At 34.5% G+C, this 72089-nt stretch overlaps 3 protein-coding genes and 1 pseudogene across 4 annotated transcripts in view; 2 read left to right on the top strand and 2 right to left on the bottom strand.

The window, feature by feature from the left end:
• Positions 1-2930: 2930 nt before the first annotated feature.
• LOC143585793 (delta-1-pyrroline-5-carboxylate synthase-like) lies at positions 2931-9517 on the bottom strand. The gene is made up of 20 exons (XM_077067490.1): positions 9455-9517; positions 8303-8374; positions 7933-8036; positions 7711-7813; positions 7457-7618; positions 7096-7373; positions 6847-6997; positions 5764-5928; positions 5540-5617; positions 5250-5339; positions 5043-5129; positions 4873-4959; positions 4648-4744; positions 4461-4564; positions 4304-4379; positions 4067-4217; positions 3914-3982; positions 3424-3490; positions 3249-3319; positions 2931-3164 (listed from the first exon to the last, which is right to left on the bottom strand). The coding sequence occupies exons 1-20, from the start codon at positions 9503-9505 to the stop codon at positions 3068-3070; spliced, it is 2160 nt and encodes a 719-aa protein (XP_076923605.1). The 5' UTR covers positions 9506-9517; the 3' UTR covers positions 2931-3067.
• A 31227-nt stretch (positions 9518-40744) lies between these two features.
• Positions 40745-42438, top strand: LOC143585794 (uracil phosphoribosyltransferase-like). Its single transcript, XM_077067491.1, has 11 exons — positions 40745-40801; positions 40870-40948; positions 41092-41150; positions 41243-41320; positions 41425-41506; positions 41580-41628; positions 41754-41815; positions 41889-41956; positions 42034-42089; positions 42195-42242; positions 42328-42438. The coding sequence occupies exons 1-11, from the start codon at positions 40748-40750 to the stop codon at positions 42377-42379; spliced, it is 687 nt and encodes a 228-aa protein (XP_076923606.1). The 5' UTR covers positions 40745-40747; the 3' UTR covers positions 42380-42438.
• A 1004-nt stretch (positions 42439-43442) lies between these two features.
• Positions 43443-49723, bottom strand: LOC143585795 (PRA1 family protein A1-like; annotated as a pseudogene). The gene is made up of 8 exons (XR_013144601.1): positions 49612-49723; positions 48814-48854; positions 48654-48732; positions 46105-46191; positions 45946-46034; positions 45787-45858; positions 45571-45692; positions 43443-43759 (listed from the first exon to the last, which is right to left on the bottom strand). The product of XR_013144601.1 is annotated as a PRA1 family protein A1-like (transcript).
• An 18802-nt stretch (positions 49724-68525) lies between these two features.
• The window catches only part of LOC143585791 (serine/threonine-protein kinase ATG1c-like), a 4160-nt gene continuing 596 nt past the window's right edge, over positions 68526-72089 (top strand). The window contains exons 1-12 of the mRNA XM_077067488.1: positions 68526-68768; positions 68964-69084; positions 69160-69218; positions 69300-69364; positions 69427-69520; positions 69617-69697; positions 69793-69901; positions 69992-70064; positions 70159-70484; positions 70562-70884; positions 70973-71261; positions 71371-71441. Coding sequence (XP_076923603.1) covers positions 68526-68768; positions 68964-69084; positions 69160-69218; positions 69300-69364; positions 69427-69520; positions 69617-69697; positions 69793-69901; positions 69992-70064; positions 70159-70484; positions 70562-70884; positions 70973-71261; positions 71371-71441 — 1854 coding nt within the window. The remainder of the gene's footprint in view (positions 68769-68963; positions 69085-69159; positions 69219-69299; positions 69365-69426; positions 69521-69616; positions 69698-69792; positions 69902-69991; positions 70065-70158; positions 70485-70561; positions 70885-70972; positions 71262-71370; positions 71442-72089) is intronic.

Consider the following 72089-nt stretch of genomic DNA (forward strand, 5'->3'; position numbering starts at 1 on the left):
CACCCGGTCTTAGCAAAATTACCCTTGCATTTCTGTTCGCAACATTTATCATTACACTTAACTGAGCATACCCCTAAGTTTCTAAATCACATCTCATTTCGATGCCTTTCACTTTTGCCATCCATTCCATTTGCTAACAACGTCGCTGCCCCTGCACACCATTGTTACTTTAATTTTTCAGTTCAAAGGTTATTTATTGATTCATCTCTCATAGTGTGATGTTTAAAATATAAAAATGAAAATTCGTTTGCCAAAAGGGGGCAAAATGAAAAGTTATTCCAATTGTAAAAACCTATCGCATGAGTTAAATAAAAAATAAAATTGGTTTATATGATTGTGAATAAAAATGTAAAAATTACTTTTACATTTTCACTTTTGAGTAACTAATATGTTGTTTTGGAAAAAAAAATATTTTTTTGTGTTTTAGTTTTAGATATAATTACATATGTTAAAAAGGTAAAAAAATATATATATATATGTGATTGCCACATAGGATTTCACTTTTACCCCTTTAATTTTGCGCGACTCCACTTTCTCCAGTGTCATTCACCTAAAGTTGTAGCCAAAGGTTTATTCTCGATCGTCTTTTAAATCGAGAATAGTAGAATACTTGTATTATTTTGAAAATTCAAAAAAAGAAGAGGATGACTATGTTTTAATAATCTTTAGTTTTTTTTTTTTCTATAAGAAAAGAACTTAACATTTTTGCAAGAATTAAATCATCAAGTTCATTATAGAGATATCTTGTTTGCTTGAAAGATGACCTATGAATTTCATAAGTGAGATGTGAAAAAGTATTACCGGAGACGCTAAGAAGAACATAGATTATGTAAAATATGGTAGTAACTTTAGGCATTGCCATGATAATCATTTGGAAGGCTATGCTATGCTTTAGAAAACTCCAATGGCGAAAAATATGTATGTAACATGTTAATTTATAATCGTTAGAAATTCATAAAACTTTAATGCAAATCAAGAAAGCATTTAGTTGTGTGTCCTTGTCTTTATGACTTAATGTTGGTGGGTGCTGAGTGGTCTTAATTGTGGGTTGTTTGTCAATAGATGTGTTGCATTAATATCGTTGTTCGTCTAATTTTCTTGATAAGAATAAAATTGATATTAGTAGTTGCATTAATATCAATAAAGTCCAATTGGTTTAGCGGTAGCTCTTATGATTTTTATTGATTGTTGGGAGTTCGAGTCTCATCTAGAGCAATTTGTTTTAAGTTGAGCTAGGGAGTTTTCCTAATGATTCATTTATCATGATGAACCCGATGTTTAGAATTAAGAACACAATTTCAAAAGTCATATATAAGTAAGCTAGGAGCTGGCAGCATTGGTACCGTGACTTCCATGTCATCACCCTACTCAATTCACCAACGTCTTTTAACATATGTTATAAGATTCATTCACCATGTATCTTTATTTAGATTAGATAACTCGTATATAACTCTATAAAAAACGAATATTACCCATGGGAGTTTAACTAGGGTTGTGAACAGATCGAACCAAGCTGGACGAGAGCTTGTTCGTGTTCGTTCGTTAAGCTTTTGTCGGACAAACGGACGGTTCATGAACACTCAACGTACCGAATGAAAATTCGTGTCCGTCCATTAAGGAATTGAGTTTGTCCGTGTTCGTTTATGCCCGTTGGTTAATATTGTAAACGGACGCTAACGGGCACTAATGAACAAACGAACACTAACAACCACTGATGGGCAAATGAACAAACGGACACTAATTGACATTAATGGACAAACGAACAATAATTGACACTAATGAATATTAATTGACAAACATACATAAACGGCTCTAATCAACAAATAAACATAAACGACCGCATACTAGTTTAAAAGGAATAATCATAAAGCCACAAAGTTTGTCCACAAATCCGGAATTATATCACATGATATCCAAAAAAAACTTAACACTTAACATAATAATCAAAACATAGTCATCACATGATATCCACAAATCTTCTAGTGTTTCACGAGAAACACACTTCAAATTCTTCATTCTTCAAAGAATTACAATATGCACAATATCATTTATTTTCATCGTCTTCCTACAATTATCCAAGAAAATAATTATTACATATTAATAAGAAAATGAAAATTAGTTGAAAACAAATAGCATTACCTTGTTTATTTTTTCTTTTTTTGAAGCTCGTGGTAATGGCAATGCCAATAGCATTACCGGGCGGACATTAACGAACGTAATCGGACGGACATTAGTGAACACTCAGAACACTATGGAACGAACGCGGCCTCTGTCCGTGTTTGTCCGTGAAGCTTGCCGGACGAAATTCTTTGTTCATGTCCGGTTCATTTATTAGACGGACAAACATAAACAAACTTCCCGACGAACGAACGGCGGACGTCCAGTTCGCTTACAACCCTAAATTTAACCCAAAACCTTTGTTTCAACCAACACTTTTTCCATTACAACATAGAGATACTTTTTAGGCTTTCGTTTTAAAAATAAATTTAAATATATATGATAAATATGAAAAAAAAAATGATTACATTATTCATTCCAATCAACATCTATTGAGTTCATTCATCAACTTTGAGATATAGCTACCCGTGCTCTCATAGTCTGGTCAAGGATATTCGTAAGCAAGTTGTCATACTGATAATTTTAAATTACAAATTTGCCATAAAAAAATATAAAGTACCACTGATTTAATTTATGATATAAAACATATTTTTTAATTAAAAATAAATAAAAAAGTTATACATTTCAGCTCCTCAGATTAACCTGGACACACCGTTTAGCTAATTGAGTTTGTTGGTTCAACCCGGACCCGTTTAAATTAAACCCAAACGGGCCAAACCTAATGATTTTGTGTTAGATTCATATCATATCACACTATATAATGTCAAAATTTCAAACCCAGGAGAATAAAAGATCAAATCGACTTCCAAGTCAAAATCACACATGACTAGATATATGTAACCAGGCTGTCACTAATACATTATTAATGTCAACTTTACCGTTTTCGTTCAATATCCAAATCCGACATAAAAATAAAACCACAAGTTACTACTGAAACAATAACCAGAGTCTAGTGGCCGTTAGAGCCGTTAGACATTAGAAGGTCTTTGTGGGTGTAAACAACTCCCTTGTCACCCTCCACCACTTGTCCTTGACCTCTCAACACCCTGTTCAAATACCGAAAAACAACATAAACTGTTAGTTCGTCTAATCAACGGTCGCTTTGGACAATTCTATCATACATTGCTTACCATCTTGTCGTTAAAAGTCCCTCCACGCCAACAGGACCTCGAGCATGGATTTTGCTTGTACTGATGCCAACCTGTTTTTTGGAAATGTTAACAAAATACAATAAATAAAATGAAATGAGAATCAAGCAATTATAGTGTTGAGATGAATGTTGTAAATGATTTAAAGATTTAATACCTCCGCTCCAAGTCCAAACCGAGCTCCATCACAGAACCGTGTGCTTGCATTGTGAAAAACCGCAGCACTACCAAAATAAAAATATATATAAATGCAAATTCAATACTAGGAGTGTAAATTGTGTTGGGTTGTCAAGTTGAGTTGTACAACCCGAATATTTATTCGTGCCAGATATGTCAACCTAACCAGAACACAGTTATAATCGTGTAACTTGAAAATGAACTGTTTAACCCATTTCTCTAAACACGCCAAACAGATTAGTGGGTAGTGATCACGTTGTAAATTTGTTGATCCGGTTGTTAGGTTGATTCAATACTAGTATATTTGTGTTTAAAGATACATGGTTTCGGTTAGTTGTGGAAGGATTTAAAATCTAAATATTTCTCTATTTTTAAAGTAATAATTAACTAACATACTAAATGAAGCGAAAACTGTTATGTGCTGTCTTCATAAATGAAACCAACATAAAGGCGTTTTGATTCATATTTACCTGTCAACTCGGTTTAGGAAATGTTCAGCAACTTCTTGATTGTCTGTAACGATGCACTCGGTGTGGGAACTGAAATAGATGGAAAACAAGTTATCATCCCCTTCAAGAAGATCAATTTTAGAAATAAGAAATAAAAGTTATCAAAAAGATTACCTTCCATAACTGTGTATATGTTCTATGGCCTCATCAACGTTATTCACTATTTCAATAGTGCAAGCTTTGGAGTTGTACTCATGATGGAATGTATTTGCCCTTGAAAAGCTAACCACACCATTAACTCTCGGTCCAGCAAATAGTGTAACACCTGCAATACATATTTATCGGGTACAATGCATAAAAGTGTATTATATTTTTAATGAAGTAAAGTGAAATGTGAACAAGCACAAGTACCTTCTTGTTCAAGTTCTTTAACAAGTTCTTGCAGCCCTCCACTAGACATCAAATCCTTGTGCACCAGTAGTGTTTCCTACAAATCCGAAAGTGGTTATAAGCATATGCTTATAACTTATAAGTAAAATTGTAAGTGGACACTGGTTATTAGATTTACCATAGCATTGCATGCTGCTGGATAATCTGTTTTTGCATCCAATACAATCTTCTTTGCCATCTCCAAATTAGCAGCTTTATCGACATAAACATGGCAAATTCCATCTGCAATAGAAAATTTGTAAATTCATAATTTTATTTATTAATTTATTTGCACAATTGTTAAGTTTTTTCATAATTTCTCTTACCAGAATGACCAAGAACTGGAATTTTCGTCGAGCTCTTTATTTGGGAAACAAGTTTGTTACTGCCTCTAGGGATCACAAGATCTATCACATCATCAAGCTGTTTAAAATATTTTAGGGAGAAAAAAAAAGGTGTTATATTAGAATATTTAAAACAAACATATATTTTTTAATAAAACAAGCATATATTTTTTAATCGATTACAAAGCATGTAACATTTTCGCAGACCTTCAACAGGTCCGGGATTTCCTCCCTAGTTGTCAATAATCCAATTAGTTTTGCTCCAACAGTTTCCGGGATGGCAGAAGTTATTACCTGCAAAGCATGCAGATTTTTAGAATATTATTATTATAACTAATAATAATTTGTGATTATCGAAATAAGATTTTGAGGCAAACCTTGTGCAGTATCGCATTTGACCTTTTAGCTTCTTTACCTCCTTTTAATAGCAGACCGTTCCCACTACGTATCGCCAAAGAAGCTATCTGCAAATTCATTGAAAGAAGACCAAATATATGTAAGGATTATACCACTAAAACTCCTATAAATTAGTAAAAGGCGTACTGGGAAATATGTCTGTGACTGGTAAAAAGAATTATGATTACCTGAACTAGTGCATCAGGCCGAGACTCAAAAACAATGAGTAGAACACCTAAAGGACATGACTTCTTTTCTAAGACGAGCCCTTCTGCGAGCTGCACGTTAATTATTAGTAAATGTGTGTTTAACAAATAATAATACATGTGTGTTTGCAATCATATTATACATAACCTCAGCAAAATATGCGCTATAACTACTGCCAATTATTAATGCTGAGTTATAATGTATATTATACAATATGATGCCCAGTTACACAAAGTAAAGCCAAACGATGCCCTTAATTTTCCACACTCACCTCGGTTCTCTTCAAAACTTGACCAATGGGTTCTTCCATTTCTGCTAGTCTGCGCACAGATTCTGCAAGAGCACGTATCTGGAAAAAAACAAAAATAACTAAAACGTGTTGGATTCCATTGCTTAACACAAAAATCGCGTTAAGTAAGGATAATAATGATAAATAAATATATAGTTCCCCATTTAGAAAGAAACAAGATTTTCAGAAGTAAAACAGATACATGCCTTGCTAGGTTTTAAAGCTAAACGAGCTACTAAAGCTTCATCATATCCTGCATCACGTGCAGCTTCAACATCAGCATCATTTTCAAGCATGATAAATTGTTCATTTGCCTCCAATGCAGAAGCTACATCCAATAAGATTTTCTTTCTTTCTTCACTTGTTAGTGCCTGTAATACAAAATATACATGTGTATGTAAATACGCATACAGAATATACATATGTATGTACATGCACGTATGTGTGTGTTATGTGCGTATATGTATTTTACACAACTTAATTAACAGAAAGTGTTAAGAACAGGTAGGCCTGTAAACGAACCGAACGTTCGGGAACTATTCGTGAACCGTTCAGCGGGAAGTTCATTTATGTTCGTTTATTTAATAAACGAACGAACATGAACAAAAAATTTGTGTTCGTTTAATTAAACGAACGAACATGAACACATGTTCCGTTCGTTCATTTATGTTCATGAACGTTCGTTTATGTTTGTTTATTTATGTTTGTTTATGTATTAATAGAACATAATTAAATATTATCTAGATAGGTAATCTGATTAAAGGTTTTTATATTTGTTAATTTGCGTTCATTTAAGTGTTTTCATTTACGTTTATGTTTGTTTGTGTTCATTTATATTTGTTCATTTATGTTCGTTTATCTTTGTTCAGTTAGGTTCGTTTATATTTTAAACAAACGAACACAAGTATCCCTTTTTATATAAACGAACATGAACATAAATATTTGTTCGATTAAGTGTCCATGTTCTTTTAAAGTTAAATGAACGAACACGAGCATGTCTTTGTTCGTGTTCATTCAATTCGTTTACAGGCTTTCATTATTCACATTGATGAATACATTGGTCTCAATCTATAGGCTCTCCCGATTTTATTTGTGTTTGTGAACCGTTCATGAACACATTAATTTCGTTAATGAACGAACATGAACATAAAATCTCGTTCGGTAAGTGTTCGTGAACCGTTCGTGAACACATTATTTTCTTAACGAACGAACATGAACAAGGCCTTGTTCGTGTTCGTTCGGTTCGTTTACAGCCCTAACAACAGGTTATATATGCATAAGTATTTTACCTGAAGTCTTCGAGAGGCTTCACGAGCTGAAACTGCCACTTCATGTGGACCAACTTCAGTAACTGGAATCCACATATGTGCATCCTTATGAAACAGAGTACCCACGCGTTCTCCATTTAGAACCTTTATGATATTATTAGGAACATAGCCACTGCAATGAAAAGATAAAGTAAAAGAATCAAAATCAAATAATGTTGAGTTATAGTCATATAAATGCGACACATGGATCTAGAATCTAGAATTCGATACCTAGCAATGACAACCGGCGTACCAGAATAAGCTGCATTGACTGCAGCTTTGACTTTTGCATCCATGCCACCTCTTCCCATCCTTGACTTGTCTCCAAAACTAATTGCCTTTTGATGTTTTTGTTTAACATACGTATGGATTAGCTTTGAGCGCGGATCACTGGGGGGGCCACTGTAAAGACCATCCACATCACTCAGCAAAACAAGAAGATCTGCCTTCAATTCCATTGCCAGCAGAGCTGCCAAGCTGTCATTATCCCAGAAAATACCAGAAGAATCCTGAAAGACAGAATTTTTCTGAAAATACTCATATCTATGAATACATAGAATTAAAATTATGTAACGCAATGATGCATAAATACCTCATAAGGAGCTCTCCTGGTACTTATTGCATCATTTTCATTGAAAATTGGAATGCTTCGAAGATCTAACAGTGAATCCACTGTCCGGGTAAGTTGAACCCGGAAATCTGCGTTCTTGAAATCATTATCTGTGACTAGGAGTTGAGAGGAGGTCACATCCAACTGCAAAAGAACATTGTGTGAGCACAAACCAGATTACCAAAATGCCCATGTGTGTTCTTTTGGTTTTACTTCAAACAATCTAACATTTTTACCTGACTGAATAAGGTGTCATACAAGGCCATCAAGCCATTTTGACCAACAGCTGCACACGCTTTTCCATCAAGTTCAACTTGTGGTTTTTGGAGATCAGCAAAACTACAGTAAAAAATCATCAGAAGGGATAACTAGCTGACTAACAGAGGTTAACAATTATGTATCCAATGAAAATCCATATGTTATGAAAAATAAAAATAAAAAATTAGAAAGATAAGGACCTGCTGTTGATCATTTTCCTGTATTTAAGCCTTTGACGGCCAGCTCCAACAGCACCTGAAGTAACCAAGATGATTTCAAAGCCTCGCGAGTTCAACTTTTCAAGCTGAAAGACAATTATTTGGTGCATAAGTTTAGTAGGTTGCATCATATGTAACAAACTCACTTAAAAGAAAATATTTATATCCGTTAAGGAAAGCAATATATTATTTGAGCGACCCTGCAATAAGTAACAACCTAAATTATAAAACATCGATAGGGTTGGTTTTCTCCTTTTGTTTCCACAATCATGCTATATGGAATGTTGACTAAATATGGAATGTTGATATTTTGAAATTTACGCACGTGCTTTGCGTGAAACCGTCAAAATACCTGTTCGAAAATAGCACCAAGCCGACCAACAGCTAACCTTCCATCATCTCGGGTGACCACGGCTGTTCCCACCTGCAATAATGAAGCTAAGATTAATAAATCAAACCTTTAACCACATATCCTCACTTGCAAGGAACCTAGCTTTCTGTGTTAACTTCATTATGCAATGAACAACCTTTGGTTCAAGAACATAACAATAACCTATTTTTGACAGTTAAAAAACACATATCGCCACGAGACCTTTACATCGATCACAGAAACTCATATTTGGCACACTAGTTAATTCACATCTCATGATGGTAATCAGACATCCGCATTCATCGACTCTCAACAGCAAAATTAGAAGACAAATTATTTCCTAACAAAGCCAAAGGACAAAGGGCCAAAAGCCCAAAAGTAACATTGACTTCAATCATCCTCTCTTTATTCAATGTCACAATACATAGTGATAATTATTTCATGTTATCTCCATTCCAAAATACATAAAAATTTTCATTTCTAATTTTGATATCTTTCGAAATAATTTGGCTATTAATTAACTAGAAAATTCGATAGATCAATCTTACCCTTTTATGCAGATCTGTCAGTCATAAAAACTAATTAATTCTAGTCATTTAATTACTATGTGAGGGCAAACTATATGCCCAAACAAACAAGAGATGCAATTGCAGCAAGCAAATAAATATAATAATAAACTGAAAAATTGTTAAAAAAATATCAATCATTTTATCTTTAAAAGAATAAAGTTGTGGATGATATAATCTTGTACAGAGATAAGCACATGAAACCGGAATCTGTTGTTTTCAGATATTAAACCGATCCGGTCCAGATATAGAGTCGTTATCATGATGTGATGTGCATGGCAAGGTTGCCAAGTGTCATTCGTCTATATATCAAATCTCACAGCAAAAATTAGCATCTAAAAATAAATAAATTAGAAACAAATAGCAACAAATCTGTTGAAAGAAATTAAATTTAAATCTGGATCCGAAAAATCAGAGATGAATAAATCGGAGTCGAAAATCCAGGTGGTAACCGCTATCAACGATCGATCTTTAAAAAACAAACGGAAATGGATCAGATATTATCGATTGAAAATGAAGTAAATAAATCGATCGGAAATGCGTAGAAGAAGAAGAAGATGATGATGACCTTGACGACAACACGCTTGACGTTCTTGACGAAAGCTCGAGTAGAATCCATGGCGTAGAGGTTTATTAAACCTCGAAATGCAGAGAGTGAGTGTGTGTGTGTGAGAGAGATAATGCAGACAGTGTAGTTGACGAAGAACGATAGAGGGGCTGGCAGAGGGGACTAGGAGGTGAAGGTGAGGACAATAATAATATATGGCTCCAACAGATGGCACCTGCAGTGTGGTTCACTGATTTGTTTGCCCACTTTATATTATTATTATAATATAATAATGGGATGTGATACTATGTTTTGTTGTATTATGTTAAATGAGTGACGTGTCTGTATCTAATTATGAAATATTTGTTAATCAAAATTTAAATATACCTTACTATTAGAGATGACAATTTGCTTGGGTTGGATTGAAATGAGTTTGGCTGTGAATTGGTCAACTAAAAAAGGGTTGTTTTGATTTGGGTCAGAATAGGTTACGGTTGGAATGAGTCATGACGGGTTTTAAGTTTTTTTTTCTTTTGTTGAACAATAGCAGCGGAAACATTTTAGTATTTTTAAATTTTTTGTTTTTTATTTATATTTTGAATTATGATTTTTTTTTATTTTTTTCTAAGAGATTTTCTATTAAGATCAAAAACCTCTCAATAAAATATTTTAAAAATAATAATAAAAAAATCATAACTCAAAATAAAAAAAGAAAAAAAACTAAAATGTTTCCTCCGTCGTCCTCGTTAAAAAAATCGAATCGAAACAGAAAAATCGACGGAAATGAAACCAAAAGCCAAAACGACCCAAATCAATCGAAATAAAAAAAAAAGCGATCAAAACGAAACTAAAAAAATTGAAACCGAACAAAAACGAAAAAACCAAAAATGAGTCCGGAATCGACCAAAAAGAAACCAAAACCAACTCCGTCCTATGTGAAAACTCGTGTTGGCTTGAAACCTGAACCGAATCCGTTCCAATCTCAAACCCGTTTAGTGTCGAAACCTGTATCGTGCGGAAACCCGTTCCGATCTTAAACCTGTCATATTTCCTTAGGACACCAACCCAAATCGACCCATTTCTTTGAATATGTGGACCCATTTTGACCCGAAAATAACAAGATGAAATTTCAAATGACTCATTTTAACCCATTTAATTAAAATCTATGACTCAAATCAACCCATTTAATTTTTAAAACAACCCAAATTGACCCATTTAAAATGGTTTTGGTCAAGATTGCCACCCCTACTTACTATGTATTCCATCTGATTCTGCATCATACTTATATAAAATTTGATTGCCACAGTGACAAAAGGTGTGGAGTCTTATTACAAATTAATAGTCTTCTAAAATTTAAGGTCTTTTTTTCATAAGTTATATGAGTGTTAATGTTATTTGGTGTGTTTACTGTTTGGGTGTAGTATCGTTATCGTTGTGAACCTAACTGATAACGAACGAATTCCTGGTGTTGCATCGCCTCAGCCCGACGGATTTTGTTATCTAGTTAGTATTAACACACGATGTCTTAACCGCAAGCCTTCTACTTTAGTGGTAGCCCGATGGCTTCTCCTAAACGAGCCTTGGCAATGTGTCTCACTTATAGCCCTTTACACTAAAAAGATGTTAAGTTTCTTAGTTAAGTCACATATATGAGCATTTTAATCTTTTTACCTCTTAAAAAGCCATATGTATAATTAACTAAAAAGTTTGGTTCATATTCAAACATTTACGCTTGATTTCCTTCATTACCAAACCCTAAAAGCCACCCCAAACTTGGTGGTGACCAATGTTGAAGTGTGGGGTGGTTGGTTAGGAGGGTTTAGCGGCTGTGATCGATCTATGGTGGTGTGGTTGTGGCGTGATTAGCAACATCAGAGGCGGTGGTGGCTATATTTTAAAACATGTCATATAATATGAGGTTGAACATTCTTGTTCCAAAAAACACTTTTATGAACGGGCGATGTTAGCTTCAACTTAGAAGTCATAATTAAGATTAAAATTTCTTTTAAAATAGATCTGTTAAATAATTTTTTTATTGGTAAAATGTGCTTTTTTTACTATGTAGGTAAAAAACTTCGATTTGCAAAAACTACAATGTTGAAAAGATATTCATTATATATATATAGGAGATGGATCATGCGAAGTGATATTACAGCGAGAAGTGCGAAAAGTTGATCTTAGCCCTTGATTACACACATCAACGGTTGAAATACAAAATGGTATTTTGCAATTATTTAGATTATTTAATCTCTTATTTTATGATTAAAAAGGGCAAAATCGTCCAAAATGTGTAGGTCTAAAAGAAGTAACGTGCTAATACTCTAGAATCCCTTTTTTACGCCCATAACCGTTAGCCACCATTCCTCCCTTGAAATCCATTTTTGCAGAAGAATTTGATACACAAAATCATCGGCTTTAACAAAACTAATTCTGTTTGTAGTGTATAAAAATCAATCATCCGTCACTGCTAGTGGGTGTGTTCTTCTCAAGCATAAAAAGGGGGTTTTGATTTGCTACAGCGACTGAACTAGATGCAAGGAATCAAGGTATGTTGGGATTTGTGGGTTTTTTTTTGTTTCAATCAAACTATAATGTATGGTAAAACATTCCTACATCCATAATTTTTGTGATAGTATTTCTTCAAAATATGGCATCTGAAGCTTTAAACATAATCAAGGTTAGTTGTGTATTATGTGATTTTGTTTTTCAATCAAACTCATGCCTGGATTTGATTTTTTGTAATAGGATTGATCAACAAGGTATAATTTTTCAAAAAAAAAATTAGGGCTTTTTTAAGGTCAATGCAATTTATAGTTGTATCACTGTATTAATATTAGTTTGTAGACTCCTACTTTCTAAAACACAAAGTTGTGTATGATGAATTCCGATTTAGGGCTAAATGTGTGCTAGTATATTTATGTCGCCAAGGCTCATGCTTTTTCAGTAGGATGTTAGGTTATAGTTTTATACAAGGGATGTGTATATTTGATAATCTTGTTTAGTTATTTATGATTTTTAGGTTTTCAAGCGTGACTGTGAAAGATATAATGTTGATGCACACATGATGGTGTTTGCTTGTGTAGGAGTTTAATTGTTGTATCACTAGATATAATTTTGTTATATCTACACCATATTTAAAGAATTTCCTACTGTATATTTTGCTATCATTGTGTAGTGATTCCTATGTTGCATAGTATTTTATACTTTGTGAAGGTATATATCTTTATTTGTAGGTGTATTTGTGATCATTTACGTATGTATGTCTACTTGGATGGTCCTCATACTTTGTGTGTAGGTATGGGTCTTTATTTGTAGATGTAGTTGCATATGTTTTCTTTGTATTTATGCATGCTTGTATTAACTTTTTTAATGCATGTAAATAAAAAAAAACATTATGTTTAAATTTAAGGATTAATTAGTATGTTTATAACTTATCAATTTTTGGTACGCTATTAAGCACAATGTATAGTATTTTTCTGCACTATACAATATTCCTACTATACGTATAGTTCTTACAGTGTTCTATATTAATTATGTTCTATTTGTTTATATGTGTAGTGGTATGCCAACGGTCTAGGTAGTATATATGTGTAGGGATATGTTGGCTGTGTAGATATATTATAATGATCTGTTTATTTAGTAAGTTAGTAGTTTGTTTAGTATGATGTATGTAGTGTAGGTGCTGTTAATATGAATTTGTATTATGATGGATGTGATATTAAAAATGCTTGATGTGTAGCTTAATTGTGTTGTGAAGAGTATAATGTCAACTTGTAAAGGCTAAACCAAGCATTGTTGTGAAGGGTATATCTGTTTAGGTTGTGAATGGTATAATATGTTTATTGGATATGGTATAATTTGTATATTTCCAGCTTCTAATTTGTATATGATGTGTATTTTATATGGTCTACTTGAAACATAGTAAGGTTTATTAATTGTGTATGGTATGTTGCTGCAGTGTAGGTATGCATATATTTTTATGTTTTATACATGAGTTGTTGTGTAGGGAACCATGTTTAGTGGTGCACTGGTGTAGTGGGCTGGGTTAGTTGTGTAGGGGAACTTGATATGTTGTGTAGGGGAACTTGGTTAGTTGTGTAGGAAAATTTGATATGTTGTGTAAGGAAACTTTTGGTATGTTGTGCATGGGTAATCAATATGGATTTTGTTAAGTGGTGTAGGTCGATATACTTATTGTTTGTATGGTGGTTATAGGTTGTGTTTGGTGTAATCTGTTTATTGTTTGGAATAATGTTAATCTCATTAGATGATTAACGTTTTTTGTTGTTTTGTGAATAGAATGAGAGGCATTTGGCGTTTACATCTTTCAAAGCATCGAGAGGGTTGGGTTTGGTGAAAAACTTTATTTGCGGCGCGTGCCGATGAACACCCTATGGAATGACCTGCATATGATACCATTTCATATCTTTTTTATGCCCTGATGGTATTTTTGGAGTTTGGAATTAACCAAAATGCCATAAAAATTTGTCAAATAGGTAATGGTATTATTTGATTAGTTTGTGCTTTTTTTTGTTGTAGAAGTTGTAGACACAGTTGTAATCGTGAATTGCACCATAAAATGTACGTTGGATTCAAATTATAATATTTCATTTTGTATATATATATATATATATATATATATTTTACCATACAAAGACGTGCAAGTCATATGTAGGTATGCATAGTGTTTGTGTAGTTTTATGTTTAACGGAACACCATAACCTAATACATACACACCATGACGAGTTTGATGTTATTATGATGTTTGATTAATAAAACAAATATGAATATGATATGATATAATGATGTTTGATATACATTGAACTTATTTTTATTAGCCATAAACGAACATGTTGGGTAAAGTCATGATAAAATCCTGGAAATTGTGAAAGGAAATTTTGGATGAAGAACAATTAACAATCAAAATAATAATAATAAAAAAAATCTATGATATGAAACTCCCTATAAAATTTATTAGTTACCAAAAACAAAATATGAAAATTTTACTATTATACCCATCTAATTAATTAAAGATAAAATAAAAAAGAAATTTTTTTATTGGTTCTGGTTTCTTCTCGCACTTCTCGCGCTAAAAAAACTTCTGAAATGAGCCCAATCCTATATATATATATATAGGATTCGGTTCATTTCAGAAGTGTTTCTTATTGCGAGAAGTGCGAGAAATGAATTCGACCAATCACATTTTTTTTCTTTTACTTTATCATTTATTTAATGGCAAGGGTGTTATGGTAAAAGATCATGTGTTTTTTCATATTTGGTAGGTTATAATTTATGGAGAAGTTACAATTTTTTTATATTTTTTAATATATAGTAAAATCAACCAATGTTGAATTCTTGATTTTTTAGTCAAATTCAATATTTTCGATTAATCCATATTATTTTTTTTTATTCTCCTAATTTGAATTTCATATATTTGTTCAGATAATAGTTCCAAAATTCATAGCGCTGATAATTACAAAGAGTACTTAAATGAACCTACATAGTACATAAATGAACCTACACCTGAATATAAATGCACACACACAATTAGAAATACCACCGACAAAGTATATATACGAACGTACGCAGTACATAAATGAACCTACATACGATAAAAAAAATTACACATACGCAGTACATATATAAACCTACACAGTACATAAATGAACCTACAGATAATAAAAATTTATACATACACAATTTGAAATACCATATACACAGTACATATACAAACCTACACAGTACATATACGAACTTACACAGTACATAGTACATAAATGAACCTATACAGATAAAAATTAGACATACACAATTAAAATACCACCTACACAGTACATATATGAAACTACATACTACAAAATAAACTTTATTTTTATTACATTAAACAACAATATATGGATCCTACATAAATTTTTATATCATAAACACTGTACGTGTATGTATCATATACACATTATATATATGGATCCTACACAAATTTTTTCATATCACAAACACTGTACGTGTATGCAATATGCAAGCTAGTTTGAAAAAAAAACAAGAAAAAAGACTATCATAATAATAGATTAAATAAAAGAAAATTAAATAAATCACAAATGAATTAAATTCAATTAATTATCAATTCAATGAAAATTAAAGGTTGAAGCTTTTAACAAGGAACATTGGGAGTTATACTCTTCTTTTATTTTAATTGTGTTAAGCAAGTTACCACATTACCCTTTTTAATTAAAATAATACTTATAATAAATTCTTATTAATTACAAAAATGCCACTTTCGTTAATGACCATTGATTAGTAACATCAATGGTTGAAATCAACTTCTCGCACTTCTCGCTATAATATCAATTCTCGCAAGATTCATCCCTATATATATATATATTATAAAGCATTTCTTCATCCTCTCACATTTTTCACTATTCATCAAATGTGTGATGCATATGTCTTACAGGTCATAGCCTTTCGATCAACTTTGTAACACCTGCTTATCATGCGTGTGTTGTATTTGTTTTCAACCAATGGTTTTCACTTTCCCAATTCATCTTTCTGCTCTACCAAACCCTAACTTGGAATCACGGACGATGTTGTTGCCGGGTTCCCAATCGGTACCCTTGGTGGCGCTGGATGGCGATGCTGCTATTGTGGTTCAGTATTTAGCCAGCTGGCTAAGGTAGTGGTTACTTCAAATTTGGTAGGTTTGTGCCCTTTAGTTGTTTGATTATACCACTAAGCGAACTGTTTACAAGTGGATTGCTCTTTCTCTTTTGCAGGTGAATCGTTCGTATGACTTAATCTGTTTATGTATGCTATAGTTGCGTGAAGTCTGTTTTTGAATAGGGTATGATTCAAAATTTCTTAATTCTCTTTCTGATCTTATCGAATTAGCTTGCTTTAATGTTTGATTTTTTTTTACTTTTACTTGGTTTGATAAGCTATAAGATCTTATTGCCTACGCGAAATCTATTGTTTATGTTTTTGACTGAATCTAAAGATGGTGGATTTCTTTTGTAGGGTTTGACTGAAATTGGGGTTGTAGGTTATTGTGATCTGCAACATATGGGCGTTTTCTTACAACTGAGTATGAAACTGCAAGCACGATTTAATGTTGATTTGCTATTACTCCAGGTTGGTAACTTTTCTTTATTATCATAATGAAACTGTAACTCAGTTTGTAGGGTTTGTGACAGGAATTTGCAAATTTCGCTAAAATTGTGACTTTTTGTCTGATGTTGCATTTGAACATAATTTCATTGGTAAGATCCATTATAAGTTCGACACATTGTGGCTGTGTAACAGGTACCGTTACTTCTATATGTACTTGCATATGTTATGATGAGATTATATTCATCTACAGTATAATTTATATACTTCATATGTTTGTCTCCAGCAATAGGAGAGGTATCAAACATGGGTGAAAATCAAGATAAAAACATGTCTTTAATAGAACAAGGTAAATAGGTAATAAGATACAAATAATTTTGTTGTTGTAAGGGCTTTATGTTATAGAGTTAAATCAAAAATCTCCATGATGAATATAGAATCTAATGAGTTAGAATCATTCAATATGATGATTAAACCCATTGAAACAATGCATTTGATCCTGTATATATTAATTCAGTGATTTTGATTCTTTAAAATTAACATGATGTCTTTATAAATTAAAACGCAGGTGTTATCTATAAAGTCTAAGCTTCTGCAGCTACAAGAACAGATGGTAAGACATATCACTGATTTTATAAAAGGAAAACAAGTATGTTCTTAATGTCTGCTTGCAGCAGACTCAATTTTTGTAATTTGTCAGCCCTATATAATGTCTGATGGTTATGTAAGTTCAATTTTAGTTTTAATAACAATTTTTCTTGCATACATAAAAAACTGGAAATTAGCTTTAATTAGTACAAGGATGATTTCAATGAATTTGAAAGCAATGATGTGAATCACAGATTGTTTAAACATGAGAATCTCACATTTCTCCAGGTAAAACCAAACACCCATATCAATATTATCAACACTAATTTGAACCTCATATCTAATGTCCAATAGATGTGGACAGCTTCGCAAGAAGGCAAAACAGTAGATAAAGTCACCATGATATAGCTAGACAAGATTTTCAAGACTAGATATTCAAAGAAAGTGGAAACACCAAGCAATGACAAGAGCCAACTATTTTGTATATAACTAGCATTGACCAACCAACGATGTAACATCTCGGATTTTTCGTATTTGTATTCGTTTAAGTTTAAACCGATTCGGGAACGTAATTCGAATCTTTTGAACTATTTAAAACTTGTATTTATTGGTACTTAACTTGGTTTAACTTATTTTATAATTTCATAACTTTCAATTATGCCAAATAGCCCTTAGAAACCTTTAAAATCGCTTAAAACGGCTAAGAATCGCATTTTCGGGAACTACAGGGACTAGTTTTGTCAATTCTTTCCTATTTTTGATTAAATTAACGAAACTTAAACTCCAAGAAATGTTATAGCTGGTCCAATTTCATTTTATTGGTGTCTAAGCCAAATTTTGTTAGTTATTGTACTAGATTTTCTCATTAAATAACTTATTTTGTTTCCTATTTGTTTTTAGCATCCAAATCGCTTATTTTTGGCATAAATCGGGTAAATTAAGGTCCAAGAAAAGGATGATTACTAAAATATAAGTACATATTCTCAAATTACTAATAAATCACGAAATCTTTGATATATTACATCGATATTCTCATTAAGATCGTATTTTGTTACTTAAACGAGTAAATCTTCCAAATATAGTTCGTTTTTGTAATCTCTATATAAATACATTATAATTCTCTGCCACAAACCTGTATCCTAACCATAGAGAGACCTCCTAACCGTCACCTACCTCTGACCATCACCAAACCCTTCGGTTTTTGCTTATTCGTTGAAGATACAATGCTTGTTTGTTTGACGTTACATGCGTATGGATCTTTGACTCATCATATCTCTTGATTCTTTCACTTTTCGGGTAAGTTGTAAACTATAAAATCATTCATATACATTCCCTAGTCAATAACCATCAATCAATTTTGGTGGTTGAAGGGTGTTGACTGGTCAAATCGTTTAAAACTCGTTAAAGGGCAAAATAGTCAACAAGTTTGACTATCCGTTTTCTCATACTTCTGGTCGGATTCAACATTCGATCTAGAATACTTTTATTCTCTTAACGTTATTTTAAGGCTACTGACCAAAACCCGACTTCCGAATCGCTATTCGGATTCTGGTCAGTACCAGCTCGCTTAAATCTTAAAACAAACATAACTTGAGTTCTAAACGTCCGTTTGGGTTGATTCCAGCGGCAACGAGTTCATTTTTATTTATATTGTCATATCTTAAAGTCTCAGATTCTGAATCTCTTATATCATTTGACGTGTAGTGGACAACTCGCTTATTCGTTAGCTCGCTTATTCGTTGTTATATTCGTTTGTCGTTAATCTAAGGTGGGTTTATTATTCCCCTATTCTACTCAATTTTCTAAATATTTTGGGGACATATGCGTACATATTCGTATTTCATACTATATATATATTCAAACAAATGCATACGTGTTATTGTGAGTGATTTAATCAAACATACGTGCTACTTGCTTACTTATGTTACCATTCAACCATTCGTATATTGGGATTACTATTCAATCAACCATATAGTGGGTGTTCCTGCTGGTGACCAACGCCCGATTCTCTTGGCAACGGTCCACATACTTATTTGTGTTTTGATTATATTTACCTCACTTATCACGTCATGCTTATTTATATTGTTGTGTCGAAACTAGTGATATTCTCGCTCAACTTTATGTTGACAAAAACTCCATTTTATACGCATATGCAGGTTGCTTGTATTGAAGATTGAAGTTTGGACATGTAGACAAGACCTTAGGATATAATCAAGTTAACCTTTATTTGAGTTTATATTTGTATATTTAAATTGTTTATTGTATTTGGATATTGTGTGTATAATTGAAATAAAATAATTAATTAGATATTGTCACATTTATATTATGATAGTATTTTCGAGCTGTGAGCAATCGGATCACGCCCCGACATTTTCGCCTTAGGTTGGGGTGTGACAAACAATAAGCACCAAATGTATCATTAGTAAGTAGCAGCATGTGTAGCATGCTATAATGTACATTTCAAAACCAACACATATTGTACGAAGCGCATGTATAAAAAGTAACAGCCACTTAGTAAGGCTACCACCAAACTAACCTCGCGCTGTAACGCGCGGGTTAGAAAAACTTGTTCTTTATTAAAAGGAATATTGTTTTTTAATACTCCTAACTTTCATCCGTTGGTTGATACCCACTCTCAACTTTGGTTTTGTTAACCATCAATCCAAATTTTTAATCCTATTTGTTTGTGGCACTCCCAAACCTAACGGACTCTAACTCCATTAGTATTCTTGCTGGTGTAGGATTTTTAAACACGTGTGGCATACTTATGTGGCATTCCATATAATATACCACCACCTATGGCTGGCCACCACCCACCTTCACAGACCACCATTTAATTTGAAGCCTTAATATCACAAAACGAGTTCTTCATCTTCAAATAATACAAATCCAAATCTAGTTCTTCATTCGTCGGATGAAACCTGAAACCAGGCAGAAAGTACTTCGCCGACGATCTTGACTCGGAAACCATCGAAATTAGGGTAAATTGGTACCTAGGTTTGCTATATTATCGATCAATTTAATGAATTTGAGTGGTGGATTGAAGTAATTGGTTGATCGAAGTGTGAATTTGGGAGAATTGGAGAAAACTTGGGGAAGAAGGAATGATTTGAGACCCTCAATTTGGGGTAAATTGTGGTTATGTGGTTACAGGTTTTTTTAGAGGTTTTATATAGTGTTGCAGGTGGTGGGTGGTGGTCGGCCTTAGGTGGTGGTGGTATATTATATGGAATTATTTAAGGTACTTTCATGTAAGCATGCCACCTGTGTTTAAAATGCCACGTTAGTAAAAAAAAACTAATGGAGTTTGGTTTCGTTAGGTTCGGGGGTGCCACAAACAAATAGGATGAAAGTTGGGCGTGATGGATATAACAAATCGAAAGTTGAAAGCGATATCAACCAATTGATGAAAATTAGGAGTATCAAAAACCAATATCCCTTATTAAAACGTTACATACAAATATAAAATTATAATATGAATAATAAAATTTGGGACGAAGGCAATTTGCTATAGTTAATATTGATGAACATAATAAAATTCCGAATTAAATGCATAGAAGATTTACATTTAATATATGAATATATTTTTTTAGCTTAAACGAAAAGGGTTTGTGTGTAATAAATTTAGTCCATAATATAATAAATTTCATTTATGGATGTGTGGATATGATAAGAGTTTTCTTTTTCGTGGGCTTGGGTAATAGGGTCAACTTACTTTAAAAAGAGGGCCAAAAATAATAAGGATGAGAATGATTTGTAGAAAAAAAAAACCCTTTAAAAAGAATTAATGAAAAATTAATAAAAAAACCGTAACTCAAAATTTAATAAAAAAACAAAAAAGTAAAAACACAAAAATGTTTCCACCGTTCTTCTCGTTCTCGAAAACACACACACAATGTGTTAAGTGAAAAGCATCATTATGTCGTTTTGTTTATCATTATCTTTTGTGTTTATTTTCATCATTGATTGTGTCTTCTTTCTTGGCACTGTGTCTTTTTTTCTTGAAATTGTGTTATATTACTTAACATTGTGTTATGTTTTGTTTGGCATTGTGTTATATTTAACGATATATTGTGTCTTTTTTTAATTACAATTGTGTGTTTTGTTCATTTTTGTCATTGTGTCTTTGATCTCGTCATTGTGTTTTTTCGTCAGTTTTTTTATTTTTTGAACGGGAATGACGAGGAAAACATTTAGTTTTTTACTTTTTTTTGCTTTTTATTTATATTTTGAGTTATGATTTTTTTATTATTTTTTTGAATTTATTTTTAAATGTTTTTTTGTGTGTCCAGGAATTCTTCTCACGCTTCTTTTTGTCTCCCTTTGTATTCTAACCTTATCCGTATATGTTTTTACGGTGGATTAGGTTACATTAATAATTGCTTACCTGCCTTGATAAACAACACGTTTTTATATCCATTGCATTTAATACTTTGTTTTCTAGCGTCTAAGGTTGTACAGCTACTTACTCATATTCAACGGGTCATGAATAATAATCTTATGACTCGACAATTTTTGAATGTAACCTTCATAACTTAGTTTTATTATTCAAAAAGAGCTAGTGGCGCAGCTTATTGCCTGATTACCTTCTGTACCGATGTAAAGACTACTTTTTAATGAAATAAACATATGAGTGAACTTTATATTTATGATACATATACCACTATTCACATTCAAATTTAGAGTTAATTACACGATTTATATCGGACGTCTTTTTCCTAGCGATACCAACATATTAAATAAGTTTTTGTCTTTCAAAATAGTTAGACAGTGACGGACCATGGTCTTTTTTCATGGAGGACTTAACTAAAATTTATGATAAATGGGGTTAGGTTTCAATCTCATCATTGTAAAAAAAGAAGAAAAAAAGGTTGTAATATTTAGGAGTAACGTTTGCTTTGCTGTTCCAAAAAAAGTTACACAATTTTGGAGTTAAAAACTACAATATAAATGTATTGCTAGGACCATTTGTACGATTAACTCATAAATTAGTTTATTGTTTATTTTTCGTATGATTAACTCTTAAAACTTTAAACTTATTTTTCATTTATTTCGAGAATGAATGAGAAAAGAAATATTATATACGTGGGATTCACTTTTTTTAAGTAAATATTTGCTACTAGCTCGACAATTCATTTTAATATCATAATCTTATTATTTTTATTTATTAATCTTATCTATCTCTCTGTTGTAATCGACTAATTGGATACTTTGTAAAATAAACTAAAACATTTTAACTTAAAAAAAAGCGACATTACAAAGCATATCATGTGTAGCGTATATGTACATTTTAAAAATGCATATTCGGTATGCTTTTTCCCATGAATTAAATCGTTATAGTAAATATGTTTCACATGACAAAGCATATTCTTATGAGCTGATATAAAATATTTAATATAACATTTGTAAGAAAAATGAGTAATAAAAGATTTTTTTCACGTGATTTGATGCATAAGAATTCATTTTTTTTGTATTGTTGTGGCTGATTCGATGAAGTTTTAATTTTCAAAACACTTAAGTATGATAATAATTAAATTAAAATGCATTTTAAAAATGCAGTTAAAACAAAATCTTATGTAAAGCCCCGAACCCGGTAGTCTTATTTTAGCGTCGGATTTACTCATAAACACAGTTCTTACAAATCAGAGTTCATTAAAACTTTCGCGGAATATAAAAACTTTCATGAAACGTTACAGCAATCCAAAACTTGTCTTAATTAAACTTTCTTGTCTTTCAAAATAAACGTCAATTACATTAAAACATCTTGAGTCTTCAGATGCCAGTCTCCTATTCGCCCACCATGTGCCCGCTCAAGCTAGCTGTCTCATTCTACTCACCTGCGTGCATACTAAAAGTCAGCTACGCTGAGTGAGTTCTAGTTAATCGGACGCCATACAATACATACACATACATACATATCCGAAGATACATATCCATACTTAACTAGTTACCCTTCTGTTCTACATACATACTTACTACCATACATACATATATATCTACAATCACTAACCTCAGTCCACCGAGAGTACGTTCATAGTCCGCCGTCTATACCTGTACTCAAGGTCGTGAACACGTAAAAGGTCCGCAGTCCTTACCTACGTTCACCGTTTAGGGTACGTGCAAGGTCCGCAGTCCTTCCCTATACCATCCTACATCCACAACACGTACAAGGTCCACAGTCCTTCCCTATGTTGCAACCTAATTCATAGCACGTACGAGGTTCGCAGTCCTCCCCTATGCTACCACAACACAAATACAGCACGTATAAGGTCCACAGTCCTTTCCTATGCTGATGCCTATCTGAAGTACGTATAAGGTCCACAGTCCTTAACTACGTTCTCATCTATCATCTATAACACGTATAAGGCCCACCGTCCCTATCTACGTTTACATCTATCATCTACATTACGTATAAGGCCCGCAGTCCTTAACTACGCCATCACCAGCCGAGTCTATGTCCGACAGAAGCTAGAGGGATTTGCCATCCTAACTTACTATGTCGAACGTAGAACTCACATACCATTCGTGTACCTGTATACACATACTTCACATATACAATAATTACATTATAGCATAAGAACACTCTAGGCGTTCTTTATATCATTCATTTAACAGCCATACCCCTTGTCGATACGTGCAATATCCGAAGATCGTTCACGCCCTGACAAGTATTCATTTGTAATGTTCATACATCTTCGATATATAATATTCGTACCTTTATTTTTAACCTGACAGTATGCGCAATATCCGAAGATCGTTCGCGTACCGACAAGCAATCATTCATATCCATCACATATATCACATATGGCATACACTTATCACTTAGGATAAATGTATTAACAAACACATCGAGTATGCACACAGCCCCGAAAACATAACACATAAATGGGGCTAGAAACTCACCTGAATCCTGTTACGCCCTCCGTTAATAGTTATTCCCTTCTTGAGCTGTGCACGGCTAACTGTATAATATTTACACGTATCAATTAACTACTACTACTCATGTTGTATTTATATCTTTATATGATCCACAACGAACGGGGGTCCGGGGACAGCGCCCCTGGCAGCGGGGTCTAGGGGCGGCAGCCCCTAGCAGGGTCCAAGGGGCAGAGCCCCTGGCTGGGGTCGAGCTGTCAGGTCAACTTGGAAAAATTTTATTTACATTAACTGTCTTAACACATTTTCCATTAGGTTTTTAATTTATTTTCTAATCGAACTTGACTTTAGGCGAAGTTAAACCTTAGGCGAACTTAGCTTTAGGCGAAGTTAAACCTTAGGCGAACTTAGCTTTAGGCGAAGTTAAACCTTAGGCGAACTTAGCTTTAGGCGAAGTTATCAGTTAGGCGAACTTGGCCGTAGGCGAAGTTATCAATTAGGCGAACTTGGCCGTAGGCGAAGTTAAGCTTTGAAGGCGAAGTTAAGCTTTGAAGGCGAAGTTAAGCTTTTGCAGGCGAAGTTACCCAGTTCGCAGGCGAAGTTGCCCAGTTCGCTACGGGTTTGGTTTTTATCACGCATTTTGGCGATTTTAATACCCTTGTTATGGTTCGGCATCACCCCCTAACGTTCCCTAACCATTTCGTTCGTATATATATCCCGTATATACTATAAAGCTTGGATCTTTAAGCTTAAGGACATTCAATAAAACATAAACTTTAAAGGTCAAGAACATACCTTTTGTGCTCGTTTGAATCTCGTTTAACTTGTTTAATCACAACTAATCGTTTACTCTCTCTCGGATCTTGCTCGTTTCTCTCCCTCGGCCGCCGGCCGTATATGGCGGTGTGTGGTGTGTGTGTGTTTTGGAGTGTGTAGAGATTATGATGGAAATGAAATGAGGGTTTAGGGTTTTAGGTTGGTTTAGGGGATATTTATATCCCTTAAAGCCCATGGACCTAGAGCCCATTCTTATTTAACCCATCTCAATTAATCTAAATCCATGATCCGTTCTTTACTCGATATTAATTAATTAATAACGCGAAATCACTAAACGTAACTTTCTTTATTCAACATTATAAATTTTAGGATGTTACATCTTACGATGTAATCATTATAACAAAAAAAAGTTGTTTAAATTGAAATATTATTTCTTTTATTTTCTTTCCTTTTTTCTATTTTTTTTTTTTTTGCGATATGTTGTCCGGTCCTGCTCCACCATTGCGGAGCTCAAACTCTTAAGCCATTAAAGAAGTTTGTGGGGGTGTTATTTGAGTAAGTTTTTCAGGTTTCGAGTTGTTTGGGTTTTGACTTGACGAAAATCAACCTGCAAATTGACCCAATGTAATATGGGTTGATCAGGTTTCGGGCTATTGTCGTTGAGTTAGATCGGTTGGGTTATTCTCGTTTCGGGTTAATCAAGATGAACATAGGTATCACGATTATAAGTTGATTAACCGAACTAGTAATGGTCATAAAACTAAGATGAAAAAGCCATTAAACTAAGATTTTATATCATGATTAATTAAAAAACATAGTAGCATAAGCATGGTTATATCCTGAATCAAACAACCGATTATGTTGTTGTTGATCATGAACTAATGGGTGGTGTCGTTCGGTAAAGTTCGGGCGTTGGCAAAGCCCAAGCGTTATAGATCCTGAGCGTTGAGTGTCACACCCCAACCTAAGGCGGAAATGTCGGGGCGTGAGCATGATTGCTCATAGCTCGAGGTAACTATCATGCAATAATTATGGCAATATCTAATAATTCATTTTATTCCAAATAAAACAAAAATATCCAAATATAGCAAAACAACCATAACAATAATCCATGACTACTATAGAAATAATCCAAATTAAAATCTAATTATATTGTCTTTATGATTTCCTATAGTCTCGACTAGCAATCCAATACTTCAATCCCTTAGTTCATACGATAATCTGCATATACGTAGAAAATACAATAGGTTTGTCAACAAATATGTTGAGTAAGCAAGTCATTAAGTTTTGCAATAATATATAATATGAAAAGATAGCAAAGCGTAGATAAAGTGGTAAATAAACCAAACCAATGAGCAAATAAAGTGTCAATCGAACCATTGTCAAGCTAATCGGGCGCCGGTTAAAACTAGACGGTCGTATGATCATACTATAATGAGAACATGGTGGACCTCTCCGAATGCGCAAATTGAACAAGTAATCAATTAGCAATTAAGTCTAGCAATTCACACACAATACAACGTTTGCTAATGATAAATATATGTATAATACAAAATAATATAAGTACGTATACGCCCCCAAAACTTTTGAAAATATGTGAAAACGGGGGAATGACAAAACTCACCTTAAAATAAGCGAGTTAATATGATATTAAGAAAGAAACAACGAGTCTTCCGATTAACGCGCTGAACGAAGATAATCAAAAGAACCTGAAACTTAACGGTATGAAAGTATAAGTAAAAGCGAATCTATTGCCGCTGGAATCATCCAAACGGATAAGTATAACTCGAGTTATGTCGATTTTAATAGTTAAACGAGTCAAGTCTGACCAGAATCCGAACTTCGAGTCGGGAGTCGGGTTTTGGTCAGAACCCTTAAAATTTTATTACGAGAAGAAAAGTCTTTTGGACCAAACATTCAATCCGACCAGAAGTATGAGAAAACGAGAAGTCAAAGTTGTTGACTGTTTTACCCTTTATCGGGTTTTAAAGCAATTGACCAGTCAATAACCGTCAATCTCAGAAATTGATTGAGGTTTATCGACTAGGGAATGTTTATGAACGAAAACTCAGTTTACAACTTACCTGGAAAGTGCACGAATGAGGAGTTATAACGAGTCAAAGGTCGTTAATCATGCAAAGTCAACCGTTTAATGAACGGTTCTTCAACGAAACACCAAAAACCGAAGAGATTTGAGAGAGGTAGAGAGGGTGATGGCTGAGATATGTTTGTTAGGGTTTAGGTAAAGTTTTGTGGCAGATGAATGAGGTTAGTTTATATAAGAAACGCCTAAACGAACTAATTAAAGGCTTTTTGGCCCGTTTAAGCAAGAAATCATGTAATTTATGAAAGAATCACTGATTATATCATAAAGATTGGGTCTTGATGGTTAAGAAACAAATTATAAAGTATATTTCAGTTATACTAAGATGTCTTGGCCCTTAATACTCACGATTCATGCCGAAAATAATCGATTTTATGCCTTAAACGAGTTAACGAACCAAAATAAATGAACTGACTGACCAGATACCTCCCCACGCCGCGCGATGGCGAGCTTAGAGCTGGCCGCTCGGTGCTCCGGCCACCGTGGGGTGGTGTTTTGCCTTTTGTCACAAATGGTCCCTAAAGTTTGATTTGTTGATTATTTGGTGAACTAATTAAGTTATATTCAAGAACTAAATATTAAGTAAAACATGGAGGACTAAAAGTGAATAAAGGTAAACTAATAACTCATAAATGCAAAGTATTATTAAGGATTAGGATCCGAATAACGTTCAAACAATGATAAACAAATACGATAAAACCCGAAATGTTACATTGAGGCAGTAAATCTGCGTGAATTCGATCGGTTTCTATTACGTTAGTTACAGTAAATAAACTAAAACAAAAGGAAAAAAACAAATTGTTGTAGCCCAATAAGGTATTGCCACTTGGCCCAATGAAAATCTTGCAGTACCAAAATACTCTTTTAATAAAAAAAAAAAAGCTCTTTTAATCCATAGTAATAAACTAATAAATAGTACTTTAACCTCCCGCGATGTGGGGTGTTGACGGTGATCAATTTGAATGTTTCCATATTTGATAAATAAGTCGATGCGAGTGACCCGTTTGACATCAACAACACATCCAAGTTCCCAATAGTAGAAGATATCATCATAGCCTTTATCATCCAAGCCGGCTCAAAAGTGGTCACGCGCTGCGGCCATGGACAACCAAAAAGTCGTCGTCAACATCACAAATAAAAATTTTAATATTGAAAATGGTTTGTTAGGATGCAGCTGCTATGTGTGTACGTTGTAAAATTCTAAGTACAAACTAAAAATAGATGGAAAAAAAAAAATCCATGTCCCTATAACTTTGATCCTTAAACTTGATACATATCAAATTATCAACCATAAAAAAATATTTTCACACACATGTACAAAATATAACCAAAAAAAATTAAAACTACATAACACTAATTCATTTTAAAATACAAAATCATTGCTGGCCGATTGTTTATTGTGAATACATGATAAATGAATCTGTGTTGACTTTTTTACTTATGGTTAACTGCTTTTGGCCCTTACACTTACCCTTTAACATAATATTAATCCGAAACTATAGTAAAGTTGACCTAAAATTAAAAATGTAGTCCTTTTGACCCATAGGAACACATCCAAAACTAAATCACTAAAAACTAGAGCTATAAATGAACCGAACGAACAAGGGCTTGTTCATGTTCGTTCATTAATAGTGTGTTCACGAACGGTTCACGAACACTTACCGAATGAGATTTTATGTTCGTGTTCGTTCATTTAGGAAATAAATGTGTTCACGAACGGTTCATGAACACAAATAAAATCGGTAGAGCCTACATATTGAGACTGATGCATTCATCAATGTGAATAATAAAAGCCTGTAAATGAATGGAATGAATACGAACAAGGGCATGTTCGTGTCCGTTCATTTAACTTTAAAAAAACACAGATACTTAATCAAACAAATATTTATGTTCATTTTCGTTTATTTAAAAATGGACATTTGTGTTCGTTTGTTTAAAATCTAAATGAACTTAACTGAACAAAGATAAGCAAACATGTATGAACAAATGCAAATGAACACAAATATAAACGAACTTAAATGAAAACACTAAAATGAACACAAATTAACAAATATAAATTTTTAAGCAAATAACATATCCAGATAATATTTATTTATTTTCTATTAATACATAAACTAACATAAATAAACAGACATAAATGAACGTTCATGAACCCAAATGAATGAACGGAACATGTGTTCATGTTCGTTCGTTTGATTAAACGAACACAAATTTTTTGTTCATGTTCGTTAGTTTATTAAATGAAGGAACATAAACGAACTTTCCGCCGAATGGTTCACGAAAAGTTCACCGAACGTTCAATTCGTTTACAGCCTACTCAAAACCAACAATCATGAATGCTAATCGTATCCATTGTTCCACTTTCTTATCAACAATTAAATGTAAGAGACAAAAGGTTTAACCGGCACCTATAACATTTAGGTTTCGGGTCTTGTTGGGGTCTACCCGTGAACACGTGTAGCTAAAGGGGTTGTGCTAGGTTGAACCCCATAGGTTCACGCATGGACCCATAGGTTGACCAGCATGTGTTACAAACTGTATTGCACGTTGTTAGACAAAATTGTAATATATAAAATAAGGGAAAATCTCATAGAATAGTAACCAACTTTCAAAAGTGTTCCAATTAGGTCACTGATACATATTTTCCCCAAATCGGGTCACTAAATCTTCAAATCAAGTCTCACCGATTTTTGTGTACGTTAAGAAAGAAATGGATGATAAGATGTGGGTGTCGGAATTTGCAATATATGTAGTTAAATTTAAAAAAAATTTAAAAACGTTAATTATATTAAAATTTAAAAATAAAAAATAAAATTCACGTCGCCACTCAACGTCAACTTCAAAAAAAAGATAAAAAGATTTCCTATGTGAAACAGAAAAGAAATTGGCTAAAAAACCATGTTAAAACTTTTAATTTAATCAAACACGAAAGTTGAGTGACCTAATTGGAACACTTTTTAAAGTTAAGTGACTTAATTGGAACACTTTTGAAAGTTGGTTACTGTTCTATGAAGTTGCCCCAATAAGTTATTATTATTATTATTATTATTATTATTATTATTATTATTATAAACTTATAATTACTAACATGGAATTTTAAATGCATAATGCAGTTTGGTGATTTACAATTTTACATATTTAATAAATCTAATAAGGAAACTCTTATAGCAACAAAAATCTCAATTATAATTACTTTTGTTGGTTGATAAGAGAACGCTGTCGGCAAATAAAGGCTACACATGCCACATTCGGCGTTCGGTCCCAAACTAATTATATTATATATCTATCTATAATATAATATATATAAACGAAACCTCTAAAATCCTACGTGTCACGATATGATCGCTCCCCTCTTTTATGGAAGCCACCAGATTGCTTGATTTTCAAATGGAGGCCTCTCATTGATTTAACACAAATTCATGGGTTTGGGTCTTAACAAAACCAGATATCTCTTAAACGAGTTATAACATCTCATTAAATTAAAAATTAAACTTACCAATTATTTGACATGAAAATCCTATAAAATAGGGGTATACTAAAATTTAATATCCAGTTAAAAAAAGATATTATTTATAATTAATAAACAATTTTATAGTAAAAAACATAAGCGGGTCATGGGTCACCAAATCCAGATAGCTTTTAAACGGGTTATAACATATCATTTATTTATGAAACCCTTTCATAATCAAACCCTAAGTATATTATTAACTTTCTTACAATAAAGAAAATTAAAATCCAAAAATTAAATATTAAAAAATAAAAAATGTAAAACAACCATTCTCTCAAGCCATCAGATTGCTTTATTTGTAAATGAATGTTTCTCACGCATTTGACCCGAATTCACGGGTAAAGGTCTCACCAAATCAGATAGCTCTTAAACGGGTTATAACATCTCATTATATTAAAAATTAATCTCATAAAATATTTGATATAAAAATTCTACAAAATAGGGATATATTAAAAATTAATATCCTATTTTATTTAAAAAATATATTATTTATAACTAAGAAACAATTTTATAATAAAGAAAATAAACGGGTAATGGGTATCACCAAACCCAGATAGCTTTTAAACCGGATTATAACATATCATTTATTTGTGAAACCATTTTATCATCAAACCTCAAGTATATTAATTATTAACTTTCTTACAATAAATAAAATTAAAATCCAAATATATATATATATATATATATATATATATATATTAAAAACTAATAATGTAAAACAACCCCCTTAATACGGGGGATAAAATCTAGTAATATATATAAACGAACCCTCTAAAATCCTACGTGTCGCGATGTGGTCGCTTCCCCCTTTTATGGAAGCCACCAAATTGCTTGATTTTTAAATTGAGACCTCTCATTGATTTAACCCAAATTCATGGGTATTACCAAAACCAGATAGCTCTTAAACGGGTTATAAGACCTTCCGCATCAAGGCCATCCATAGCTTATGTGAAGGAGATTTGTGAGACGGATGGAAAATGCAAGTGTTTTGGAGGTTGAGGTGAAGGTCATCCATCCATGAAGATCCTTTATCAAGGATGGTGAAGGATGATGGTTTGTAGGTCCTCCATATTGGTGATGTGAAATTTATGAGTTTGTTTGTGAAAAAGAATGAATATGTTATTGTTGTAGGTAAAAATGTTTGTGTAAAAAATGAATTGAAAGTTGATGTGGCACGCTGACTAGGCTGTTTGTGAAGAAAATTACTCTGAACTGATGCGGACAGTCTTACATCTCATTAAATTAAAAATTAATCTTACCAATATTTGATATGAAAATCTTATAAAATAGGGATATACTAAAATTTAATATCCAATTTAAAAAGAAAAAGATATTATTTATAATTAATAAACAATTTTATAGTAAAAAACATAAAAGGGTCATAGGTCACCAAATCCATATAAGTATATTAATTATTAACTTTCTTACAGTAAATAAAATTAAAATCCAAATATACATATATAAATATTAAAAACGAATAATGTAAAACAACCCCCGTAATACGGGGGATAAAATCTAGTTTTATATAAAGTACTATGAAATGAATATTTAAAAATGTGACGAGAATCAATCATAAATATTTAAATCGTGCCTAAAGACTATATCTATTTATAAATAGCTTATTAAAATGGTCACTAACTTTATTATAGATGTGTTGTTTTCATCTCCTAATAATTTAGAGTTTGCTTATTCAATTTCTCTTTCCCCTCTTGTAAATTTAAATTCTATCAATAATTAATTTTTATGTTTTAATCTTGAGTAAATTATAATTTATAAAATAGTACAATGCTCATATGATTGGGTTAGTAAGGGTATTAGGGCACACAAAGGAAGCCGAATCTATGTGGAGAACTATCAACCAGTGACGGTATGTCACCTCATATTTAACAAAATCTATTGAGATTTAATCAAATTGGTAGGAGTGAAAAAACGATGAAGATTCAACAAGAATAATGTGTTCCAGCAAATCACAACAACACACAATCATTCATGTTTAGTTTTACGAAATCAAGTCCATGAAACCAAATTCCTTTAAAGATCATATTGATTTGGTTGGGGTGCCTTTGAGATTGAAACTGAGTGTGTGTAACCAAAAGGTGAAACCAAATGGTGCCCCTAACATCCTAAGGTTCAAAATTTTATAACTTTTTAAATCACATATGTGAGGTCAACTCTTTAAAAATATTTTCTTATGTGAGTCAGACCTGAAGCGTCAAAATCAGTATGGGCGGTTGACATCTCATCTTATAAGCCTCATTTGGTTTTTGTGGTAGTTCCAACTTCCAAGCGCTGTTAAAAAAAAAAAGAAGAGTAAAAATATAATATCTATATAGAGTCACATATCGTGATACATTTCAATATCTATAATTCTATAAAGTTCACATATATACACACATTTAACCATGAGAATTGTGTGAAGATTTCAGTAATTAGCTTTTATACAGTAAAAACTCTTCTGAAAAAAATATTGTGCTATTTTTATAATCATGATAATGGTTTCGTGAAAATCATAAATAGTATTTTATTTTTTTATGAGTGTGATACATATTTATATCCGTAAATAACATAAATACATACATAACCATGAGAATCATGAAAAGAGATTATTGTTTTGTAACAACTAACAATGTGAAGATTATATGGAACACATGTTTGTAACAAATGATCTTATCATGAATCTTCAACTCAATGCAGGGTTGGCAATGGAATAATTATTGATAATCTCAGTTTTCTATCCGAATGTAAAATAGACTCATACTCATCAGATATATGATCGGGTATTAGGTATAACTGTTTATTTGTTGATAATAATTACCCATTAAGATTTTCACATACATTTGCTGCTATTTTATATAAGTTTATTAACAAAGATAATTAGTAAATCTTTCTGAGACGTGATACCAACCGTCCATACTAATATTGATGCTCCATACCTGACTCACCTAATAACACCTCAAAAAGGAAACCCATAACATATTGTGAAAAAAATCGTATTGGATCAGGTTTTGAACTTCAAACCAGAATACCCATACCCGTCGCATGGTTGCAGTTTTTCTTAATTCTAATCCTTTTTCTTCTTTTTTTATGAAACAAAAAAGAGTGATCCCACCAAAAACATATTTTACAAACTAACTTTATGCCGGAGCATCCATCCCGTTATATATGTCTACAATGTTTCGGTTTTCGGCCAATTGGAATGGAGGTTGTTTGCAGCTATAACTCAAGGATGAGAAATATAGAAGTTGTTTTCACTGGTAAGTATTATCAGTGCTCATTAGTTACTTGTTTAATTATATCTAATTAATGAGAAGATTTTTATGTTTAATAATATTATAAGTAGATAATGTTATTAAATGAAATTTCAGATCAAGCGTAATAAACTAACACAACACAAGTAATCATTGTTTACAAGATGATTATGAGTAGGTAGAAGCCATAATTATTATATTTTAGAAGTAAGTTCGGAGGGTGTGTTAACCAAATTAAACTAAATTTTAATCAGGTATAATATATACGTGAATATAAAGATGGCACGTGATTTAAGGGAATAATAGTAGTACAGCGACAAAAAACATAATTCATCGTTTTAAGAGAAATCAAACTCAACACACTTTGTACAATTGTTTTAACTACAAAACTGCATTAGTCATATATTTAAACAACATATTTATTTACTTAGCAAAGTTGATAAACAAAATAAAGAAAGTTGGCTCGACGATATTATTTTTCTTTTCTAATGGAAAACTTTCAGTAAACTAGCAAGTAAGGGATGAACAAATGATACACGGTACTATCAGTACCACTATAAAAAAAATTGACCTAACGCAACTTTTAGTTTACAAAAAAAAAAAAACTATATTATGTAAAGTTGCATTAGGTCTAATGCAGTTTCTTTTGTAAAATAAAGGTTGTTTAGGTCAATTTTTTTTATCACTGAAACGAGTATTTCATTACCGCTACTGGTATCAATACAAAGTTTTTAAGAAAATCAATATTAGAAAGTTCGAAATCGGTATTGGTAAATGGTATTTACCGAATTTTTCCTATATTACCAGTACCGAACTGAGCAATTTAGGTACTCATACCAATTTTTTTGGAAATTCCGTATCAGCACTAGTTCAGTATCGAGCTCATCCTGCTAGCAAGGCAATAAATCAAAAAAACAAAAAACGAAACAAATAAAAAAGAGAGGAAAAGAAAACCATTGCAGCAAGAGTAATATGTGTATGGGGGGTTAGAGATGCACACAAAAACCGGTTAACCAGTTTTTAACCGAAAGTCTAACCAGTTAGTAACCAGTCCAATCCTAACCGGTTACTAACTGATCCTAACCGCCGGTTAGTAATCGGTTTATATTGTTGATTTCGAAACCGGTTAACCGATTTTTCTATTGTTATTTTATTAAGAACTTTTTAACCGGTTAGTACCTGACCGGTTAACCGATTTTTATTTTATTAATTTATCAAAATCGGTTAGTACCCGACCCAATTAACCGGTTTAACCAGTTATTTCCCGTAAAAAAAATGGTTAGAAAATTGACCTAATTAACCGACCCAATTAACCGGTCTAACCCCCCATTTGTGCACCTCTATGGGGGGCTATGGCCATCGATCCAGGCCCAAAGTAAATCAGCCTTGTGAGCCATAAGCCTAATAGCCTATAAGCATGCCTGGTCCAAAGCAACAACAACCGGAGTCTGGGTCCAAACTCCCGACTCCCGAGTCACAAATTATTATTATTATTTTTTTAACTAAAAATTTCATTAAAAGAAAACCGAAACCCCTCATACCGAGACGCTAGCAAGGGCCGGCACAACAAACAACTATAATTACACCGCCAAACTTTTCCACCTAGACCAATTTAGATCCAAACATTTCAACCTAATTTTAATTCACAGAAAACTTAACGTCTTAATATCATCTACAATTTTATCGATCATAATCATGGCAGAAGGATATGAGGGACCCGGGGTGTCCCGGGTCACCTTGTTTTTCGTTTAGTATGGTAAATTTTGACGATTTCATTCGAAAATTTATATAGATATTAAGCCCGGTCACCCATGAATATTTTTTTTTTCCAAAAAAACTATTGGTCACCCCTGATTCAATTTATGGTTACTTGCAATCATTTGAGTTTGTTTTAGTTGGATTTTTCTTCTTATCAATGGTTGTGGCTCTGCTTTACAGTAAAAGAATGATTTCGGAAACGTGAAAAAGATTATTAGATAATAATAGTAAGCATTTTTAAATTTTAATCTACGACTCATAGTCTTTAACCAACTAGTTTTTTTTCATATGGGGAGGGTAAAGGTTAAAACAAATAATAGAAAGGAAAAACCTATATGGTCATTTCTTTATTATTTACTTTTCTGAATAGAAACAAAAATTAAGATTTCAATTTTATTTTCTCTCTAATATATTTGTTCGTTTTTTTATTTAGTTTATTGTTTATAAACTTTCATCGTTCTTGTGTTCATAATACATTGATTGTTGAAAAAAAAAAGTAAGCTCTCATACAATTGTGAATGTAAAAACAAAAACTATTCAAACCCTCCACTTAAATTTTTTGGTTTGACCGTTACTTGGCACAATTTTTTTTTATAAAAATTATATGTGTGTGTATGTATGTATATATTAAAAGATTTATATTTATATAAGGGCTTGAGTTTATATAAAGGGTCTAAACATTATCCAAAAAGTCCACATATAAACAAAATAATGGAAATTTCCTAGATCTTTTGGGGAACAAATTATATAAGGCTCATTTTTCTTTTTATATTTGTTGTGGACACTTGAAAACTCGGAGACGACCCTGCACTTGATAAAGGAAGTATTGGGAAGAATTGAAATACTTTCTCAAGAACTAAGTAACTGAAACACTCATACCAGACCCAAACTGAATCACCGATCCAAAAGTTTTAGATCTGTGACTTCGGTCACCCCCATGATTTTACCCAAACTTCGCCACTGATCATAATAGGCTTATTTTTTAAGATTCATCTATTGTGAGTTCTCAAAATACTCCAACAAGCTGCTATAATTATCGATCGCACCATCTTCCTCTTATAGTCAATATATTCAAAACCTTGTCGTGAACCGAAGAAGCATCTATCGGAGGTATATTGCGCCATGTACTAACTCTATTTCAAATCACCGAAGCAACAAAGCAACATGCAAACAAGTGATTAATCTTATATATATGATTATGATTTTTATTAATACCTTTATCAAATATTTTGTTTAAATATACTATAATATATCGAGATTATCGGTATCTTATATATATGTTTTATTCTGCTTTAGTATATATAAATTGAAAACCTTACCCACTCTTAACTATGAAAACCTATTTTGTGGTCTATACTTTGCCACATATGCATACAATCTTGTATGCTTAAGGGTAGTAGTGTCATTTGACTTTTATCTCTTTTGTGTTGCTATACATTTCCAAGGTCCTTACAAGAACATGAATTAAAAACAAAAGGAACCTGAATGTGAATGTGTCAGGATGAACTTTATTTTTTTGTTTTTGTAGTTAGTTGTTTGTTTGAAATATTGCACACCAAAAATTTCATTATTATCATTTAAGAAAATTTATTTGCAGCTCTCCATTCATAATAACATAAAATATATTAATAATTTCTTATAGTATAATATCAAGTTTATATTACTAAAATTATTTAAAATGGGCAAATCGTCTTTGTAACATGTGAAACCGTCTTTATTACTAGTCGTTACTTTGGGTATTAAAAAAATATACAAAAATGCACAAATTGATTTTAGAATATATAGACTTATTTAATATATGTAAACTCATTTAAAAGTATGTAAATTTATTTTTATATATGTAATTTTATTTAAACTTACTTAAAAGTATGTAAACTCATTTAAAAATATGTAAATACAAAAATTATTTATGTAATTTTATTTAGAATATGTAAACGTAGGACTGTAAACGAACCCAACGAACACAAACAAGGTCTTGTTCATGTTAGTTCGTTAAGTAAATAATGTGTTCACGAACGGTTCACAAACACTTACCGAACGAGACTTTATGTTCGTGTTCGTTCATTAAGGAAATTAATGTGTTCACGAACGGTTCACGAGCACAAATAAAATCGGCAGAGCCTAGAGATTGAGACCTATGTATTCATCAATGTGAATAATGAAAGCCTGTAAACGAATCGAATGAACACGAACAAGGGCATGTTCATGTTCGTTCATTTCACTTTAAAAGAACACGGACACTTAATCGAAAAAATATTTATGTACATGTTTGTTTATTTAAAAATGGACATTTGTGTTTGTTTGTTTAAAATCTAAACTAACATAACTGAACAAAGATAAACGAACATGTATGAACAAACGTAAATGAACACAAATATAAACGAACTTAAATGAAAACACTTAAATGAACACAAATTAACAAATATAAAACCTTTAAGCAGATGACCTATCCAGATAATATTTAGTTATTTTCTATTAATATTAATACTTAAATGAACATAAATAAACAAGCATAAACGAACGTTCATAAACATAAATGAACGAACGGAACATGCGTTCATGTTCGTTTGTTTAATTAAACGAACACAATTTTTTTGTTCATGTTCGTTCGTTTATTAAATAAACGAATATAGACTAACTTCCCACCGAACGGTTCACGATAGTTCACTAAACGTTCGTTTCGTTTACATGCCTATGTAAACGTATATGTAATTTTATGTAACTTATTTATGTAAATACAAACATTATTTTATGTAAATGTAAACGTATATGTAATTTTATGTAAATTATTTATGTAAATACAAAAATTATTTATGTAAATTTATTTTTATATATGTAATTTTATTTAGAATATGTAAATTTAGTTTAATATATGTAAAATCATTTAAAAGAATGTAAATTTATTTTAATATATGTAAACTCATTAAAAAAATATGTAAAAATATGACATAACAATACAATTTACTCCACTTCATAAAATTAAGAAATCTATTGACTAGAAGCTAGCCAAATTTGATTGACACATTAGAGTCTTGTGGCCCTACCCAATGGCATTTGAAGAAATTGAAAGTGGAAGAGAGTCAAAGAGTATGATTTACATGTACCGACAAATGAGAGAGAGATGATGTTGAAGAGAAGAAAGAGAGAAAAATAAGTTTTACCATATTACCTTTATATGTACTACAACTAATTTGATAACACATTTAATCAAATAAAAGTACAACACTCAATGTCAATCGTTGATTAAACAAATTTTATGGTCAAGATGAGGTTTCCAAAGTTTCCATAACTTAAGAGGGTTTTTAATATATCCTAACTCTATTCTGCTACAGATATCATATTATTCGAGAAAAATAAATAATTAGGTTTCCTCCTCTTATATATTGTTTATATTTTAATTTTATTTGATCTTTGATAAAAAAAATAGGGGAAAGTGAATACGGTGCTGTTAGCCGTTTAAGCTTGCACGTCAAACCAATCAAAACTACGTAGTTTTGATTAAAACCTCCTTATTTAACTAATATACCTTCCCCTTTTATATAGTAATCTTGAATGTTCAAATCATTTTTTCCCCTTAAGTTTTTCCCAATTCCTACCACAAAATATAACTTAGTTTTCAACCTTTTGGATCAGCTCATGCGCGCAATTGGCTTGCCGTTTTTGGATTTATTTTTCTTTTGAATTTTAATTAATGTATTTACAGTGAGGTTATAGTTCAATAATAAATAAATGAAAAACAGATTTATACAATAAAATCACAAAAACCACATATTGAAAGCTGCAAAATTTTTACTTCTTAAAATCGTATATGAGTGACTTGATTTCTTGGATTATTTTGTTTTATTTTTTCTTTTCAATTTTTAAGTTCCGTATTATTCTCAGTGAACATAATACTTCAATTATAAATAAATGAGAAACAAATTTATTCAATAAAAACATAGAATTCCATCTTGAAAAACCTGCAAAAACTTTCTTTTATTGAAATCACAATAGCCAAATTTGTTTCACCTTTCAAAAAGCATAGTCTGCATAGATGGTCTAGTCCTAAGTCTAAGATATGGAATTTTTGTAAATATGGAAGGGATTGTAAATTAAATAGGGGTTTTTAATCAAAATTACGTAATTTTGATTGGTTTGACACGCAAACTTAAATGGCTAACAGCACCATATTCACTTTCCCTAATAAAATAACTCTTGCTCAAACAATATCCGGTTATCATAATGCGTTGTTTTTACTCTTTTAGGTTAGTTTCACAAGTCGTGATCCGTACAAATTGCTTCTTATTATCATAATGCACAAGGCAAGTCAAATCATGTCTGCCTTAGTTATTCTATTCATTCTCTCAAAAAAAAAAATGTTTCATAAATTTACATAGTTAATTTCTTACATTTTAACATAATGTTTATATATTAAAAATATTTCATTTATTGATTATATTATAATTATTATTATAAAAACTTTGCAGTTATAAAATAAATAGAAAAAGGTTTGGCCAATCTAACATATGTCAATGAGCTTATGAGCTTTAGCTCAACTAGTATCGGGGAAGTGAATATTTGGAATGAAGACGGTAAAGTCTTAAGTTCGAATTCGATCCCAATCCGGTTTTGTCGCAATGGGTCTTTGGGCGGCGGGTTTCCTCGAAACAGGAGATGGTTGACTTGAGCTACCTAGTGATGTCTGTGATTGCGGCATATGGGATCGCTTTTTGTCATTAGGTAGCCGGCCTTTATTCGTTGATCGCTAAAACAACATAATCTATTAACTTGTACTTAAAAAGCATGCTATCCAACTTTAGTACCTCTAGAACCCGTAGAGAAAACCCGTCTTCTTCAATTCGGTGTCGTTACTATTGTCTCACAGAATAATGTAAAAATTATATATTCTCGATGACCTTCTGATCCAATGGCATATAGATGATGGTTAAAGTTTGAGATATTCATATTCTTTGATTTGAAATATGTCTCAATCATGTTTTTATCAAAGTAATTGATTTCCTCCTTAATAACGTTGTTGAGTGAGTTAAATCCAAAACGTCAAAATTAGTAGGAACAGTGTATTTGAGGTAGTTCTAGAAGTTGAGGTAGTTCATCCTAATATAAAACTCACATGTGTATTTGAGGTAGTTCTAGAAGTTGTTAAAAAGATCATCATTTATATCAATACTATTATTATATAGTAAATGTTATTAATATAGCCCTGTTATCTTAGCATTGAAAGAAAATCCTTTTTTCCACATTCTTATCTTTAACCTCTCCCCTTAATATAAATTTGTATTTTGTGTACCCAAATTAGCCCTAGTTTTGTCCTACACTTGTTTGCCACCTCAGTTTTTATGGTTTAAGAAGCAAGCAGCATGCCGTCACAACCCACCACTGAACACAACCCTGTTTCCGACACCAGAATGCTGGTACTTTACTTCAACTCCCATCTCATCAAAACTATGTCGTTTTCAGTTATTTGATTCTTTCTTTGCAGGTTGTTGTGCCCCCTCATCCTTTGATCAAACACTGGCTTTCAGTCCTTAGAAACAAGCAGACACCATCTCCAGTCTTCAGTGAGTTCTAATGCTGTTGTCAAGTTTTTAATAATATTTGCTTTTGCATTCTTGTGTTCTAAAAAATGTGCCATGCAATTGGATTTGGATTCAATTTCTTTCAAAATTTTCTAAATAATATTCTCACTTTATATTATATGCAGAGAATGCTATGGCTGAATTGGGAAGGCTGCTTATGTATGAAGCATCTAGAGATTGGCTGGTATACACCATTCCATATGGCTCTAATTAACCCGTTTAGACTAAACTCAAACCCGTGAATTTCGTGTAAGATTTATATGATTATTTTTGCAGCCTACAATTAAAGGGGAGATTCAGTCCCCACTCGGGCCTGCTACGGTAGAATTCATTGATCCACAGGAGCCTGTAGCGGTTAGTATGAATCGTTATTTACTAATGTAGATGTAATTATAATTAATTAATATTCAAGTTTAGTTTCATATATTTTAGTGCTAAAAATTAAGTCACTTTTGTAGGTTGTTCCTATCTTGAGAGCTGGTCTTGCTCTTGCAGAGCATGCACCATCCATCTTACCAGCAATTAAGACATACCACCTAGGTAATATTAATTACTTTTATTGATGTAGATCATGTAATTACTTAATCCTGTTTTTTTTATTTATTGAATTAAGGTGTTAGCAGAAATGAGGAGACACTTCAACCAACAGTATATCTAAACAAGTAAGAAATATATCCCAACCGGTTCGATATATACTTTTTAGAAGCTATTTTGTGCAATAGGAATTTGCCAAAAGTTGTTGCAAAATCTGTTAATATATTCTGATATTTTTATTTTTCTTATGCAGGTTACCTAAAAAATTTTCTCAAGGAACGCGGGTGTTCATTGTTGATCCTATGCTAGCAACAGGCAAGATTGTTTATATTTATATAACTGAAATATGCACTTTAAGTTAAATTTATTTTTACCGTTGTTTCTTTAGGTGGCACTATAATCACAGCCATTGATCTGATTAAGGAGCGCGGAGTTGACAACCAGAATATCAAAGTGGTACGTATAGAAACAGTTGGTATTCTGTTATAAACAGTTGCAACATTTTAACATTAGATTTCGGGTGTTACTATTAGGTATCTGCTGTGGCCTGCCCCCCAGCGCTCAAAAAGCTGAGCGAAAAGTTTCCAGGGTACAGTATTACTAAATCCCAAAAACCGTTGTGACACTTGATGATACATATTATTAACTTTTGAGTTTGATGTGTTCTTTTTTTTTTAAAAAATAATTTCTTCAGGCTTCATGTGTATGCTGGTGTCATTGATCCGACTCTTACTGACAATGGGTAAGTAATTTCACGACATTATCATTATTAGTCATCAGTCGTGTTATTGAGTTGCTTAAAGCTCGTATTTGAATGGTGGTTTCAGGATGATTATCCCAGGGCTCGGAGATGCAGGAGACCGAAGCTTTGGTACTTAATATCTGGCCAGAGGGGGCCTTTGGTAGGACATGTTTTCTAAGTTGATGGTCGTTGAGTGTTTATGTCAGTTTCGTGTTTTGTTTGTCAAGTAATTGGATTTGAGGAACTTGTGATTCGGGATTTGAAACTTGCTGGCGTGTTTTCAGAAAAGTAATTTTAGTAAATTGGTTGGAATTTTGACCAATCTATATAAAAATTTGTGTTATTCTTGTTATATTTTAAATAAAAATAGATAAACTGGAAAAAAAATATGTCAAGGGGGAAATGGTTCTAACCGATCTACAGCTTAAACCCAGATTAACGAGCAAGAAAAAGAAGGTAAGATAGGTATTTATGATGATTCAATATTAATCGGGAGATGTTACGATTGAGTCTTTACATCTTTGTCCCCGCCAAGTTAAACCGTGATATTACTGATGTCAGTAGACTAGTAGAGTTGCAAAAGAAAAAAGGTTTGAAAGGAACTAGTATTGAAACTAGAGGTGCACAAAATACCTGGAACAGAACCGACCTGGAACTGCCGGAACCGGAAATACCCAGTCAAAACCCGACCCAACCCGGAAAACCCAGTCAAATACCCAACGATACCCAAAACCGGTTCCTACCGACCCGATTTTGACTTTTGTTGACCATACCCAGAACCAGTTCCTACCAAGTTCTAGGTAAAAAAAAAAAAAACCGATTTGTGCACCTCTAATTGAAATCGGTTTGGCAAAACCCGGTTAAGAACTACCACCCCGCCTGTTTGGGTTCAGCTTGTAAACCTATACTTTAAAACCGATTTAAAAGAGTCAAACCCAAAAAGGTTAAAACCAATTTCAAACTCGAACCGGTTCCAACTAGAATCAGTTTGACCAAACCGGAGCCTGTTCCAACTAAAATAGGTTTCAGTTTATGCACTTCTAGATATCAAATCTGCTTATCATATATAAGTAGCACAAATTAACGTATTACATAATAGTATAATAAATAATTTTTTAAACTTTGAAGTTACGAAAAAAGTTGAAATTAATGTAGTATGTTTTTTATATGAGATTGAGATCATAACTTAGGTACAAAAATCCAAGAAATTAAACCATCTTAGATCATAAAAGAGAATCCTAGACATGGTCATTTTGCTGTAAGTTTTACACTTAAGACATCAAGTAGCCTTCAAGCAAGCACGGTATATCAATATCCACTAAAGACAGACCCGCAACTTTGAAAAAACATACTGCAAATAATTTCATAAGTAATTATATAAACAAACATTTATATAAAACAGCGTTGGAAGATAAGAGCTTCAGGCGGCTAATAGGCCACAGCAGGTGTGCTTTTTGAGCAGAGGATTATTTCGTGACAGCAGCATCAGTCCAGCCTCAAAATACCACCACATGTACCTACATAACTAACTAAATGTTAATAAATAAAACAATACAAAACAAGAGTTCACCTATCCTGTTATTCTTGGAAGGGTATTATTGACTTTTCATCAGTAATATAAGTATGTATATGCCAAATATGATCAGCTTTTTCGCGTTTTCACTAAGGAAACTTTTAGGATGGTCGTGTAAAACGAATCAAGATTGATCTTTCAAAACTGACCTTATGAAAGCAGACTTTTAATGAAACTAAAATTGGTCTTATGAAAGTTAACTTCTCTATACTAATGAAACAGACATTGATGATCCAACTGCAGTGAGCCAAAGTTAGAAAACGGGCTTGGCCCGTATAGAATTATGGGCTCTTTTTTTACCTCTGATCATGAAAGGTGGACAGAAAGAGGTGAATGTTGCGGTTGAAGAGTTTGGTGATGCCCTGATTTGTGGATGTTGAATGCACAATTATGGATTCGGGTTTATTGATCCACGCTACCTCATGGAAGTGATGTAGAATTTCAGAGTAATGGTAAAGTCCAACTAGTGATAAGAGACTTGACTTGTATATCTATGGCCCTACATCAACAAGCCGATTGCAGTACTACATCACTTAAGTAAATCTGATGGTTTTATTACCTTTAATATAAAGGTTACATCACTATAAAGTTAGATAACGAAGAGGTAAATACCACAAGAATAGGTTTATTGATTGTTTTGTCCGGAATACGATTAGAATGCAAAAAATAATCATGGAAACACCTCAATAGAATAGTTTTGCTGAAAGAATGAAGAAAACATAGAAAAAAGGGGCTAAAAGTACATGCAGTACTATACACAAAAAGTAGTCTGTGACAACCCAATGGTCCAGTAGTTCTTCTCTAGTTTCAGAGAGAAGTGCATACTAACTACATAGTATAAAATTTTATAATATTACATACGGGTACCTTTTAAATATGATAACTAGTCTAAAACTCTACAATGAAATAGCACAAGCAAGCAAAGAGCTCATATGATTAAAGAACTGCTTGTCAGATGGCTGAGCATATGTGACAAAGTGTAAAGTGCAAGCTGTACTAAAGTGGCAACAACAGATAAGCTGAAGCTATGCACAGCTTCAACTAGCGCTCTAGATGACAAATGAGAAGATGTCAAGATAGATCGAGGCAGATACATTTTTAACTGGAGTTGCATATCTTGGATGGCAGTTGGTTTGATGGTCAGCCTCTGAGTGAAAGATTGTTGGGTTATAACTTATGAAGTCAAATTGTTGATCAACAAAGACCCAGGTGCTTGGTCAGTTTTGGGTGTTTTCACTAAGGCAAATTTTGCGATAGTCATTGTACAGTTTTGGGTGTTTTCACTAAGGCAACTTTTGGGATAGGCATTGTACAAATCACAAATCAAAAGAAAAGTCTTTCAGACTTTAAAAAAGCTAAACTTATAAAAGCTGTCTCTCTAGCTTCATGGAATAGACACATGATTCGACTCTAATAATATAATTTTGTGGTCATATTTTACACACATGCTATACATAAGAGAGATTGACAACCTAGACATTTTTCGTCAACGGTCAACCCAACTGTCCTATTTTAACCTGAATCAAAGAACCGCCCATTTTGACTTTTTAACCAACCCACCCATTTTTCCACCTCTACAAGATCATAGTTGCAAGTTTTAGTAAATGGTATACAATCTTTAGAAAAAAGTGTATAACAGGCTCAAGACCAAACACATGAACAATATCGAAAGACGAGACCAAGAAACCAACATGCACCACGACAAAACATATTTTATTCTACTAAAGTGAAGTCGAAGCTCAAAAAAATGAGTACCTGCTACATGAAGAGTGACTATATATCACTGTAATTACGCCAAACCGCACGAAATTCCTCACGGAACGTATTCAAACGAGCTTTCAGGTTAGGTGTCCGAAGGCTTGCGTGCATGATAGTAGCTGAGAACATATAAAAATAGTGTTATTAACCACCATTGTCTATTACTTTTAAATAAAGTTCATATTATTCATGGAATAAAAGATTGAAATATACCAAGAAGACCAACAGCCAATGCCCACAACAAAGTCAAGAGACCGCAAGAAACAAACCACAGAACAAGACTCACTGAAAAAGAACAAAAGGGTAAATTTTCAAGTTTCTACCAAAATGAAAAGGATAACTGATTACAAATGTGAGAAAGCGTTTCCATACCAGCAGAAAACATCAAAACAAATAGCCAACGAGGCCGTCCACATATATAAATTGCTCTTTTAGAAGAAGGGCGTCCACGAAGAACAGGCCTGCAAGTTGCAGATGGCCATGTAAGAAACATTATCATTTTACAATTAAAAAAGGCAAAAATAAGCTCACATTAGTGGAGGCCTCATTTTGGCAGCTAAATGTGGAGAAAACCGCCTCACAGTTCTGGAAACTTTTTCACTAAATGTGCCTGCAAAGCTATAAAAGCAAGGGGCGTGTTAAAAAGAAGTAAAAATTTCACGAGTAGAGAATCTGCTAAACTGCATCCCGCCTGTGAATTGATTGATTATTTAAGTAACATTCATCAAAAGGTGGATATATGGTCGAAGGATGGTGTGTCATCAAAGTTTCACTTATAAAAAAAATACATGTCACAGGTGACCAAGGAGACGAACAGCTAAAAATTATCATACAGCATATTCATATTATGCTTTGTATATGTATAATGCATTGCTGAGCACATAAAAATGAAAGCATCAGACTATCAGAGCTAATAATTATTATATAACACTTGTATCACCACAAAACATGAATAAGTATATGTATTCATAAGATGCACGCCGATCAAATAGTCGAACTTCAGTGAATTTGGCTCAACTGTGAGATTGAAGAAAACAAAATCCAGGAAATTCTGCTTATAAGTAACAAAAATATTATTGTTTTTTGTAAACTTTTTTGGTGAAAAATTCTACATGGTTCTCTCAAATCAAGGCTGAAGCATAATCTTTACTAAAAGAAAGTGTTTTTATTGTTTGAAATTTAAGTTCTTTTATATCCCCAGTGGATATGTTCATATCTTCATGTAAACTAGATGGTTCTTTACAGACAAATAAGGCCTAGAAAACTTTAGAATCCTACAAAACTGGACAGAGTATATTCAAAGACGTAGTTATTTTATCAACTTTCCATTGAGATTTTCATGATTATATTTCCAGTACATTTTTACTATTTTAAACCGTATTGCTATATATGCATTCCAGAAACATTTCCATGACTATTTAAAACATAATCAGCATAGAAAATAGGCTGAAAAAAGGGGTAATGAATATGTGTATTCAACAACTAAATGTCTACATCTTCATTTACATAGGGAGTTTGTCGTTCCAAATAGATCGATTTCTGCTCTAAGAAAACCTTTTGAAGAGCCAAAGATCTCAAATCAACTTAGGTGCTGTTTGTTTTTCCTCAAAAGCACTTCTGTACCTCTTTTGTCTGCACTGAGAAGAGGACGCGCAGACGTTGGGCTCTGCAGTGTGTTTGTTTTTCCGAAGACGTTTCATTAAAAAACGTCTGCGCGTCCTCTTCTCCTAGAAGCATTGTTCAACCCACTTCTCACCTCTTCTCCTCTTTTTCTTATTTTTTTCATCATTGTTCAAGCATATTTCAAAGCACTTCCAATCAATTAACAATAACAATAACAATGGCTGCAATCAGTTGTAGGTATCTTTCACTAACCTGCACAGCAACACCCATCAATCAACAAGACTCCAATTCAGCCACTTTGCCGACCAAGATAATCTTGCCCAACAAGAAGCCCCGGAAATGGTCCACCGGCGTTGCTCCGGGAGACTACGGCGGACCACCCACCACCAAGCTCCGTAAGTACAGGGCACCGGCGTTGCTCCGGGAGACTACGGCAGACCACCCACCACCATCAAGCTCCATAAGTACTGGGGCGGTGAAAAGGAAGACCCTTTAACCTCCGATGAGTTGATCTGGAACAATGATTTCATGCCTCACATGAACGATTGATCGGAGATTCGAACTCGGACCCGACCATGTCCCCTGTTCAGGTTTTAACTTTTAATCCCAATTCAGTATTATTATTATTATTATTATTATTATTAAGAATTATATTTATATAATAAAAATGACATTTTGATGAGTTACCATGCATTTTGATGATTACCATTAGTTTGTTCGATTCGGTTTGTTTAAAAACACTCTGTTTTATTTTATCAGTTTGCAGACGTTAAAAACAAACAGTCTATTTCTTGCAGATTGCAGAGGTTTGGTCCACCTCTTCTGCTACAGATGCCTGCAGATGTGGTCCGCAGACTGCAGACGTTTTACCTCTTAAAAAATAAACAGCACCTTATTGAATTGATTTGTTGAAAAGTTTAAAATACTCTAGTCATTCTCTTGATTGATGTTGGTATTATATTGTGTGATATTTCAGAATTGTTGTGATCCATAAAAGATTAAGGGATTGTTTGGCTATTTGTGCTGAATCATTAAGAGGCTGACCGATTAAGAGGTAGCCTTTGAATCATTCAGCAAGTTTTCTGAAACTTACCAACTAAGAGGCTAAATGAACCATGCCTCTGCCTGATTCAGAGATAGCCTCTCAATAGAATCATTAAGAGGCTACCAAAAAAGCCCCTAAGAGATTTTATGTGCTATCTTAATTTCATATTATACATGAATATATACAAACACACACATGCTAGACTAAATAAGAAAAGAAAAGAAAATGGATTCCCTTGTTAATCTTCCTAAATACAAACTGTGCTAATCTAAAAACGTCTTTAACATAATAAAAGATGACATCAAAGAATATTTGGAAAAGAGAACAAGAAAAGACCTAAAGCTGATTGCATGTCAATTATCAATATCACATATAACAATACATGTATCATAATAAATCAGGAGTGACGTACCTATCATTTAAGAAAGCTATTGTTAGAGCTGTTGACAAAGCTGCAAAAATTGCAAGTGGTCTCCTAAGAAATCCCAATCCTACACATGAGAATTTTATCATCATAACATTTATAAACAACTTCAAAAATAGCTCAAGCGTGGATCTCTTTTTATCCTTACCAAGAATAAACAGAATCATGAGGAAATAATTTTTCCGATAGCTGCAAAAAACATTAAAAAAAAAAAGCATAGGTCTTTGTGCAAAGTTTACCAAATTTGATTACAAACACAACAAAATTACGTATTAACAAAAAGATATCCAGCCACAAATAAACTCTTGAAAGCAAGAAAATCAAAAGCATCTTACTAAAGCTTCAAGTAACAATAACATTACTTGAGTTACTAAAGTAAGCAACTATCCTATGCAGTCGATATCGCAGATATATATTGGTTAGCGGTCCCTTGGTAAAATATCAGTTAGAATATCGGTACCAATAATATCGGTGATATTGGACCGATATATCACCAATTTTCCTAATGTCAGTTTTTTAACTCCAAATTGTCAATCTTTAGTGTTTCATGTTAGTGTTTTAATCTTAATCATATCCTACTTGCTACGATTGATAGTGTTTTGCAAGTTGCAAAAGGTTAATTAATTTGTTTGTTAATGGTAGGAGGAGAGTATAGTGAATTATTAGTGTTAAATTGTTATATATATGAATTTTACATGATATTAAAATTAGCTATTTTTCTGCATTAAGTGGTTAGCAAGTATCATCAAGTGTGAGCTCCCAGTTTCTTACAAGAGCCAATATACACAATAATCATGTCTCTATAAACTTGAAAACCTAAGTGTTTGGTCCAATTTAAAGCCAGCCCTAATTGGCTTTCATCCGTATTAAAAGTAAGGTTAGAATAGAATGATATTTAGGGTTGTTAATTTAAGTAATAGTAGAGAAGAGGAAGTGAGGAACATACTATTAGAGATTACACTTGAGGCGAGTGTTCCATTTGCTGGAAGAACGAGGGAGGGCGAGGACCACTTCAGTACTTCCTTCAGTGCTTCCGTCGATACCGATCCCCAATCCATTTCCTACTTCTTTGATTTTGAATTTTGATCGATCGCTAAACCAAAATCTGAGGAGGATATTACAGAACAAGACGCAAAGATAAGGGTTGAGTGCGGACCCGGTAACCCGAGTAGAGATGCACAAACCAGTTTTATCGGTTTCTAATTAGTTTCGTTTCGGGTTGAAAGTGGTTTAAGTTTGGGTTTTGATCATTTTCGGCTTAGTTCTCGGTCTATGAATCCAGGTTAGGTTCAGTTTAATACATGTAAAACTGAAATATGGAACATTTTACTCTAAACAGACTCATATTCGGTTATGGCCTATCGATACCGACCCCGCCCAAAAAGACCAAGACCGGTTATATCAGTCTAGTTTTCGGTTTTGATTTCTGTAAATTTTGGGTTCAAGTTAAGTATGGTCTTGTTGCAACCCGAGGCACATCATTATTTGAGCATGATTTTTATCTTTTATTATATTAAGGATGTTAGAATTAGAAAAGGTTAAGAGAGAATATGTATTTTGTACTGTATAGCATAGTAAAATTAAAAGAATTTATGTGTATTCAGGGGCGGATTTACATTAAGCTTAGGGGGTGCATGGGAACCCCCGGGTTTCGAAATTATAATGTAATGCTATATATAAAATCTAGAGTGCATCCCCTTATAAAACTGGAGTGCACCACCCATCCAAAAAACTCTAAGGTAACGTTTGGTACGCAGGAATGACAATAGGAAAGGAATGATTCATTACGTATGAATGAAAAAAGTGGTATTTGGTTGCTCAATGGAATTGAATCATCCATTACACATGGAATCTCATTCCATCAAATCCATTCCTTCCCACCCCCCCTTCTTTTTTTTCATTCCATTCCTTCTTCACCATACTTTCTCAACAACACCATCACCTAACAACCACCACCACCACTACCATCGGCACCACCACCAACTCCGCCGACACCACCACCATCGCCACAGCCACCACCATTTTCGTCGCCGGAGCTACCACCGTTGCCATTGTAGGTTTTTTTTTTTTGGGTTTAAAAAGTATTCACTTTTTTGAGATAGAAGTGTTTTTATTATTTCTATTTCATTTCTACAATTTTTTTAGATACCAAACAATAAAAATTAATAAATGATTTCATTCCTATAGGTTAACCAAACAAGGAAAATGAATGGTAATGATCCATTTCATTCTCTTGTCCATTTCATTCCTTCTTCCATTCCATTCACCCTTCATTCCATTACCTCCAACCAAACATACCCAAAGTGGTGGAGTGGCTAACCCAATGGTTATTAACATTGATGTCAGTTCAATTCTTGTTACAATTTTTTAACTTTTTGTTCGATTCTTGTTACTTCCAATTTTTTAACTTTTTTCCTCCTCTCCAAACTCCAGTTCAGTGTCCATGGTTTGTTTACCAAAACCTTATGCATACACACCTATTATTAATATTGCAAGTTAATATTCTCTGCAAATTGATTTAGTATTTAAAACTAGCTACTTACAATTAAGGGAGCATAGGTAAAATCAAACTCCAGTGTGGTTTTCATTAGTTCTGTAGAGTGAACATATCATCCACTAGACCTATTCTTGTTTCAATTCAATTGTATTTTTAATTTTTGCCTCTCGACAACATAATGATTTTGCTTTTAAATACTATGTTAGATTAGTTATTGATTCCATGATAAAAATTTTGGTAGACCGTTATTTCTTTTATTAACATAATGTTTAAGAGAGACCTTCGGTCAGGGGATAAAACGTTCATTTAATCAGCATTGTAGAAGTTGATGCAAGAGTATGCATTTTAGTATCTATCAATCACCTATAGATATAGATGCACAAATATATAATGAATATTCAGCACAAATAGAATATAGTATAGATGTCACAAATTTGATTGTTGAAATTAAATTTGATTGCTGAAGGATTTAAGCTAAGATTTTGTTATTGTGGTCGTTGAAACTTAAATTTGATTTGTACGTTGTTGTTTGTTAGTGTGGTTGTTGAAGCTACAATGTCTCTTTATTATTGTATCGTATTTTTATTATGTGATTAACCGAGCCATCAACCGTCGAACCGACCCGAATTTTTTTTATATCTGACTCTATGAAATTAAAGCATCTAAAAACAATGCACCCCGTAAAAAAAATTTCTGGATCTGCCACTATGTGTATTTAATACATTTTTTAAACTACATAAGCCTAAGATTCATCAAATCCTGGAATTCTAAACTATGGATTCATAGTTGTGACGCCACATGTTTTATATGAATTTATGAATGACAATAGAAGACATAGTTCACGTTGTGTGGTTTTCAAGCTCTCTAGCCAGTTGCCACCCTACCAACAAATAAGAAATACAAAATATATGCAATCAGCCCCTTTTCTATATGTTGGTGTTGACTTGTTAATCGGTCTGTCGCAAACAATGATCCAAGAAAGAGGAGCTACCAAGGGTAGGGATAACCGTCTAGGTCATTTTCTAATGCTCCCAGGTTGATGTGATGCATTCCATTAGTTGACTGAATAGATCATGTTATATCTTATTTTTTATGTGTATGCTATACGCGTTTTGTGCTTAAAACTAGTGTAGGTTTTATGATTTATATAACTCATATATCTTACATTTTGTATTTAATGGACGCATGCATATGATATAATTTTTGTATTATTTATCACAATGGTTTTTATAGTTATGTTAACTGAGAAAAAAATTAAAAAAAGTTACTCATTATATTGAGTTGGAAAAATTATTTATATATATAAAGAAATTGTAGTGTTTAATTAAATTGCATCTGTGTATAATAAAACAAGAGATAAAATAAATAAATTATAAAATAGATGAATTCTTATATATTTTTTAAATATATTAATTTAATTAGTTATATTAATTGGAGAGAAAAATGAATGGCTTATTGGTTGCATTTAATGAAGAGAGAAGATTTTTAATGTTGCTATTAAAACTTTGTCATTTATCTTGAAACATTTAAAACCTATAACAAACTAGTGGTTCATATTAGTTTCTCGCACTTCTCGCATTAAGATCACTTCATATAGTATATGTGTGTGTGTTTGTGTGTATATATATATCAGCAGTCTTCTGGTCCAACTGTATGTTAATGATGGTTAAGACTTCAAATATTATGGGCTTAACTTTGAATCAATCCTTGATGGTGTTCTTGGATAAATCAAACTTGAAGGTCAAAATCAGTATGAAGGTCCAAACGTTTTAAAAGAAAAAAACATTGTGATATCAAGTAAACTAAGGGGCTGTTTGTTTGTGTCTGAATGGGGCCATTCAGACACTTTTTGCTAAACCGGTCAGCTGAATAGGTGTTTGGTTCGCAAAAAAAAGTTGCTGAATGGGACCATTAAGGTCTGAATGGTCCAGCTTTATTTTTTAGCTGAATGAAAAAGATGCTTTGTTTCCCACTTTTACCCCAAATCACGTGAGAAACCAAATCCTCTCCAAACCCTAACCTCTCCTTCCAGCCACCACCACAGTCGATCGGCGCCTCCACCACCGCTTCTCCATCCACCACCATCGTCTCTCCCAACCCCTACCACCACCGCCTCTCCCAGACTCGCAGCCGTTCTCAGCCCTAACCTCAGAACGACCTCTCCCAGCCCCGACCACCACCGCCTCTCCCAACCACCACCACCGCTTCTCCCGGCTCCGACCACCGTCGTTCCCAACCCGACCACCGCCGCTCCGTTCTTACTAGGTAAATCGATCTTGTGCTCTTGTATTTGCACACATGTTTATAAATAACTGAACAATATGTGCTCTTGTATTTGCGGTGGGTTAACACATAACAATTATTTAGATGTTGATTTGCTTTGAACATGCCCCTAATTTGTTGAACTATTTTACTAATTTACTTTGAACATGCTCCTAATTTGTTGAACTAATTTGCTTTGAACATGATTTTGTGGAAACTCATTTGCTTTTATTGTTCAAAGTAATGGTTAGGATTAATTGGAAACTAGAAGGTGTGGAGAAAACTTTTCTTGAAGCATGTATTCACGAGTTAACCATTAATGGGCGTGAGGGAGGTAACCTTAAAACATTGTCATGGAAGAATATTTCGGAAAAATTAAAAATGCAACATAACTTCATAGTGGAACAAAAACAAATGAGGAACCGTTATGACTATCTAAAAGGAAGATTTTCAGCTTGGAGAAAGCTTAAAAACAAAACAAACAATATTTATAATGCCGTGACAAACATGTTTAATTTGTCGGAAGAAGAGTGGCAACTAGAGATGAAGGTATTTTTTAAACAATAATATATTTTCTCTCTGAATAGTAGTTCTTAATATATTTTAAGAATCTTATAGAATTTTATAATATTTTTTTCCAAACAGTCTAACAAGTATGTAGAAGCCTTAAGAACCGTGTCATTTGCTTACCCCGAACTATGTACTCAATTGTTTGAGGGCTCTACATCTAATGGCTTTGAAAGTTGGGGTCCATCTTCTACACTTCCACATCCTTTTGAGGAAGTGTTGGACAACACTTCAAATGGTCTTGAGGACGTTAATTTAACTGCAATAGGTACTCCAACTGTAAGTGTTAATGATGACTCACCCGTTCAGCCTAAAAAAAGGGGGTGAAAAGAAAGGACAGGTGTCACACCCGGTCCATAGGCGGAAACAACCGGTGTGCGACTCATGAAAGGTTTTTCGAGAGCGCGGTTAAGCAAACAACTATATGATAAAAATACATGAGGATTTCATTCATGATATAAGTTTTACAAAATACCAATAATAAAGTTTACATGTAACATATTGAGATTTCACAGTTATGTCCCGCCGAAGGGGGAATAAAACCATGAAAACTCCAAAATATAAAATCCTCATACATGAAATTTTCATAGTTAAACATAAAATCGTAGTGAGACACCGTGACCTCTCCACGTGGCTAAATACCTGAAAGACACGTAAAATAATTTAATCAGTATAAACTGAGTGAGTTCACAAGTTTTGTGACTCGATAAAATGCTTTCTAATATAATTCTCATAACGTCATGAATGCAATATCCATGACTTGCAGTGTAACGTGAATACATGAGTTCGTAACCATTCCTTGACTATATATATACACCATAAAGCCCCACATAACATCCCACGAGTCCACGAGGGAATAAATAAATCGGAAAACTAAGCACCCGTCTTATAAAGTGGCGCGACCACTTACGAGTGGGTTGGTCAGACCAGTAGTACTACCCGTAGAGTTCCTCGGCTATAGTTGCCTATAGTTTATGGTTACAATATATACCGGGGACTTTATGTACCATGAGCGCGCCAAATATCTCATGTACACGCACATTGTAAATCAAGATATACACCATGATAAAACATATTTAAACACGTCTCCCTCGCCCCGAAAACAGTTTAAAACATAGTGAAAATAGTGAAAATAGGGGCTGTGAGACTCACCTTAAATCGAGGAATAATGTTCCGTTATACTTGGTGAGTTTCCTGTATTATATCGTATACGTACATTCTTCAGTACATAATACTTATACTACTATTAATACTTAGCCCGATACATACTTATGAGGTGGCGGTATATATGTATTTTTATACCTTAGCGATATGGACGTTAGACAACGTCTTATACTTGTTATATATATGCCCGTTATATTCTCTTTATATATATATCCTTCGAGCATTAGGGAATGCTCGATACAAATTATTAGTCGGTAATCATGACGTTCGTGACATGCTTTGGCCTAATAGGTTTTGGAGCTCTCATCGTTAGTCCCCAGGTAGGTAACGGGCCCATCTATGATATATTCAGTTACCAGCCTAGACAGGACGTCCCGACTACCGGCACCTCCACCCTTCCAGTTACTCGCAATGTCCATCACAAAAACCCGTATTTTATATTTATTGCACATATATAGGAATATATGTGTATGACTTGTATACTTATTTTGTTATGTATATATTATAAGTATTATTAATATCCTTTTTAAATCTTATAAGCATATATTATATATATCTTACTAGTACTCATATTTTATCATTATTATTATTATTACTATTATTATTTTTACTTTTATGACGAACCCGATACGGTTTTTAATACGTTAGTTATATCCTTTGTAAAGTTTAACATAACCAAAATTCCATTTTTACATTTAGATCATCTTGTTTATTTATAAATGGGTTTTACTACTGAAGATCATTTTTACCTTAACCTTCCTTAAACACCCATTTAAATCCTTTATATCTTTTACTTAACATGATTTATCCTTACTTATATGTCACACTTCAAGTTTATATTCATGATTTATCACCTCATTAAATATATGTATCTTAGGCTTAATCCATGTTTTTCTATTAAACATAATATGATTTTATTACCTTGGAAATGTCGGTTTTTTCGAGACGTTCTTGAGCGTGTTTAGGCTCTTGGATGATGGTCTTGTAGTGTAGGCTCTAGAATATGTTTATTAAACATGAACACAAGTGTTAAAATCAAAGGAAACGAGTGTGTGTTGGCTGGACAGAAAAGAACCATTTTCCAGCAAGTATTTTATGAAGAACAATTAGACTTTTAGGCTTACCAAGTGCTGAAATTAAGCCGGAAATGGATATTCGAAAGATGGTTCGTGATCCTTACGAGTTTCCTTGGATTTCTAAACAAGAATCACTGAAAAATACCAAGTAGTTTGTGAGATATGAACAAAAGAAGAGAGGTGGGTACTGCTGGAAAATGCAGTTTCCCAGCAGTGACCTTCGAAGGTTCAAAGCTTCTTACCGAGTTTTCCGGGCAGAGATCCGTTCAAGGCTTTCCACTACGGTTTAAGGATTTCTTCTAGCTTTCCAACGATATATAGGGTTCAGAGGGTTCAGGGCAGAATTATAGAGAAATTGGGTTGCAAAGAGGCGGTTGCTTGGTGTTGCGCTGCTGCTGTTCTTCATCCATGAAAAGAGAGAAATTTGGAGTGTGTTTAAGGGTTTGTATGAGTTTGTGTGTGGTGTTTTTCATCAAAATAATTGGTCTTATTTATAGGCAAACCCAAGGGAACACATCCCTTGATTTGGGGGATCCAAAAGATTACAATCCCTTGATTTAAGGGTGTCAAATCTTACACCATAAAGTGAAATAGTTAGTCAAAGCATGGTTTTTATTGTTGTTTATTTGATGGAATGGGGGTAGGCGGCCATAGGGAATGGTTAGGAAGATTTTGCTTGATCTTGTAGTACTTTCAATATTGTGCCCATACCTTGGTAGGTAAAAGATAAGATCTTCCAGAAGCATAGACTGGCTCATTTTGGGCGGAAGTATTCCCTTTCCGCAGGTCTTCCCGCAGGGTCTTCCCGCAGGTCTTCCGGCAGGTCTTCCCGCAGTGTCTTCCCGCAGGTCTTCCCGCAGGGTCTTCCCGCAGGTTCTTCCGCAGGGTCTTCCCGCAGGTCTTCCCCGCAGGGTCTTCCCGCAGGTCTACCCGCAGGGTCTTCCCGCAGGGTCTGAGCACAGGGTCTTTGAGCACTTTGAGCACAGGGTCTTTGAGCACTTTGAGCACAGGGTCTTTGAAAAGGATTTTTGGTTTTTAGGGTTTTTCGCAAGGATTCTTCCCACGGGTTTCCCAATGTCACGCAGAGTTTTTCCACTCTTCTGTTTGAACTTTGGGTATATTATAGATGATATGGAACCCATATTTATTTTGGTTCCCGGTATGATGTATATTTAAATTTAGCCCGGAGTTATATTTGGTTAAATAGTGCTCCATATTGTAATCCTTTATGGATTGTTTAAATTATTAACTTCATATTATTTTTGACTTGTATACCTTTAATTCCTTCATAGTTTCATATCTTGGTCGTCTCACTGTATAATGTATCATTGATTTGGCCGGTTCGGCGACTATATTCCATTATTTAAACGTTTATGGCGTTTTGGTCCTAATTAGAGTATTAGAACATTACTGGGCATGGTCTTACCATTACCCCTTATATTGGATCATAGGTATATATTTAGCTTGATATGTTTGTCACCTCTGACTATTACTGGGCTGTCTTTATCATATAGTCGTTCTCATCGGCACTTTATACAATCCTATAGGCATTACGACTGTTCTCGTTCACATTTCAAGTATACTATGGTTTATACGTCATATAACTTATATAATCAACACATAATTTAAATCAAGTATATAGATTAGAGTGTGAAATAATTACCGGGTGTCACATTCTCCCCCTGTTGGAAGAATTTCGTCCCGAAATTTGTTGTTAGTTATCCGTTATAGTTGGGTCCGGGAAAAGGTGTGGGTACTTCTTTCGAATTTGATCTTCTCTTTCCCAGGTAAACTCGGGTCCTCTTTTAGATTTCCACTGTACCTTCACTAACTTAATCTGACTTCTTCGTAGTTTTTGTTCTTTCCAGTCGGTAACGGCTATCGGTTCTTCAACAAAATGTAACCGATCGTCAATATGTACTTCATCTAAAGGTATAATTAAAGATTCATCGGATAGACACTTTTTAAGGTTCGACACATGGAATGTGTCATGTACCCCGTTAAGTTCTTCCGGTAGCTTCAACTTATAGGCCACTGGACCTATCCTTTCCAGGATCTCGAACGGTCCGGTATATCTTGGGCTGAGCTTGCCCCGCTTTCCAAACCTTGGAACTCCTTTCCATGGCGAGACTTTTAAAAGAACTTTATCTCCCACTTGGAATTCCAAAGGCTTGCGTCTCACATCCGCATAACTTTTCTGTCGATCGCGGGCCGTTTTCAGTCGTTCTTTTATTTGAAATATCTTGTCAGTTGTTTCTTGAATTAGTTCGGGACCCGTCATTTGTCTGTCGCCAATTTCCGCCCAGCACAAGGGCGACCTACACTTACGACCATACAAAGCTTCGAACGGTGCAGCCTTTATGCTCGTGTGGTAGCTATTATTATATGAAAATTCCACCAAAGGAAGGTGAACATCCCAGCTACCACCAAAATCAATTGCACACGCTCTTAGCATATCCTCCAATGTTTGTATAGTTCGTTCGCTTTGGCCGTCAGTCTGGGGATGGTAGGCGGTACTCATATCTAATCGCGTGCCCAAAGCTTTTTGTAACGACTTCCAAAAATGAGACGTAAATCGACTGTCGCGGTCAGAAATAATCGAGACTGGGACTCCATGTCTTGACACGATCTCTTTTATATATAGTCTAGCTAACCGCTCCATCTTATCCGTTTCTTTGATAGCTAAGAAATGCGCGGATTTGGTTAGCCGGTCGACTATCACCCATATGGTGTCATAACCTCCTGGAGTCCTAGGTAACTTCGTAATGAAATCCATCGAGATTTGTTCCCATTTCCACATGGGAATCTCGGGCTGTTGTAATAATCCGGATGGTTTCTGATATTCCGCCTTGACTTTTGCGCAAGTTAAACATTTTCCCACATAATTTGCTATATCACCCTTAAGATTAGGCCACCAATAGTATCCCTTTACATCTTTATACATTTTATCTGCACCGGGGTGCACGGAATACTTCGTCTTGTGGGCTTCATCAAGTATTCTTTCACGTAATCCTCCCTCGAGAGGAACCCATATTCGGTTGACAAAGTACAGGGTACCGTCTTCTTTGGATTCTAAGTTGTCAACCATACCACGGAGACCCTCGTCTTTGATATTATCAGGTTTCAAAGCTTCTCGTTGGGCTTCGTGGATAAGAGTGGTGAGGTTCGTACTTATAGTTAGCCCTAAGACTTTAACACGTGATGTCTTCACCCTTTCTTTCCTGCTTAAAGCGTCTGCTACAACGTTCGCCTTTCCAGGGTGGTACTTGATCACACAATCATAATCATTCAATAATTCAACCCACCGTCGTTGCCTCATGTTTAATTCTTTTTGATCAAATATATGTTGTAGGCTTTTATGATCGGTGTAGATTGTGCAATGGGTGCCGTATAAGTAATGACGCCATATCTTAAGTGCAAACACCACTGCGCCCAATTCTAAATCGTGAGTGGTGTAATTTTTCTCGTGCACTTTGAGTTGTCGTGACGCGTACGCGATGACTTGATTTCTTTGCATAAGGACACAACCAAGTCCTTGATGCGAAGCATCGCAATAAACTACGAAGTCATCCGTCCCTTCAGGTAGAGCTAGGATAGGCGCACTACAAAGCTTCTGTTTTAGCAACTGGAACGCCTTTTCTTGTTTATCTCCCCAATTAAAAGGTTTATCCTTCTGTGTGAGCGCAGTAAGGGGTTGTGCTATCTTCGAGAAATTTTCAATAAATCGCCGATAGTAGCCTGCTAGCCCTAGAAATTGTCGTATTTCCGTCGGTGTCTTCGGCACTTCCCAGTTTTTAATGGCCTCTACTTTTGAAGGGTCAACATGAATTCCCTTTTCGTTGACGACATGGCCTAAAAAGTGTACTTCTCTTAACCAAAAATCACACTTTGAAAACTTTGCATACAACTTCTCCTTTCTCAACAATTCTAAAATCAATTGAAGGTGTTGCTCGTGCTCCTCTTCCGTTCGGGAATAAATTAATATGTCATCTATAAACACTATCACGAACTTGTCTAGGTAAGGTTTGCACGCTCGGTTCATTAAGTCCATGAACACGGCAGGTGCGTTCGTTAGCCCAAAAGGCATGACTAGAAATTCATAATGACCATACCTCGTTCGAAACGCAGTCTTTGGTACATCATCCTCATGTATCTTCAGCTGATGGTACCCGGATCGTAGATCTATCTTGGAATAGAAACTAGATCCCTGTAATTGGTCAAACAAATCATCAATCCTATGTAAAGGGTACCGATTTTTGATGGTCAGTTTGTTAAGTTCCCTGTAATCAATACACATACGGAACGAACCGTCTTTCTTCTTGACAAATAGTACCGGGGCTCCCCAAGGTGAGTAGCTCGGGCGTATGAAACCCTTGTCTAGTAGCTCCTGTAATTGATTCGATAGTTCTCGCATTTCCGAGGGAGCTAATCGATAAGGTGCTCGCGCTACTGGTGCAGCTCCTGGTACTAGATCGATTCGAAACTCCACTTGTCTTTGAGGTGGTAACCCTGGTAGATCTTCTGGAAAGACTTCGGGGAAATCTCTCACTATAGGTATACTTCCTATCTTCCTTTCTTCATCCTTCTTCTCCACCACGTGGGCTAAGAAAGCTTGACACTTCTTTCGCAAGCACTTTCGTGCTTTCATACACGAAATTAACTTCATCACAGTGCCACGTCTTTCCCCTTGAATAGTCAGCGTTTCACCACTTGCCAAGGGTACGCGGATTTGCTTGTCATAACAAATAATTTCAGCATGGTTCTTTGCTAACCAATCCATGCCTATAACGACATCAAAACTTCCTAAATCTATCGGCAACAGATCTACGTTAAACTCATGTTCTCCCATCACTAGTACGCAACTTTCCACTATATCGTCTGATCGTAACTGTTTGCCATTAGCTAATTCTATAGCATAGGGCGTTGCTAATTTACTAGGTGCTAAACCAAGTAGGTCCTTAAATTCAGTGGATATAAAACTTAAATCAGCACCAGTATCAAATAACACAGACGCATAGTGGTTGTTAAGTAGGAACGTACCAGTGACGACATTTGGGTCTTCCTTAGCTTCACCCGCCCCGATAACAAAAGCCCTAGCTTGAGCTGTATTCTTCATCTGCGGACAGTCCTTGATAAAATGACCCGTATTTCCGCACCCATAACAAGCTCGTGGTGTCGTTTTCCCCGGTTCTTGCTTCACAACTACTGCACCATTCTTAATTCTACACTTAGCTTCCACATGCCCTCTCTTGTGACAATGCTTACACACAATACTTGAGCAGTCACCAACATGATAATACTTGCATTTGTCACACCACGGGTTTGACCCGCTATACGTCTTCCGTGGTTGATCCGTGGTCAGGGCGGCATACACTTTCACAGTTTCTTGTTTCTTGACAGGGGGTTCCTTGGAACTTGACCCTTGATTACGAGAGGCCCAGCTCCTCTTGTGATTGTTATGGCGGCTGTTGCTGCGTTGGGAGAATGGTTGGCTTGCTTCCTTCTGAGTTGGCTTTCCTAGGGTGCCAGCTCGTACTGCATCTTCTGTCAGACTCAGACCTAGTTCAACAGCCTCGGCCATGGTCGCAGGCCTAGTGGCCGTGATTGGTCCCCTGATAACTGTTGCTAATCCCCAGATGTACCTTTCAACTCTCTTTTCTTCAGTGGTGGCCATATGAGGAACTATTCGGCATAGCTCGTGAAATCGCGTGTTATATGCTGTGATGTCGGCTCCCTTCATGGTGAGCGTCCAGAACTCATTTTCCAACTTCTGCATCTCAGTCCTTGGGCAATATTTCTTTTCCATCATCTCCTTTAACTCTTTCCAGGTCTTACCATAGGCCACGTCTCGGCCTAGGGTTTGTACTTGTAAATTCCACCACGATAGGGCTTCATCTTGAAACATACATGTCACGTACAACACTTTCTGTTTTTCTGTGCATCCACTGATTGCTATCACAGATTCTGTCTTCTCGATCCAACGGATAACTCCTATGGCTCCTTCCGTTCCCTTAAAGGACCATGGTTTGCATGTCATGAAAGTTTTGTAGGAACATCCTCGTTCCTCACCGCCAGTCTCTGGAACTACATTTTCAGTGTTTGCGGAATTCCTTCGTTCTTGACTTGAGTCGCCCCTACTGGCTTCGTAGGCGGCTATCGCTTGCGCTATGACTTCTTGTAATTGCGCAGGTGTATTAGGTAAACTGTCGTTCCTTCTCCTTGGCATTTTCCTTCAAGTTGAGAAAAAGAAGGATCGGTTAGTATTGGCATCACGCTTGTATGTAAGTAGTTGTAGGGTTCGATACTTATTACATTCACACCCATATATTTGCTTATAGTCATACTTATCAATCATATACTCGCATACATAGATTTTATTATTACATCTCATTATACCACATCGTATACTCATACTCATATATCATAAACATAACTTCATTACATCAAAAGATTTGATTACATAAGTTTATGTTTAAGTCTACTACAAACTCCTACAACATACAAGCGTTTTGCCAAAAGATCGGGTCGTAGCCCGTAATATATTACTTCCCATACATATGATTACTACCCGCTAATACTAGTCTATAGTCGCTTCATGGCATCGGTGGTGGCGGTGGTGGAAACACGTCTCCCAAAACGGCTTGAATCGTCTTAACCTCATTTTCCAATCTCATCACTCTTTGTTCGGCGGCAGCGGCCCGCCTCGCTCCCATATCAGCTAAGTGCAATGCATCCCCTACCATATGCTCCAACTTCAGTATCCTCATCCTTGCATCGGAGATCAAGTCATAGTGATTATCAAGGCGGAGACTGGTCTCACAGGCCTTGCCTTTCACGCTCTCCATAAACACCTCGACCCTCTGCTCCCAATCCATGAGCCATTCCTCAAGGGCCTTTCTCTCAGCCTCGGCGGCTGCTGCGGTCGGTGGTACGGGGACCTCTGTATCATCGGAGGTAGCGCGCCCTTGGGGGCGTGAGGACTCGCCTACCTCATGTATAGTCCGGGGCACCTCATCGTCGGAGTCCGTGGCATACCTTTTCAGCCCGGCGGCTCGTATCTCCTCGGAGGGCACTGCAGCCAGCTCCTCCATCTCCTCAAGGTCGTCGTTGTCATAGGTTACCTTGTCGTCCTCATCGAGCCTGATTACCTCGGTAGGCTCGTCATCGGAGATCTCTATAGGATCATCAGGAATTGGAACAACGTCGCTCATATGGACACTGCTGCTATCAGTGTTAGAGTCAGAGCCGGAGTCGGAGTCAGTGATGACTAGGCCATGATATGGATCATTGTTCGGGAAGGCCATCGCTGAAAGGATTAAGGTTTAATTAGTGATAATATCGCTTTATGTTTTTCCTATCCCTTATTTTGGTCATTCCCATACTAGACCATTAATTGTGATAAAGGTGTCGTGAAGACACGTGCACTCTCGTGTAATGCAAGTTTTGAAAACATGTCATGCATGAAAAACGTTTTCACGAGGGAATCTAAGGGGTTATAGTCTAGACTCATGGTTGAATCCTAGTTCGCGATAACCTTGGCTCTGATACCAGTCTGTCACACCCGGTCCATAGGCGGAAACAACCGGTGTGCGACTCATGAAAGGTTTTTCGAGAGCGCGGTTAAGCAAACAACTATATGATAAAAATACATGAGGATTTCATTCATGATATAAGTTTTACAAAATACCAATAATAAAGTTTACATGTAACATATTGAGATTTCACAGTTATGTCCCGCCGAAGGGGGAATAAAACCATGAAAACTCCAAAATATAAAATCCTCATACATGAAATTTTCATAGTTAAACATAAAATCGTAGTGAGACACCGTGACCTCTCCACGTGGCTAAATACCTGAAAGACACGTAAAATAATTTAATCAGTATAAACTGAGTGAGTTCACAAGTTTTGTGACTCGATAAAATGCTTTCTAATATAATTCTCATAACGTCATGAATGCAATATCCATGACTTGCAGTGTAACGTGAATACATGAGTTCGTAACCATTCCTTGACTATATATATATACACCATAAAGCCCCACATAACATCCCACGAGTCCACGAGGGAATAAATAAATCGGAAAACTAAGCACCCGTCTTATAAAGTGGCGCGACCACTTACGAGTGGGTTGGTCAGACCAGTAGTACTACCCGTAGAGTTCCTCGGCTATAGTTACCTATAGTTTATGGTTACAATATATACCGGGGACTTTATGTACCATGAGCGCGCCAAATATCTCATGTACACGCACATTGTAAATCAAGATATACACCATGATAAAACATATTTAAACACGTGTCCCTCGCCCCGAAAACAGTTTAAAACATAGTGAAAATAGTGAAAATAGGGGCTGTGAGACTCACCTTAAATCGAGGAATAATGTTCCGTTATACTTGGTGAGTTTCCTGTATTATATCGTATACGTACATTCTTCAGTACATAATACTTATACTACTATTAATACTTAGCCCGATACATACTTATGAGGTGGCGGTATATATGTATTTTTATACCTTAGCGATATGGACGTTAGACAACGTCTTATACTTGTTATATATATGCCCGTTATATTCTCTTTATATATATATCCTTCGAGCATTAGGGAATGCTCGATACAAATTATTAGTCGGTAATCATGACGTTCGTGACATGCTTTGGCCTAATAGGTTTTGGAGCTCTCATCGTTAGTCACCAGGTAGGTAACGGGCCCATCTATGATATATTCAGTTACCAGCCTAGACAGGACGTCCCGACTACCGGCACCTCCACCCTTCCAGTTACTCGCAATGTCCATCACAAAAACCCGTATTTTATATTTATTGCACATATATAGGAATATATGTGTATGACTTGTATACTTATTTTGTTATGTATATATTATAAGTATTATTAATATCCTTTTTAAATCTTATAAGCATATATTATATATATCTTACTAGTACTCATATTTTATCATTATTATTATTATTACTATTATTATTACTATTATTATTTTTACTTTTATGACGAACCCGATACGGTTTTTAATACGTTAGTTATATCCTTTGTAAAGTTTAACATAACCAAAATTCCATTTTTACATTTAGATCATCTTGTTTATTTATAAATGGGTTTTACTACTGAAGATCATTTTTACCTTAACCTTCCTTAAACACCCCTTTAAATCCTTTATATCTTTTACTTAACATGATTTATCCTTACTTATATGTCACACTTCAAGTTTATATTCATGATTTATCACCTCATTAAATATATGTATCTTAGGCTTAATCCATGTTTTTCTATTAAACATAATATGATTTTATTACCTTGGAAATGTCGGTTTTTTCGAGACGTTCTTGAGCGTGTTTAGGCTCTTGGATGATGGTCTTGTAGTGTAGGCTCTAGAATATGTTTATTAAACATGAACACAAGTGTTAAAATCAAAGGAAACGAGTGTGTGTTGGCTGGACAGAAAAGAACCATTTTCCAGCAAGTATTTTATGAAGAACAATTAGACTTTTAGGCTTACCAAGTGCTGAAATTAAGCCGGAAATGGATATTCGAAAGATGGTTCGTGATCCTTACGAGTTTCCTTGGATTTCTAAACAAGAATCACCGAAAAATACCAAGTAGTTTGTGAGATATGAACAAAAGAAGAGAGGTGGGTACTGCTGGAAAATGCAGTTTCCCAGCAGTGACCTTCGAAGGTTCAAAGCTTCTTACCGAGTTTTCCGGGCAGAGATCCGTTCATGGCTTTCCACTACGGTTTAAGGATTTCTTCTAGCTTTCCAACGATATATAGGGTTCAGAGGGTTCAGGGCAGAATTATAGAGAAATTGGGTTGCAAAGAGGCGGTTGCTTGGTGTTGCGCTGCTGCTGTTCTTCATCCATGAAAAGAGAGAAATTTGGAGTGTGTTTAAGGGTTTGTATGAGTTTGTGAGTGGTGTTTTTCATCAAAATAATTGGTCTTATTTATAGGCAAACCCAAGGGAACACATCCCTTGATTTGGGGGATCCAAAAGATTACAATCCCTTGATTTAAGGGTGTCAAATCTTACACCATAAAGTGAAATAGTTAGTCAAAGCATGGTTTTTATTGTTGTTTATTTGATGGAATGGGGGTAGGCGGCCATAGGGAATGGTTAGGAAGATTTTGCTTGATCTTGTAGTACTTTCAATATTGTGCCCATACCTTGGTAGGTAAAAGATAAGATCTTCCAGAAGCATAGACTGGCTCATTTTGGGCGGAAGTATTCCCTTTCCGCAGGTCTTCCCGCAGGTCTTCCCGCAGGGTCTTCCCGCAGGTCTTCCCGCAGGGTCTTCCCGCAGGTTCTTCCGCAGGGTCTTCCCGCAGGTCTTCCCGCAGGGTCTTCCCGCAGGTCTACCCGCAGGGTCTTCCCGCAGGGTCTGAGCACAGGGTCTTTGAGCACTTTGAGCACAGGGTCTTTGAAAATGATTTTTGGTTTTTAGGGTTTTTCGCAAGGATTCTTCCCACGGGTTTCCCAATGTCACGCAGAGTTTTTCCACTCTTCTGTTTGAACTTTGGGTATATTATAGATGATATGGAACCCGTATTTATTTTGGTTCCCGGTATGATGTATATTTAAATTTAGCCCAGAGTTATATTTGGTTAAATAGTGCTCCATATTGTAATCCTTTATGGATTGTTTAAATTATTAACTTCATATTATTTTTGACTAGTATACCTTTAATTCCTTCATAGTTTCATATCTTGGTCGTCTCACTGTATAATGTATCATTGATTTGGCCGGTTCGGCGACTATATTCCATTATTTAAACGTTTATGGCGTTTTGGTCCTAATTAGAGTATTAGAACATTACTGGGCATGGTCTTACCATTACCCCTTATATTGGATCATAGGTATATATTTAGCTTGATATGTTTGTCACCTCTGACTATTACTGGGCTGTCTTTATCATATAATCGTTCTCATCGGCACTTTATATAATCCTATAGGCATTACGACTGTTCTCGTTCACATTTCAAGTATACTATGGTTTATACGTCATATAACTTATATAATCAACACATAATTTAAATCAAGTATATAGATTAGAGTGTGAAATAATTACCGGGTGTCACAACAGGGAATCCGTAAATTCAAGTCTAATAGAAATTAAGGACAATATTAACGAGATGGCAAAAGTGTTTATTGAGAAACATAAAGCTTCTAATAATATTGAGGCATGTATGGCGAAGTTAGAGTCAATGGGATGGGATGTACTTGATGCAAAATATCAAACGGCGATTTTACTTTTTGGTGAAAGTGCCGATCTTAGGAAGGTGTGGTTACTTCTTAATCCGCTAGCTTGTGAGCCATGGGTGAAAAACGCAGGAGCGAAATACGGATTATTTTGAATGTTTTTTGTTTAAGGTTATGTTATGAACTTTTTTGATGTTTGTTTGTTGAAGATTATGTTATGAATTTTATGGATGTTTTTTCAAAGAAAATTATGTTATATGTTTTATTCATGTTTTTTATGACAGGTAACATATGGATTCAGAAGAACAAGGTGGAGACAACAATAGTGAGTCAGTTCATGACATAGAATGGGGTTCACAAGGCAGTCACTATATGAATAATTTGCGTGACCAAATAGCTAATCAACTAGTTTGATCAGTTAAAATTGAATTGTACGCAAAGTATAAATTTGTATTTGAATTTTAGTATGTGTTTTATGGATTATGAAGGATTTGTGTGATTTAGATTTTCTATGTTGTTTTGAATTCTCTTTATTTTAATTATCCGTCATTCAGTATAGTCATTCAGATTTTTGATCAAACAAATACATTTCATTCAGTACATAATTCTGCAGAGGGGTAAAGTAGTAATTCTGCACAGTCATTCAGATGTCTAACCAAACAGCTCTTATTAGTTCAGATGCCCAACTAGTTCAGATGCCCAACTAGTTCAGATTATCTTACCCATTCAGACAGCTTAATGGATTCAGATGTTGTCAAAAAGCCCCTAAAGCGGAATTATTAGTCCATCCATGATTTTGGTTTTGGGCCGGCTATTTGAAGGAAGCGTGTGGTTTGTAAATTCGAAAATTGGTGTGCGCGAGCACAAGCACAAGCACAAGCACAAGCACAAGCGGCACACGATAACTTTTGCCTGTGGAAACAAACACCTTCCCACACAAACCCCTCTTTTTCACCTTATCATCAATTAATCATCAAATCAAACATCAACAAATTCATCCAGCATTAACATCAAACCCACTCATCCAACCAATCAATTCTTCTATAAATGTCACTTGTTAACTTCAACTAATCAACTCCAAGTGATGTCTCAATCTCCATACAGACCTCGATCCGTTGGCGATTACGTCGTCGGCAAACAGCTCGGCTCCGGTTCCTTCTCCGTCGTCTGGCACGCCAGGCATAAAACCCACGGCACCGAAGTTGCAATCAAAGAGATTCTCACCGGCAAATTAAACAAAAAGCTGGAAGAGAGTCTCATGTCTGAGATTGACATCCTCAGAAATATTAATCACCCTAATATTATTCGACTGCACGATATGATCAGGGTACTCTTAGTTGTTATTAGGACCGCCAAACGGGTCATGGGTCGAAGTGGGTTAGGGCCGGAACGGGCCAATTATAAAAGGGTTGCTTTGGTTCGGGTCGGAACGGGCTCGGGAAAGATACATATAATTCACAGTTGAAAATTTTAATGACGTTTATTACTAGATTTTTGAGATTGTTTTGGTGTGTGATATTAGGAGCCTGGAAAGATACATCTTGTGCTGGAGTATTGTAAAGGTGGTGATTTATCCGTGTTTATTCAAAGACGTCGAGGTAGAGTTCCGAAATCAACGTCGGTGCACTTTATGCAGCAGTTAGGTATGTAAATATGCATCATGATATTTACTGTTTTCATTTTTAAAGTTACTTTTGTTAAAATTGTTTGTTTTGCAGCGGCTGGTTTGAAAGTCCTTCGTGATAATCAAATTATTCATAGAGATTTAAAACCACAGGTTGGTATTGTATTGACTTTTTTTATTTGCATCGACTTCGGTGTTTATGGTTGTTTCTTATATGTTGTATGTGTTGAACAGAATCTTTTACTCTCTACAAACGATGACAATTCGACTTTGAAGATTGCAGATTTTGGATTTGCAAGGTATGGTAATTGCATCACTATATAGTTGTTTAAAATGACGTAAAATATTGTTGTATTTGCAGGTCTTTGCAAGCTAGAAACCTTGCAGAAACATTATGTGGTTCACCACTTTATATGGCACCAGAAATTATGCAACTTCATAAGTATGACGCCAAGGTGATATTTTTATAACAATACAGTGGTATAATGGGTTCTTTAGTTGAGTTCTGCTTATAACAATGCTCCAATATTAACATATAAATGGAAACACAGGCAGATTTATGGAGTGTTGGAGCCATTTTATTTCAACTTGTAACCGGGAGAACACCGTTCACTGGAAACAATCAAATTCAGGTTTGTAAATCTTATATTCCACTTAATTAATTAAGTTGACAGCAATCTTACATATTGTTTTTGTATGTCTTGTTCTAATTCCACCTTTCACGCAGTTGCTTCAAAACATCATGAAATCAACTGAATTGCAGTTTCCTCCTGATGTGAAGGACTTGAGTCCCGAGTGCATTGATCTTTGTCGAAAATTATTGCGACAAAATCCAGGTACGTGTGGCTTATTGCTTTTAAAAATAATAGATTTTTTTACAGAATTTGTGACTTATTACTTATGAATTAAGTTACTTTGATGCATAGTTGAAAGGTTGACGTTTGAGGAGTTTTTCACACACCCATTTTTCACCCAAACAAAACCTGATGAACCGTTAAGGTAATATATAACCAGAAGTGCTCGTTTCATTCATACACACATTTTATTAATTTACTGCATATTAAACAGTTAACCAACGTTTTGGTATCTGCAGAGATAGGAGGCCGCGAAGAACAACATCAGATGTGTATTTATATTCTAAAAGCTCATCATTTAAGAACCAAGAAGAAGATAATCTGCCATTCAGTCTTGATGAGGATTCAAGTGTTCTTGACGGAAGCCCACCTGTTCTTCAGAAGTCGCCTTTAAGATCTGCATATGGGTTTTCATTGGATGCTGATGTGGCAAAAGGCATGGAAGTTTCTTCTAGGTATAACAGTATCAAACAACGACCAGATAATAATCTGCGATCTTCAGAAAGAAACTTGAAAGAATCTTTTAGATCAATTGACCACAGAACAGTAAATACGTGTTCCAAAGGTATGTTAAACTACTATAAAGTATACACTTCTTAATTTGTAATACTATTTGATCATGCCCTGTTTTGCATTGATCAGTAATTGACTCGTTGGAGTTCATTGACCAAGATTATGTCCTTGTATCTGGTCCCGTTGGTGACGCGCCTTCTTTGGCAACTGTTTCTAAGGTGAGCCAAATAGCACCATCCAAATCACCTTCTAGTAAGATTCATTCAACATCTAGTGCACCACTGCCCATCATTGGCGGTGCCGACAGTAAAATCCGCTGCACCGGGAGGTTTGGAAGTCATGAATCAGTTGATATAGTCAATGCTTTAGAACAACCGCCAACTGACAGCTTGGCGAGAATCAAATCATTGCATGATTGTGCCTCTGCCATCTCTGACCTGGTCAATGATAAGGCATGTTTAACTATTGAAGTAGTTTTTTCTTATTATATTCGAGTTATATCTAATTATTATTTAATTAACCACTTTTAATTTAAAAAAGATGGAGGCAGGACACCGACTAGAAGCATTTTCAATTCAACTTGTGATTCTTGCAATATGGAAGCAAGCACTGGATATCTGTCACACACAGGCTGCCTCAGATATTAAAGGAAGCCCAATTCAGGAAGTTACAACTTTGAATACGAAAACCAACAAAGAATTTGATACTCTTGATATCCAAGAATGTCTAGAAGCTGCCAGGTCACCGCAGGACGTTTGCTGTCATATTGAAAGAATATTTCTTGGTGAAGTTGAAAGTGCTGAACAACTTGCCAAGGTTATAGAGCCCGGTACCTATTTTAACTTGATAAGTTATTATAATGATGTTATTTTATCTTGAAGTAAAGATATTAGTTAGTACTATGCGCTATAGTAGGTTAATTCTTATCTCTTCTCCAGGAAATGTGGGAATGCCAGATGCGATGGAAATAATATTTCAGGCTGCGCTTAATTTTGGCAGACACGGGGCTGTAAGTATTCAGCCGTGTAACTACACTTTACAAGACGATTAATGTTACAATATATTATATATATATATAGAGAGAGAGAGAGATTGGGGGGGGGGGCGTCATTTCAACCACTAATATGTTGAATTGTTGATAGCTGTGAAAATAGCCTTAACCCTTGTTCATTTGACTAAAATGCATGTAGATTTTAATGTGTTTTAAGGTTTGTTTTCTTAAAAAGGCATTTGTTTTATCTTTGTCTAAATGCACATAATATATGCACAGCAGCACATCTGCACATTTTTATAATTTTTTTGAAAAATACAGGAGAGAGAGAGAAATATAAATCTTTGTTTTCAGTATAACCCCATTGATTGAAAAGTTATGTACATGTGCTTGTGTTTCTTAATATAATGTTGGTTCTAAACTAAACGTGACCCCCCCCCCCCACAACACCCAAAAAAAAAGTACGCCTGCGTGTGGCCCGGGGGGTATTTATTATTGAAAATAAAATGAAAATGATATAATTGTAATAGATTAATTGATTTTTTTTCTAGTTAATGAATTTTCCTACACTCTCCTCTTTCTTCTTTGTAACGAGTGTCATGCGCGATTCGTGTAGATAAGAAAATTATAGTAAATCTGCGCGTATGTAGATGCTAATAATATATG

This window comes from Bidens hawaiensis, unplaced genomic scaffold (assembly GCF_021521415.1).
Source record: "Bidens hawaiensis isolate Kalapana, Puna unplaced genomic scaffold, B.hawaiensis_p1.1 tig00034169_1, whole genome shotgun sequence".
Taxonomy (NCBI): Eukaryota; Viridiplantae; Streptophyta; class Magnoliopsida; order Asterales; family Asteraceae; genus Bidens; species Bidens hawaiensis.

Coding starts and splice junctions, on each gene's coding strand:
- LOC143585794 (XM_077067491.1), top strand. CDS start 40,748: ATGCCGTCACAACCCACCACTGAACACAACCCTGTTTCCGACACCAGA. Junction 41,507..41,579: donor AATTAAGACATACCACCTAG/GTAATATTAATT, acceptor TATTGAATTAAG/GTGTTAGCAGAAATGAGGAG. Junction 42,243..42,327: donor CCGACTCTTACTGACAATGG/GTAAGTAATTTC, acceptor TGGTGGTTTCAG/GATGATTATCCCAGGGCTCG.
- LOC143585793 (XM_077067490.1), bottom strand. CDS start 9,505: ATGGATTCTACTCGAGCTTTCGTCAAGAACGTCAAGCGTGTTGTCGTC. Junction 7,814..7,932: donor AGGAAAATGATCAACAGCAG/GTCCTTATCTTT, acceptor TTTTTACTGTAG/TTTTGCTGATCTCCAAAAAC. Junction 3,491..3,913: donor TTCCTAAACCGAGTTGACAG/GTAAATATGAAT, acceptor TTATTTTGGTAG/TGCTGCGGTTTTTCACAATG.